This window comes from Copadichromis virginalis, linkage group LG12, assembly GCF_057382275.1.
Source record: "Copadichromis virginalis isolate Kocher_CV1m ecotype Utaka linkage group LG12, C_Virginalis_male_GT1.1, whole genome shotgun sequence".
NCBI lineage: Eukaryota > Metazoa > Chordata > Actinopteri > Cichliformes > Cichlidae > Copadichromis > Copadichromis virginalis.
This window is the reverse complement of record NC_140629.1, coordinates 19,090,836-19,161,162: the sequence shown is the minus strand read 5'-3', so window position 1 is coordinate 19,161,162 and position 70,327 is coordinate 19,090,836. Positions and strand designations below refer to the sequence as shown.

Below are 70,327 nucleotides of genomic sequence, written 5' to 3'. Positions count from 1 at the left end.
TCCAACGATTCCCCCAGATGTAGGTGAGGATTGATATTTTTATGTTGGCTGGTTTTGCCATTGCATAGCGTCTGGCTGTCAAGTGTTCTCCACCTGCTCCCCTGCTTCTAAAGAACCAGAGGCAAACGTTTTTATCTTTCAGCTTTGTGAAAACATTCAACAATATTCTCTGGCTTTTAAATACATTTAAAATAATGTAATTAAGATGCTATTATCATACGTGGAAAATTTCTTTTCTCCATCCTTAATATTATTACCTTCTTATGTCCTCTTGAAAGGAAGACCAAAGTGGATTGTTTTGTAGCAGTAAGGTGGAGCCCCTTCCCTACCACAGTGAGGTGGCCTTCTCTGGAGCATGTCCATACCTGGCTTCCTGGCTCTCTTCTATCACCATCCTTGCCACTTGCAGTTCTGAAGACACAGGGCTGCAGATGCACACCTTCATATTGCTCTCTTGGTGCAGTCAGACATTCTCCAGTGTGGTAGTTGCTGACAGCCTGGCTCTCTTGGTGCCAACGCCATTCCTGTATAGGTGAGCATGGGCTGCATTCGCCCAGTGACACTCTACCTCCTTCGGTTCCTTCTGTAACCTGCAGACATTTATCCAGCAGCTTGTTTTGAATCTTTAAGGCAGACAGCTCTGTGGATGACAACATACAAATAAAACATAAAAGAATAAATAATTAAAGTACCCATAAATTATATGTAATAAATGTGTGTTAAAAGATGCATTTGGTATGTCTGATATGCAAAAAGCTGTATATTTTATTATTTAAAACAAGGTAATATAACTGGTTAGCAGTCAGTACCAAGCCCACATGCTTACCTGTAGAGAACCACAACCTTATCTAGGTAACCTACAACTGCTCTCTGCTGTACTCATTTTCTGTGTGTCAACCACATTAACATTACTACTTAAGTGGACAAACACATGCAAATCCAGGCAAACATGGCTCAACATGCAGTTTGTAACCACACAAGAGCACTTCATTCAACAGTAAAACAACTAAATAAACAAACACATGTTTATTTTTTTGTTGTCGTTATTGTTTTAGGTTGATAAATCCTGCAATGGAGCTTCATCTGTTTAGCTCTGCAATGCTGTGCTTTGAAACCACTGACTGAACCTATGTGTAATGCATTTGAAACCAAGACTAACTGACCAAGCAGTGAAGTTCACACTTTATTACATATAAAAAAATCTAGCTGTTTAAATAAAAGCCTTTAGAGGTGTCAATCAGTTATAGTCTATAAATATGCCCTTCATTTTAAACACTGCTGTTTTTTCATAGTTCTGATGTAATACAGGAGTTATAACTGCACCTGCTTTGCTTTACAAATAGGACAAAATTCTGGTGGTTTTTGAGAAAATGACACCTGCAGACCTGTTTCTCTGTTAAACCAACTCACAATTCATTAGGTACCATTAACAAAAGCAGTCATCCCCAAAATGCTGACATCTACAAGGGAATGAAATCCGGCAACCTGCGGGTGCTGCTGTAAGCTATGATCTTTGTCTGAACCCACACATAACAGAACAAAGCCGGTCCCAGGGCGCATAGAAAGGAATGAAATGTATCCACATTACTTCAACAAAGTTACAGCTACAATAAAAAAAGGTCTGGAAGAGCATGAATGCTGCGAACATATGATAGTTTGACAAAACTAAAACATTTTAACGTAAAAATCAATGGTTCAAACCCTGTCAGCGTTTTTTATCAATATATGTACGAGCTTTCAGTGAAAACAAGAAATTTTGGGCATGACCTTAAACTTCTCACCCACAGTTTTTGTTTGTATAGACAGATTAAATTTATTATCTCTTTTATCAGCTTCATCCATCCATCCATCCATCCATCCATCTTCATCCGCTTTATCCAAGGCCGGGTCGCGGGGGCAGCACTTGCAAAATGCCTTTCAGCTACTTAAGAAATGTTTACAACAGTTCGAACAGCTAAAATTAAAACTGTTTTTTAAAAATAACAGCTATATTACTGAGGTAAACAGCGACACATGTTACCTTTGAAAATGATGAAGAGGAAAAAACAGACGTTCAGTAGCACTTTTCCCATTTTGGTGGCAGGCGAAAGTAGCCTATCCTATGGTCATGTGCTTGTGTTGTCTGAGCAACAGCAGCAGGTGGGAGGAGCTAAGCATTCACAATATCAATAGATGAGCAATAAATACAATAAATAGTGACCATGTGACACTTTTTAATCCTCTTAAGGAGGAATGAAATGTTTAAGTATCATTTAGATTTCTTTGTTTGCAATGAAATGCTTCACAACTGTCCAGAGGAGTTTAAACTATTCAAGATCACTCTTACAAGTGCTGTCCCTATTCTCCACCCATGACTGGCAGACCTTTTTACAAATGCTAACAGTACAGTTTCTCCTTCCACTAGAAAACCATTGCAACCGATACCACCTTTACTGATAAACATGCAATGTTTGCCACTGTGGCACACATGAGTTATTGCCTGCAACCAAGGTGCTACGACTCCATGGAATACTAATTAGGTTTAAAGGGGTGTAAATCTGTTTTAGCAAGACAACAAGTCTTTGAGGAATGTTTGTGGGGCTGAATGGTTATGTGGTGTTTTTCTCTGTAAAGATTCACCACATAGGATGCTATCGGGATAAAATTCCCTACTCCCTGCACATAAAAACAGCTGGAGCAAAACATTTTTTGTCCTGTTTTCAGCTGATAAATGTCAGGCTTATGATTCAAAATTATTTCCTACTTAATGATCTTTAAGCTTGGGTATAAAACATGTTTTGGTAAAAAGAACAGAAAAGTTTGTTGCACATATGAACCAATGAATCAACATGAATGAATAAAGATCTAAATTAAATGTTAAAATATTCAGTTTTATCAAACTTTAATAAGCTTATATTTATTTTTATCTTCAATGGGGGACGCAAACACAATACTAGCACAAAAAGTAGGCAATGCATGTTTTGGCCTTTGAAAAAACAAAAAATAAAAAAAGCAACATCAGTGGAGGATGTCAATTGGACTGGAGTTGTTCACCATAACTCCTAAAAGCCCAGCTCTATGTCACATTTTCCGATACATGTTACCCACAAAAAGTCAGAAACATTATGGTACATCTTGAGACAGTCTGGGACCAGGAATATATTCATATGTAGGATTTACAAAATGTCTTGACACATGCTCAATTATCCAGGTTAGGAATCCCAAAAAGTATATTCAGTTCATTTCAAGGTAACATTCTCAGTACGAAAAAATGTCTGAACAATTATCCAAGTGTCTAAAGAAATTGCTTACAGTTTATTTAAGGCTTATTCGCTTAATAAATCCAGTTCAGCTTCTACAGTCATTCATTCATTCTGATGCTGGTAAATGGACAAATATAGTGGAGGTTCTTCTCCATGGAGAGCAGTAGGGCCTGGATGTTGCACAGATGGTGCTATGAAAGCTGGAACTGAACCCTGTGAAGCAGCTCCTTGTGGCCACTGGTTATAATCACTTGTTATATTTGCATGCTGAGTGGGATCTGGGGTGGGGTATTGATAAACACCTGACCCTGTGAGTATAGGATCCAATCCAGTGGTGAAAGTAGAGGATGTGAACTCGCTGTAAGCTGGAGACTCAACTGTCTCAGGCCCCACAGCCTCACGACTCTGAGCTGGAGCAAATTTAGAAGGAAGGATGACCAGTGGAAACACCACCTCTGGGTCAAGGGCAAAACTAACGTCCAGATACACCTGGGAAACAGTCAGAGATGAAGAAACTTGTAAAGCATTATAATCTGCAATAAAGATGTTGTGTTAAGACACATATTTACTTTTTATTATTTATCCACAAATGTTTGCAAAAAAGCAGGTTCATTTCTGAGGTAATACAAATCATGTATTGTTTCATACCTTTATGTAATATTCAACTGAGATGATTTCACAGTTATGGAGGGTGGGAATGGCATCGCTGGGAACTTTCAGCTGGCAGGAGGCAGTTTGCTCTGAGTTTGGACGGATAGTGTCTCCGACCATTTTGAACAGCGTTTCCTTGCTGCTATTAGTGTTGTCCTGGCAACTGTACACAGTTACCTGCTGAAGTTTGAATTTGAGCCTTGTGTTCCTGGAAGAGGAGTTGCAGATTTTGGCGACAACAGACAAGGTTTCACCTGTCAAAAGCAAATATTAACAATAAGCTGCATTTTTTTTTTTTTTTTTTAGTCTATCAACATTTGCTAGAGCACTTTACAGATACTTTACCTGGAGAACAAACTCCTCTGTTAATGGTAGCACAGATCTGGACCTGTCCCTTGCAGAGACCACTCATCTTTTTACGCACTGAACTGGACTGTGGACACTATAACAAACCAAATAAACATTTTTCCAGATCAACTAAATGCCTCATGTGGAGAAAATGCAGAAGAAAATACCTCAATGTTGTTTTTAGGCTTCAGATCTAGTCCAGGTAATCAACGCTGAATTCTCTTGTATGTTACATTTGCACTGTTGGTATGTTTGAACTGATGACTATCCCCAAGATGTATAAACAAAAAACTTTAAAGTGTAAAAGGTAATTCAGGTTTTTGAATCTGAAACATTTTTTATTGAATAGTTAGAACACATTTTCCAAAGATCTGATGTTTAACACATGTCACTCTAGTGTTTACCATCATTTGAGGAGTGTGTGGACAGGACTTTGACACAAAGTTGATCTCTTTTAGCACTTTCGAAGGCAGTCGCCATCTCCTAGATACCTTGGCTTCAAAGGTGTAGACAATATTTCCATGTTTTCCCTTAAAGGACGAAGGCATCCTTCTGTATAACAGAACTAATTAGGAATGCATTCATTTGCAAAAGCAAGATATGTATTAATGTTGGATGCTGCAAATTCTCACTTACCCCTCTGGGATTTTGAGCCTGAACTTAAAGATGTGCACTCTTTTTGGAAGAACAGTCCCTGCAAGAGTCGTTTGATTAACATTTGATCTCAATCTCATATTCTCAAAGTTAACTGTTTTCTTTATCTCTGCTACACTATTTAACCCATTGATACTTCCTTTTGTCTGGCTTTTGTTTTGTTTGGAATTACAGATAAAAGTGTTAATATTTTTTAACTATAGCTGCCAATAACAGATAATAAAAGACAAGTTAACCAACTTGAATTAGTTCAATCTTTTTTGTGGTTTGACCTGGAATCCTATCATGCACACCTCGATAACATGTCTTTATTTATTCATTTATTTATTTAGATTTTTGTTCTTATTATTTTGGGATATATCTTTCCTCAGACTCTTCACTTCATAAAAAGAAAAAAAAACCTTTTTTTTTTAAAGTAAGGAATCTAACTGTAGCAATTTTGCTTTTTAATACAACACATTGCCAAATTTCCTGATAAATTTCATAGCTACAAACACCTTTAAGTACAACAAACTCTGTTTGACTTTGACATCCTACCTTCATCGTTTTCTGCAACCAAGTATTCCTTCACTTTGAAATATCTCCTGCGCGCACTTTGCAGTCTCTCGACAGGTACACCTACTTCTGTCCATTCTACGTTAGCGTCCCCTTTGGCTTTTATATAAACGCTCTTGACTTTGACTTCTTTTGTCAGTCTGAAACTGACTGTACCCACTATAGTATCGCCTTCAGAATAACTGCTGTTGTCACTGATTGTTTCAAAAGTCACATTTAAGTTCTTTATCGGAGACATTTCAGAGCCGAGTGAAATGCAGAGCGTTTTTCTAGGAACTAATAAACTGAAGCAAGATATGACAGGAAGCTCCGCCTAAAGAGTGAGATCGTAATTTATGATTCTACCCAATATCACAACATCTAAATATCATATAAAGAGAAACGTCATATATTTACGCAGTTTAGGGTGATGTGAGAAAAACTACCAGGCCACAAACGATGTTCACAAGAAGAAGATCACATTCACAGCAAATTGGCAGGTTTTTAAAGTATATTCCAGTAAAACCCCGAAACCTATTAAAATATGCTTATGATGTACTGGTAATTGATCGCTAGTCCATCTGTAATGGACTAGCGATCAATCAAAAACTGTATAGAGTATTGCAAATTTCACCCCGTGACAACAGCGATAGGCTCCAACCCCGGGCTAAGAAAATTGAAGGATGCTCTTATAAACTTTTGCATCACCAAAATCACTCGTCAGAGTCAGACTGGGCAAAAGCATTTGCCGTGTGATGCGAGCATTGGGTATCGGTATGATTATTCGGAGATATTCCGTCCCATTCAGCAGAGAGAGTTTGTTTTGTTTCGTCAGCAATGATTCAGATTCGTCCCATTTGGGTGTTGAAACGAAACCATCGTGTCCTTTGTGCCGAATTGCGCTGAATTCTGAGACGTGGACTGATTTTGGCTCGCCCGTGATTATGCGGGAAAAGACTTGTTTCTAAGAAAGTCTGCATGCAGTTTGGTCTGAACGGTTAAAAAAAAAAAAAAATCAGTCGAAACAATTTAACTCTTCCAGATTGCAGTGTAGATTTTAGTGTAAATTATTTTGTGGACACGCTGGGTTATAATTGCCCGATAGGCCCTTCAGCAATTACTCTGCCTGTTGTGACTGCTTAGTTTATTGTACACATTACAATGATCTCAATAATGTCGTTGTGTCATGGTCCTGAGTTTAGTGTGTGTGTGTGTGTGTGTGTGTGTGTGTGTGTGTGTGTGTGTGTGTGTGTGTGTGTGCGTGCGTGTGTGTGTGTTTATTAATTTATATTATTTAATTTAGTGTTATTCGTGGTTTTAGTGCTCCCTACTGATCTGCTACTGTGTGTTATATCCTTAGTTTCTAGTCTTTAGGTTTCTGTTACTGTGCCCCATGTTCACATGTTCGTACATCTCCTATGACCCCCTGTCAGTCATGTGTCCTGGTCTCAGTGTCAAGTCGGTGTCTTAGTCTGTCTCATGTTTCCCGTTTTATTTTGATGGCCTCTCGTCTAGTGTTTAGTCTAATCAGTTTTGCTTCCTCCCTGTCTCGAAAATATTATGGCAACACTGAGAAGGCAAATCATTAAGATGTGTTGTGAGATACAGGTGATGGTGTTTCTGTCTTAGTTCTCTAAGCAGAACTTCAAAAAGCTCAATTCTTCTGGCCAGTTCTTGTCTGAGGTTCAGACTAGGAAGAACGTAACTATAATATTGAACCTGAAATATGATCCCCCCACCCACTAGGGAACCACTCTCAGCTGTGGGTTCACCTTCTTCTGCTGAACTCATAGAGCAGCAAACAACCAGTGCAGAGAAATACCGTAGCATCACTTTCATCGCTCACTCCTCAACTCCTGTGAACCATAACAAGTGTGGCCTCTCTAAACATCAGTAACTAAGAAAACATGTAGGTAAAACAGTAGGTATCCTACTTATTGCTGACTTTATTATTATTATTATTATTATTACTATTATTATTATTATTAATAATAATAATAATAATAATAATAATAATAATAATAATAATAATAATAATAATAATAATAGTAGTAGTATTGTGCTTGGGTTTTTAGACTCTACCAGTTACACAGATGTCTCTTCCTCTGGGCTGTTTAAAGGGGCAGTTTATACAAATGGCCTTTTAAACAGCCCAGTTGTGTATATACCAGATGCTGTCAGGCTTCAAATGTATGTATTTGTCCTCTCCACAGTCCAATCCATTGTAAGCCATTGATCTACTGCTTAAGTTCACATCTTCAGTTCGAAAATGGAGACAAGCATCGAAATTGATAAATTTTGCAAGCACAAAATGGTTAGTAAAAGAACGTCAAGGAATACTAAATTATGTAATAGCTTAAAATATTAATTTCCATACACAGCGCTTACCACTTGTAAATGGTGATGATCATCACAATACTGTTGATGTTCTGGTTTCTTTTATCAGAAACACGATTCAGTGAAACACAGCTGAATTAAATTCCCCTAGTCATGCATATAATAAATATGTGAGTCACATACAAAACTCATTTCTGCATGCATATACAGACTAAGAAACACATCATTTTACGCAGCCCACATTTGAAACTATATATTATCCTTCTCTAAGCTCTGATTGTTGTACATATATTTCCTCATTTACATACAAGTTACTCACTTTCACAAAGCTCTGAGGCTAAATAAAAAAATACTCAGCATCCTCTACAAACATCCAGTACAAACATTTGCTTTTTCTCACCTATTTGTCTCCATCTAGTGGTGGATTTCCAACAGATAAAATTGTAAGTAGATTATTAATTAATTAGTTGTGTGAGAGCTGGAATCTAGGAGTTAGCGCTACCCATAGGCGAGTGCAAGCAGTTAGGATTTCTTAATTTGAGGTGTCAGTATTTGATGGAAATCCTTTGTTGAGATTGGTGGCGTGACTGGACTAGAGTGGTCCATTGCTAAAGAGGTAGGGCAAAGATAACAGTGTTAGGTCTGAGTCAATATGGTGCTTAGTATTGAGCGCTGTGTTTAATCTTTAGGACAGTTTTGGTAAAGTTTGGTAAAGCAGGAGGAATACCCCCTGTGAGCTTTGTGATTGTTTTTATAAATATATTCCAGTTTTCTGATTTTCACACCAGACTGCTGCTTCAGACTGCCTGGCTGTTTTTAGTATTTATACTGGTTAGTATCGCTCAATAGATGGGAACCAACTGTCAGTCTGTAGTGTGACCTAACCTTGTTTTTTGTTTCCCCACAGGAGATGAAATGCTGCGGTAAGTTATTGTGGTTTCCTAACTGCTCCTTGCATGCATCGCATGTAGGGCAAGTTGACGTGTGGGCATTCAGTGGTTTTTTGATGGTTTTTCTTAAATAGTTCCCACAGTAGGGCGTAACGTATGTTATAAAAGTAGTATGTAGCATTATTCTTGACATTATTACCTAGTGTAACTCTCGTTGGAAGTGGAGAAAAGAAAAGAAAAAACAATGTCTTAACAAATCAGTGATCGTCTTTAATGGAAAAGGTAACACTCTTCCTAAATGTGTTAAAAGTGAGGCAAACAATGGAAAGTAGAACAACCTGCCCCCTAAATCTCTGACCACACTTACCACTTTTGTATGATGAAATGTACAAACACACAGAGGTGTGAGAAAACACATTGGTGCATCTCCCAAAGAGGCAGCAGTGGAAAACTATGAGCTCAGAGCAAAAACGGAAGGACATAAATAAATGCAAGCACTCACAATGACCGACCTGCTCTAACATGTGTAGATGAGTCAAAACGTTCTTTACAGTGTTTTTATTCTGAGTCTAAACTCTTGTGCAGTTCTCTGTTACCTATCGTAGCTACTTTTGTGCTGGCGAGATGTTTTTTCCATGCTCGCTCGCTCGCTCTCTCCCTCCCCACGCCCCTGCTTGGTTAAATTGTGCATATAATGGCAGAGTGTTACTGACATGTTGTGTGCGGTAAAAATGGTCATCACCACTGTTCAAAGCTCTTAAAAGCAATATATCTCACCTTTATGCTACAATCTTCTTAAGTCCAGCATTTATCTATGGCAACTTGCTATACTATTGCTCAGGGCAAACCAATCTCTTCTCTCATCACACACAGCCAAAATGTGTTTGTCCCCCTGGATTCATCAAAAAATCCAATTAACCGTTTGCATTTTCATAATGTTTTAATATTCCAATTTGTTCCAATTCATCTTAGGAAATAACTGTTTTACCACAGAAGGCAACCGCTGATTTTCTACAATATATTAGAGGCTTTACTCTTGATTTTTTCAGCTTTGACTAATAAGTAATCATTATATTATAACCAAAAACCTTCTATAAAGCTTCTTTGTTTCATGTACATTACGATAACACATTACATTGCAGCTGCTGTGCAGGTTGAGGAATGACCCTCTATCCCTTTGATAGCACTGTGACACATACATCCAAGTTTAGACATTCACCTGGTGGCAGTTTATTCCTTTAACCATCCATCAAGTTATTTTATTGGATGTTATCAAGATGCTGTCATGCTATGATCACAGTGCTCAGAAACATCTAATTTTAATAATGAAAGCTCTCAGTTATAAGATTTTATCAGCAATTTTTCAAAACAAAAGCTTCCCATTGACAGTAATCAGATGTGAAAAGTGCTTCTGAGTCTGTTTCAGCTGACAGTGAAGGCATTGCAGTATAAAACAGTAAGTAGTTTAACAGAGACCATGTTGGTCATCACGAAAACCATAAGCTAGGAGTAATGCTAAGTGTTTTGCCTCAAGAATTTGATATGCCACCATACATAGAACAACATAAACAATTCAATATTTTTCAAAGTAAAGTGCAGCATACTCCTAAGGATAACACTGCTAAACAGACCTTTCACCTCAAATCTCTAAGCATAAACACAAATTATATGTGACATTGTTTTTTATATATATTTAAAACAACATACAATGCATTTACATTCCAGTTTTCAAAACACTGAAAAAACAAGCAAAATTATAATAACAAATATAAAAATGTGATCTATAATTAAAAACATGTCTGTTGTTAAACAAATTGTTATGTGGAGTATAGAGAGTAGAAGACTGACTAAAGGAAAATCACTTACTTCTCTTATTGTTTGTTCTGTCACTTCTTGTGTCTCTGGTTACCCTACTGATATCAAGAGGTGAAAACTGCTCAGTCACATGATTTAACCCCCAGTCCCATTTTTCAGGCCCTTTAAAAGTCACAGTTTTGGGGTACAGCTCTGATTACTTGGTATAGTATATGGCCAGCTACGTCTAAATAGGGTATAGGACATAGAAACTTTCTGCAACTGAACACATTCATGATTTGTCCAGTTAGTCTTATTTTCCCTCCAAAATATTAAATATTAAAAACACAGTTTTTGTATAACACATTTAATTCCTTTGTGGGACAACAGCTGGAAGGCCTCTTCTGTCCTGCCAGTTGATCATCAACAAGAAGGGGGCAGCTTTATGATTCTGCCTTCTGAACCCTGTTTAACCCATACCCAACTGTGACTTTTGAGGTGTCCCCTGCTATTAATATTTGGCCCATTCACTTACACTCACAGTGTTTCATTTTGATGCTGGTAAATGGACGTATATAATGGAGGTTGTTCCCCCTGTAGAAAAGTAGTCAGAGTAGGACCTGGATGTTGCATTAAAGGTGCTTTAAAAACTGGAGCTGAAATCCCCTGTGCAGTAGCACCGTGTGACCACTAGTTAGAATTGCCACTTGTTATATTATCATGCTGAGTAGCATCTGGGGTGGGGTAGTGACCTGACACTTTGGGCTCAGAGCCAAATCCAGTGTGGAAGGCAGGGGAAGCGAAGTTGCTTTAACTTGTGACCACAGTTGTCCCAGGTGGGTGAGGCCCCACAGCCTCACCAGGCTGAATGGCTGCACATCTGGAAGGAACGATGACCAGTGGAAACACCACCTCTGGGTCAAAGGCAAAGCTAATGTCCAGATACACCTGGGAAACAGTCAGAAATTGAGAAACTTGTAAAGAATTATTATTATCTGTTCTAATTAATACATAGTTGAGACACACATTTCCCGTGTAGCATATTTATTCACACATGTTTAGAAACAAAGCAGTTTTATTTCTGAGGGGATGTGATGTCACCAAGAAATTGTTTCATACCTTTATGTAATATTCAACTGAGATGATTTCACAGTTATGGATAGTGGAGATGGCATCATCAGGAATCTTCAACTGGCAGGAGACAGTTTGCTCTGAGTTTGGACTGATAGTTTCCCCGACCTCTTTGAACAGATTCATCACCCACTTCTTAGTAGACTCATTGCAGCGAAATACTGTTTTTTGTTCAAGTTTGAATTTGGGCCTCGTGTTCTTGGAAGAGGAGTTGCAGATTTTGGCAACAACAGATATAGTTTCACCTGTAAAAATCAAATCAGAACATTAAACTGCATTTTTAAATCTATCAACACTCGCTGCGCAGCGTGAAGTTACTGTACCTGGAGTGCAAACATTCCTGTCAGTGGTAGCAGACATTTGGACCCGTCCCTGGGAGAGCCCACCTATGTTTTTACTCACTGTACCAGATTGTGGATGCTATGACAGACCACATAGACAAACATGTTTACAATTTAATGCGTGTGATTTTTAATGTGAGTTTTTTCACAAAGCACTTTCCAAATATCACATTTATAGCACGTATCAGTGCAGTGTTTACCATCACTTCCCAAAACTGTTGAAACGTCTTGGAAATGAAGTTGATCTTCTTTTTAACTTTAGAAGGCCACCACCAGCTCCTGGACATCTTTGCTTCAAACATGTACACAATTTTTCCATATACCCCCTTGAAGGATGAAGGCATGCTCCTGTAAACAAAACCAGTGGGAAATGTATGCATTTGCCAAAGCATCGTATGACAGTATTAATAATTCAAATTCCCACTTACCCCTCTGGGATTTTGAGCCCGAACCTAAACGTGTGGACCCCTTTGGGAAGTACAGTGCCTGCAAGAAACGGTCAGCAAATGTCGGCTTTGTCACAGAGCTACAGTGATATACTTACAATTTACTGCTGATCATTGAAGCCAGGTTATATTCCTTAAATGTAGTGTTTTCTTTATGTCGGCTGCACAATTTAACCCTTGCATTCTTCCAAGTGTGTTAAAGCCTCTCACCTTTACCATTTCTTGCAATTAAGTACTCCTTCACTTTAAAACATCTCCTTTTTGCAGTGTGGGTAATCTGGAAATATCCTGTTCCTTCTGTCCATTCTGCCTTGACGTCTCCTTTGGCTTTTACAGAAAGGCTCTTAACTTTAACCTCTTTTGTCAGCCTGAAACTAACACTGCCCACTATAGTATCTCCTTCAGAATAACTACCGTCTTCGTTGATAGCTTCAAAGGTCACGTTTAAGTCCTTCATCGAGGACATTTCCGAGCTGAGTTGAAGACGATGCGTTTCTTAGCACCGATAGACCGATTTAAGGTGCATGACGGGAGGCTCCGCCTAAAGAGTGACATCGTGACTTATGATTTCAGATAATAACAAAAGTTAAGAGATGAGATGCTCCACGCATTGATTTAAGTATGATATACAGTATAATGAAACATTTGAAAACTTATTGCAATTTACGTAGTTTAGCAAATAGACTAGCCTACTGAATAGTGCTGAACATGAACTCGTTAAATCGAAGTCACGGTCGTACTGAAAGATTCATACATCTCGCTAAGAAGACTGTGTTTGTATATGATCGCTGACAAAAAATAAATAAATAACCATAACACTACTCAACAATCTGTTAATACTCCCTCCTGTAGTTTAGGGTACATGTAAATATGTCTTCAATAAAAATAAATAACGTGCTCGTTACATAAGAGCTTATTTACGTTATTGCTGCTCATTCAAGAATTGTAAGCAAGCATATAAGTGCAATTTCAACACCATAATGCACATCTAAAGTAAAACTTCACTGCAGAGTTTGGTCATCCACATTTGCAAGTCAAAAAATACGTAAATGAGGGAAAAGTAGGTTATACACTTGTGTGATTTGTGTGAGCAGCGTTACCATGTGTGCGTGCGGTTTGGTCGCTGCTCTGAACCCAGATGAACAACTTAAGTGAACACCGCTGCCTTTCCGAGAAACGGCTGTCTGTGCAATGTGAAAAAGAGGGAGAGGTGTATAAAAGTTTGTTTTTTTTTTAACACACCGTTTTTTAATCGGTAGCAGCTAAATAAAGGAAAGGCAACCAAGGAGTACAGAGACCAGAGTAGCGATTAGGAAAATGTATTTGCAATCAGATTAATAACAGAATAAATACATAAACCTCCTCAAAAACATTGACACCTAAATGGAGAGAGAAAGAAGCCATAATCGTCTCTCAGGGGAAGTACTTTATTTTTGAAACCGTCTCAGCAATACAGCATGAGTATTCTCAGCTTGTCCTATCTTCACCTGCCTCTCTGGTCTCCCTTGCCAACTTGTTCCTTGCTCTGCTTAGCCCTCTCTCTATCTGTGCTGCGTGTTCTTCTTCACTGGTGTTTACTGGGGTACTGTGTGTGTATTTATATTGTATTGTTGCCTCCTAATGATTCCTTAATCAGTCACCGACCTTTCACTGTGTCAGTTCTTCGAATAAGTCCAGTGAGTAAAGCTGCTAACAGAAAGGGATGGTAGCCAAAGAGTACAAAAACACAGTGTAGCAGTTAAAAACATTTGATTTATTTATAATTTCAGAAAAAGCCAAAGGCAGTTAAAAACAGCAAAAAATAAAATCAAGCTAGCAGTCCATTGTTGTACATTAAGTGCACAGGTGCAGGGGTCTTAAGACAAATGCTTTGGAACCCATCACAGCAACCAGTCTTTTAACTGTTGTGTCTCACTGGGGAATGCCTTCCCCATGCCCATGCCCATGCCACACCAGTTCCCCCAGCATCCGTCAGTTCTTTCCCTTTCTCTGCTGCTGGCACATCATCTTTTATACAGAGTAAGCAGGTGTTGATAATTGCTTTGTTTAGGAAACTGTAGTAGGAAGTCACAACTTTTCAAAATAAAAATATGCAAAATATATAAAAAGTTGCAACTATTACTGGACATTTCTATAATTAAACATGTCAGATTACTCTTTTAATTTACCCTGCATACACTCAATAAATGTCATTGTCCTGGGTCATTTTGACCCAGCATTCTTAGTTTTCTTGTGTTTTTGTATTTTGTTCATTATTTATTCCATGGTTCCTCGGTTGTTCAGTTTAGTTTATTAGATTTCCCCCCGTGTCTTTACCCCCTGTGTCCCCGTCCTGTATCTGTGAGTTCCTATGCCTAGTTTCTTTTCCTTGTGTTTTATTCCATGGTTTCCCCAGCTCGTTATGTCTGCGCCCTTTTCCCAGGTGGGTAAGCCCCCACAGCCTCACCAGGCTGAATGGCTGCAAATCTGGAAGGAACGATGACCAGTGAAAGCACCACCTCTGGGTCAACGGCAAAGCTAATGTCCAGATACACCTGGGAAACAGTCAGAGATTGAGAAACTTGTAAAGAATTATTATTATGTGTTCTAATTAATACATAGTTCAGACACACATTTCACATGTAGCATATTTATTCACACATGTTTACAAAAAATGCAGTTTTATTTCTGAGGGGATGTGATGTCACCAAGAAATTGTTTAATACCTTTATGTAATATTCAACTGAGATGATTTCACAGTTATGGATAGTGGAGATGGCATCATCAGGAATCTTCAACTGGCAGGAGACAGTTTGCTCTGAGTTTGGACTGACAGTGGCCCCGACCTCTTTGAACAGAATTATCAGTGAGTTCTTAGTGTGGTACTTGCTGCGGTACACTGTATTTTGTTCAAGCTTGAATTTGGGCCTCGTGTTCTTTGAAGAGGAGTTGCAGATTTTGGCAACAACAGATAAAGTTTCACCTGTCAAAATCAAATCAGAACATCGAACTGCATTTTTAAATCTATCAATATTTGCCGTGCAACTTGAACCTTTATTTTACCTGGAGTGCAAACATTCCTCTCAATGGTAGCAGACATTTGGACCCATCCCCGGGAGAGCCCACCTATGTTTTTACTCACTGTACCAGATTGTGGACTCTATGAAAAACCACATCGACAGAGAAGATTTTTATGATTTATTGCCTGTGATTTTTAATGTGATTTCTTTTATACCAAACACTTTTCATTTAGCACACGTTACATTTCTAACACTTATCAGTGCAGTGTTTACCATCCCTTCCCAAAACTGCTGAAATGTCTTGGAAATGAAGTTGATCTCTCGTTTAACTTTAGAAGGCCACCACCAGCTCTTGGATATCTTTGCTTCAAGCATGTACACAATTTTTCCATTTTCCCCCTTGAAGGATGAAGGCATGCTCCTGTAAAACAAAACCAGTGTGGAAAGTGTACATTTGCCAAAAAAAGAAGATAAAATGTTAATGAATATTAAATTCCCACTTACCCCTCTGGGAGTTTGAGCCTGAATTCAAAAGTGTGGACCCCTTTGGGAAGTGAAGTCCCTGCAAGATAAAGCTAAACACTTTTAAAAATGTCAGCTTCTTAAAAGACATACAACTATATTTACAGTTTACTGCTGATCATTAATATTTACATACATATTCTTTGAATGTAGTGTTTTGTTTATATCTGCAACACTATTCGAGTAACTACAAAATACAAGTTAACCCTTACATACAGTTCATATTTCATGCTTTCACAGTATTTAAGAGTCAAAACTGACCAAGGTCAAGAATGACCTCTTAAGTGTTTCCAACAAACTACACTACAGATAAATTTACAATCTATAAATAGCTTGTCTGACATTAATAAATGGATGATTAATCCTTAGTTAATGTTTCAGAGAGCAGGAAGAGTGTATTTTTTTAATGTTTTTTAACACTCATTTTTAGAGGAAAAACATTTGCTGTCACAGAATAGCATGTCATGTGTCATGTAAGACATGAAATTATAACAGTCATAATTAATTAAATATAAGTGAAAATGGGAAGACAGTACTGGAACTTTTGGAATTTATTATAACCATTTACAAACATTGCAACCATTAAAAATTGCCCTCACGTTTTATCATTAATTAAAAAATAATCACAACAAACATGCAGGTACAAAATGTGCTTCTTGGAAACTAGTCCGTGCATTTAAAGCAGTGTTAGGAATAATTGCATATTTGTGGTACTTGCATGTTTCCTCAGCTCCCTAAAATGGCATCCATAATCTTGTGAACCTACAAACTCTCTTTTCATCTGTCTTGAGATCAACAATTAGGACAGGACAATTAAAGTGTGGCCAGAGGGGACAGACGCAGTGCTCCAGGACAGATTTAAAAACACAGACTGGAATATGTTCACCCACACAGACCTGGACCAGTACGCCTCATCTGTACTGGATTACATCTCCGAAACCACAGACAGTGTCACCACCCAGAAACGGATCACCATGTACCCCAACCAGAAGCCTTGGATGAACCGGGATGTTCGTCTCCTCCTGAAGGCCCGCAACACCGCCTTTAGGTCAGGAGATGCACACGCCTACAGCACAGCCAGGGCTAATCTAAAGAAGGGCATCAAAAAAGCCAAACACCATTATAAAAAGAAGGTAGAAGAACACTTCTCCAACTCCAACCCCCGACGCATGTGGCAAGGACTCCAGACCATTACAGACTACAGGACCACCAAACCCTCCCCCGCATCCTCTGATGTCTCCTTCCTCAACGAGCTCAACAACTTTTATGCTCGTTTTGAGCGAGGGAACCCCACAACCACAACCAAAGCAGACATGACGCCAGACCACCAACCTATGACTGTCTCCCCCACCGATGTAGGAGCGGTGCTGAGCAGGATCAATGTCCACAAGGCTGCAGGTCCCGATGGCATCCCCGGGCGTGTTCTCAGAGCGTGTTCTGGGGAGCTTGCAGGAGTGCTCACAGACATATTCAATCTGTCCTTGGCCCACGCTGTGGTACCGGCCTGCTTCAAATCCACCTCCATCGTACCGATACCCAAAAACTCCAACCCATCTTGCCTCAATGACTACCGCCCAGTAGCACTCACCCCCATCATCACTAAGTGCTTAGAGCAGCTGGTCCTAGCACACTTCAAATCCTGTCTCCCCCCCACCCTGGACCCCCACCAATTCGCATACCGCCAGAACAGGAGCACAGAGGATGCAGTCTCCATCGCACTGCACTCTGTCCTCTCACACCTGGACAACAACAACACCTACGCCAGAATGCTGTTTATAGACTTCAGTTCAGTGTTCAATACAATCCACCCCTCACAACTCATCAGGAAACTGACAGACCTGGGCATCAGTTCCCTCATCTGCAAATGGTTACTGGACTTCCTGACCAACCGCCCCCAACATGTCCGGCTGGATAACCACTGCTCATCTACCATCACAATGAACACCGGTGTACCACAAGGCTGTGTGATGAGCCCTTTCCTCTACTCCCTCTTCACCCACGACTGCAGACCTGCTGATGGTTCCAACACCATCATTAAGTTTGCAGATGACACCACGGTGATTGGTCTCATCAGTGACAACGATGAGGCCGCCTACAGGGAGGAGGTGGATCGTCTGGCTGAGTGGTGCGACACAAACAACCTGCTGCTTAACACCGAGAAGACCAAGGAGCTCATCGTGGACTACAGGAGGAATGCTGACCCACATCCACCCATCCACATTAAGGGGACGGCTGTGGAGCGTGTGAGCAGCTTCAAGTTCCTGGGAGTCCACATCTCCGAGGATCTCACCTGGACGACCAACTGCTCCAAGCTGGTCAAGAAGGCTCACCAGCGCCTCTTCTTCTTGAGGACTCTGAGGAAGAACCACCTGTCCTCAGACATCCTGGTGAACTTCTATCGTTGCACCATCGAGAGCATCCTGACCAACTGTATAACAGTCTGGTACGGGAACTGCTCTGCCTCGGACCGGAAGGCGTTGCAGAGGGTCGTGAAAACTGCCCAGCGCATCGCCGGAGCACCACTTCCTGCCATAAAAGACATCTACAGGAAGCGGTGTCTGAAAAGGGCTGGGAAAATCATCAAAGACCCCAGTCACCCATCACACAGGAGCCTCCGGACTAAGACCACCAGGTACCGGAACAGCTTCTTCCCCACAGCTGTCAGACTCCTGAACTCTGCCTCCTGACATCTGACCCACGTTAAACTCATGGACTGAACATACACACCCCCACAATGGACAACTGTACCCTCAAACACATAATAATAACATGGAGTGAACCACCACTCACAACCACTAGCACTTTATATAGCCTCTGTAGAAACTATCTACACCCTCACTTATCTTAACTGCACTACTGTATAGCTCTGTGTAAATAATCATTCTGTACATTCAATAATCTTTAATCCTACAACTGTTTACAACTTGCATAGTTCCCATTTCTGTATAGCTGTATATCCCAGATTCTGTAAAGTTATTTATTTCATATTCTGTATATTTTTTCATATTTATATCCTGTTCATATCCTGTACATAGCTTGTACTCACTACAGCCTGTACATACTTAGTTATAGAATATTCACAACATACTTCATACCGTGTACATTATAACATACCATAATAGACCCATTTCTGTAATATACTTACATATCTATACTATTGCTAATATATATTGTAATATATCTATATCACTAAAGCACTTCTGGATGGATGCAAACTGCATTTCGTTGCCCTGTACCTGTGCATGTGCAATGACAATAAAGTTGAATTCTATTCTATTCTATTCTAACAAGCTCAGAATCAATTAATTTTATTGTGTTCATTTTTAGATTTTCTTTCAGAGTTGGTACTTGTGCTTGCAAGTGCAAGGCATGAGTACTAACAGATAGGCACATACCTTCATTTATGTAGTGCTTGTCTACTTTTATTGACTGCTAAAAGAGGTTTTGAGTACAAGTCAAATTGTAATCATGCATTCATACTGCACTTTATTCCTTACATTTCATCTTCCTCACATCCATGGCCAATTTAGAATAACCAGCTGTCCTAACACATGTGTCTTTGGGAGCAAGAAAACACAAAACATAACTTTTTTGGTTGTGGGCCAAATTATGGAGTGACTTCTCTTTTTACACCTTTATACTTTTTGCTGTTGTGATTGATGGATTTTATGATATTCAATTGTACTTTTTTACTACACTGTACTATTTTTATTTAAATTCAAAATGGATCAAATCTCAAAAAGGATGCATGGTTTAATCAGTTTTCATTAGTTTTCATTACTTGATATCTCACTTTATTTATTATAATTAACATTATTTTAATATTTAAACATTTTTGTTGTTCTTATTGTTTCAGTACAAATCTTTATTTCCATATACGCTTAACTTCATGGGCAACTGCTTTTATTATAAAATTCTACAAAAAACAACAACCTCGCCAGATTTTAAAGGTGAGAGTAAAACCTCTTACCTTTAAGTGTTACACCAATTAAGTAATCCTTCACTTTGAAATATCTCTTTTTTGAAGTGAAAGTCATTAGATAATCTCCTATGTCTTCTGTCCATTTTGTCTTTGCGTCTCCTTTGGCTTTTACGGTGAGGGTATTAATGCTGACATTTGTTGTCAGTTTGAAATTAACTGTGCCCACTATAGTATCTCCTTCAGAATAACTACCGTCTTCATTAGTCATTTCACAAGTCAAATAAAAGTCCTTTATCGAAGGCATTTCAGAGATGAGTGAAAAGCGATGTGTTTCTCATCACAGATAAACTGATTTATGGGGCATGACAGGAGGCTCCACCTAAAAATTAACATCATGACATCTGATTTGACCACATTTATTACGACATGAATTTAAGCTGCAACCTCATTTTGACCAAAATGTGTCACCTATTAGTTGCAGAAAAATCGGGACTGCTATGTGTTTGGGTGGAGAAGAAAAATATCTGGGTGAGACAAAGATCAGAGGTTTAGAGCACCTGTCACTGGTAACCCACAGGTGGCTTGTTTCAGTCCCTGTTTAGATAAAGATGTCTATCTCCAATACACTGGTTTTGTACAGTATATAATAACTGACAAATGAATAATCATAACATAACTCAATAGCTTCATAATTTCCCTGTCTTCTAGGTTACATGTAAATCTAATGTCTCCAAAGAAAGACAAGAATCCATCAAAGTGCTTATTATATAACAGTTTATTTGCATGTTTTTGGCTGCTTAATACAATGTGCAAAAGGTTATAAATGAAATTTCTGTCAGGGCTCTGTGTGCGGGCAGGCAGAGATGAGGATCCAAATGCAGGACTCGGAAAACGGAATGCAACTCAAAAACCTCAGCTTTATTGCTGGCAAGAAAACAAAACATGAAGTGAGGACTGAACACTGAGACCAAAAAACACACAGGCATAATCTGATGGTACGACATGACACTGGGTTGAGGACAACACAGGGCTAATATACACAGGGTGGTAATCAGGGAATGGGTAACAGAAGGGAGACACAGCTGGGGGAGATCAGGGCTAACGAGATGGGGGAGCTAAGCTGCACACACTAACATAAGACAAAGACTTTCACAATAAGACAGGAAACAAGAAACCACTAAACAAAGATGCAGACACGACACAGAGACAGACTAGACACTGAACAGAAACTGCAATACACATGAGAACCCAAAACCTAAGAACTGATACCTCACCAAGAATAACTGAAACAGATCTATAATGATAATAATAAAGAAAGCACCAGAACATCAGAAAATAATCCATAATGCAAAAATAGACCAAAATATAAGAAACTCAAAATGCTGGGTCAACACTGACCCAGAACCGTGACAATTTCAGCACCATAACGTACACCTAAAACAAAAATTCACTGCAGGGGCTGACCATCCTGATTGGGAATCAGAATCTGCGCAGACTAAGCAGGTTATACATTTGTGTGTGTGTGTGCGTGTGGGTGGGGTGGGGGGTGGGGTGTTTTGTTTTTTAAATTTAATTACATTTTTTCCCACTGCATAACCATGTAAATGTGTGGTTTGGTTGCTGCTCTAAACTCAATTGAACAGCTTAGATCAGGGGTGGGCAACTCCAGGCCTCGAGGGCCGGTGTCCTGCAGGTTTTAGATATCTCCTTGGTCCAACACAGCTGATTTAAATGGCTAAATTACCTCTTCGAGTCTTGAAGTTCTCCAGAAGCCTGATAATGAACTAATCATGTGATTCAGGTGCTTACACAGGGTGAAATCTAAAACCTGCAGGACATTGGCCCTTGTGGCCTGGAGTTGCTCACCCCTGGCTTAGATGAACACCTTTCTAAGAAACAGCTGTATGTGTAATGATAAAGAAGAGGAGAGGCCTAAACACGCCTAAATTCCTAAACATCAACACTAACTTCATAAGAAACTACACAGCCCAAATGTATGAAGTCATGCTGTAGCCCAGGTGACTGCCAATGACTGCTTGGATCAACAAAAAAGAAACAAAGACTGGATCAGAGAATGAAGCTTAAGCCAAAGGACTGAAACACTTACGGAGCCCCGCAAGGGACATAGGAGAAAAAAATTTACGCTGAACTTTTGCGAGATCTCGCAAAACAAACTCGGGATCTCGCAAAACTTTTGCGAGATCTCGCAAAACTTTTAGCCGCATCCCAAACTCGGGATCTCGCAAAAGTTTTGCGAGATCCCGAGTTAGTTTTGCGACATCTCGCAAAAGTTCAGCGTAAATTTTTTTCTCCTATGTCCCTTGCGGGGCTCCGTAAACACTGAAGCAAAAGAATATCTGTAAGAAAACAATTTCCGTATTTTTCTCATTTTTGTTCTGTCTGTTTGTTTGTTGCTGAAACGCTGTTAGTAGACATGTAGGAAAGAGTGGGCACCCTCATGATTCTATACTGGCTCAGCACCTAGCAAGCAAAGAAATTGAAAACTGGCTTCTGTTTTCTGATTGTGAATGTCATTACCATCATTACTTTGTTTGACAGCTGCTTTTCCTTGCTCTGCTTAGCCCTCTCTCTTTCTGTGCCTGTGTTCTTACTCACTGGTGTTTACTGGGGTACTGTGTGTGTATTTTCATTGTATTGCTGCTTCCTAATGATTCTTTAATCAGTCACCGACCTTTCACTGTGTCAATTCTCCTTATAAGTCCAATTCTGGAGAAAAGTTTGGTTGCTTTCAAGAACCTAAATAACAGTCTCCTTTCCCCTAATGAGTCATCACACATGAGCAAATAAACTAGCCCTAATATTTGCATACATTTACTTGGCTATCCTTTTGCTTTACAGTATTGCCTGCAAAATCAAATCAAAATGGATTCTACTGCTTGTCTTTCTTAACACTGAGTACAATAGCCCATTAGCCCACACAAGATGCATCCTCAACCAATTCAAAGTCTCCTGATTACAGCGTGCTTCACTCCATTAGTACCCATGCCTCTTATTTCTCCCACCTACCTTTGTACCATACATAAAGAAAGAAGAGTGAAAAGCAGAAGAAAGAGGGAGGTCCTTTTCCATCAGGGAGAGAGTTCCTGGTCATTTTAGAAAAAGCCCAAGGCGTTTAAAAAGCAGAAAAACTGCAGATAGGAAGCAAGAACTTTTCAAAATAAAAGTTTGCCAAAAATACGAAAAAGAATTAATGTATAAAACCAAACTAAGTAAACGGTAGGAATAAAACAGGTCCTGTCAGGCCAGCTCCACCTAAAGAGGGCAGAAGATGATGGAACTTTCTATAATCAAACATGTAAAAATAATTTTTACTTTAGCCCTGAAACACTCAATAAAAGGAAAAAATAATAATTTTTTTTTAAATGTAGCTTTGAGTCACTTTGTGTAACAATTGCTGAAAGGCTACTAAGTGACCTCAAACCAGACGGGAGCATGACCAACAACAAATAACTGGTGACCAGCTTTCTTCTCTCCTTCACTAACCTGTTCAACTGTGACTTTTGAGGTTTCACTTGCTATATTTAGCTTAATTGTTTACCAGATCCAGTTCAGCTTCTATAGTAATTAATTTTAATGATGGTAAATGGAGGCTTATAATGGAGGGCCCCTGCTTAAATTGAGGCAGAGCATCAGGTCCTGCATATTACTCTGAAGGTGATATGAAAACTGGAGCTCAGAACCCTTGTGGAGCAGCTTGTGGCCACTGGTCACCACTTGTGTGCTTGTATGTCAAGTGCGATCTGAAGTGGGGAACTGTCAAATCCTGGGTACAGGATAAAATCCAATAGGCAAGGACAAGGGAAGTGATATCACTGTATCTATAACTTTGAGCCCCAGCTGTCCAAGGTGGGGAAGACCCCGCAGCCTCACCAGGCTTAATGGCAGCAAATCTGGAAGCAACAATAGGTGGAAATACCACCTCTGGGCAAAGCTAATTTCCAAAGACACCTGAGAAACATGTAAAGATTTATTATTTTCTCTTGTACTGTAAAGATATTAAGATTTTGAGTCAAGACAAACACTTCAATGGGTCAAATAAGCTTAGTAATATATTTTTTAAATCAAAGTTCCATGTATGAAGCTATTGAGAATCTATAATTGACATAATTGATTGATAATTTAATTCATGTTGTGCATTTTTGTAGTTATTTTTGCATACCATTTTTTTTAATTAATAAGCTAAAACATTTCCTGTGTCTATCATTTATCTGCAAATGTTTGTACACTCCGTACAAGAGCGTAGTACAGAGCGTAGTACTCCACACTGTATATAAATGCCACTTGTTTTGCACATATTCAACTCTGTATATTTTATATATTTTATTATTATTATTATTATTTTTTTTTTTTTTTTTTTTTTTTTTTTTACTATTTAATTTGTAAAAATGTGTATACACACACACACACACACACACACACACACACACACACACACACACACACACACACATGTAGGAAAATATTTAGTATACACATCCAGAAATGCATACACTATTATATATTGTACATATATTTATTAGTTTCAGGTTGGCCATTCTTGTATTTTGCTCGTTTGTGTTGTTGTGTTTGCACATCTCTGTTGCTTGTGGGGCTCGCACACAAGAATTTCACTCGCATGTGCTGTGCCAGTGTGCCTGCACATGTGATGTGACAATAAAAAAAAAAAAAAAAAGTGATTTGATAGTAAGCTCTAATACTGACCGGTAAGTAACCACCACACTCACACTGCAATGGGGTATACAAGATTTCTTGTTTCCCCTCCAAGTCAGACTACTGGCTGAAGACAACTCCAGCCTGGAATCCAAGGCCCAAATCCTACACAGTCAGGATCGTTAGCCTGGTTACAAACAAGAGAAGGTGGTCACTTGGAAGAACGAGCAGCCAAAAACTTATCAATCCTGCATTTCCACCCACATTATCAGGCCTGGCTTTGTTAGAGGGTGGGTCTCTACACCAGCTCCTGGGCTTTTTCTCTCGAGCTCAAACCTCTCCAGATCTTGACCAATTTCCTTTCCTTGGGCACAGAGGGTCTCCAATCCAGTCTTTTTTTTTTTATCCCAGCAGATCCATAATCCTAATTCAAACAAGATTATTTTCAAACTGCTTACAAACTACAGACTAGGAGGTGCTATGCAGCCCACATGGGGAGGATATCGACACACTAACCACCTGCATAACAGACTATATCAACTTCTGCATAGATAACACTGTACCAACCAGGAGTGCGGTGTTACTCCAACAACAAGCCATGGCTGACTCCAGATTTTAGGACCCTGCTGGAGCAGAAAAAGAGGGCTTTCAGATCTGGAAACAGAAAGGAAATGAGGAGAGTCCAGAAGGAGCTAAGGAGAGAGATAAGGAGAGGAAAGGACACGTACAGACTGAAGACCATCACTGGATGGAGCACTTTGAGCGGAGGGGGTCCAGAGTCTGGAGACCAGGTTTGGGCTAACAGATTGAACCAGTTTTTTTAACAGGTTTGATTTAGTAGCCCTTCCCTTCCCCATCCAGCAGAGCTCTTAAGGGTCTAAGAGCTCCACCTGTGACATTTTATGACACTGTCGTTGCTATTTTGTATGCTGTGGTTTGCTGGAGTGGGGGGAATGGCAGAGAGGGACGGGGAAACTCAACAAACTGGTCAGGAGGGCCGGCTCTGTCCGGGACTGTCCACTGAAGTCCATCGAGCAGGTTGGGGAGGAGAGGATGTTGTCTAAGCTACACTGTAAGAAATGTACATAAAAATTACAGTTAATAACTGTAAAATGGCAACGGTAAATTACCATTAAATCAAAAAGAGTAATTGATTGTAATATGGACATTACATTTCTGTAAATTGAAAAACGGTGATTTGCTTTTATTTTTACACTGTTAATATGTTGAAAATATATGAATGTACTGTAATATGGCACATTGTCTTTGAAAACAACAGGAAAAATCTGTAACATTATTTACAATTAATCACCCTACAATTTACATAATAACTCTGTATGAATGACAATCTTTCCTGCTTTTTTCATTTGAATTTACGATTTACAACTGTATATTAATTACCTAAAACATAGCGTACTTTTAATTTTAACAAAATGTCAAAACATTTTTAGAATTATTGTGAAAATTACAGTGAAATGTTTTTAATATTAACAAGCTCAGGCTGTTTGATAAAACAGTATATGTTAACAGTACATACAAACAATTACTAATAAAAAAATATGTATATTTCTTTAAGTTCTAGAGTCTCACCAAGTATAACACAGCTATTTACAATGAAAAAAACATATTTTGTGGTATAGGGAGGTTTAAATCATGGATTTACCACTGTTCAGTCCATGTTCAATCTGTTTGCGTGTGATACCACCTGCTGAAATTAAAATTAATTGATTAAAATGAAATACAAAAAAATAATGAAATAATGTTCATAAACTGGCATAGTTTGCAAGGTCAAGAGCAGTCACAGGAAACTGATTTCCTGATTGTTACAGTCCATGCACGTTTGGGAGAAAATGCATCACGTGTCTAAACCGTCACCTATACATATATATGTATATATATGTATATATGTGTAACAGGTGAGGAATCAGCTGAGTCTTCATCAGATGTACTGTGTGACATTAGTGATGGTAAGATATTCAAAAGTAGTACTTTTTTTTTTTTTAACCAAAATCCATTATGTTTCAAACTACTGCTATACCAAGATGCCTTTGAAGTTGTTAATCCTTTAGGTTATGGAAATAAAAAGATAAAACTGTAGTTAAAGGAACCGTGTTTTGCATGCTGTAGATACTTTGGGTTCATTTTGCACTGGTGGCTTCTGCTTTAGTCGTACACAACATTTCTGTAGATATTGTTTAATGACGCAATCTGTTTTTCAGAGTGGTGATCCAAATCAGTGTGGAGCAGAATGCACCATAGAGATGTACAACACTCCTGTTGAACACCCCAAGACTGAAGGTACACCAGATATAGAAGGAGTAAAGTTTGAGTCAGTTTTCAACTGTTTAAAATATTTTCACATCCGTCAGCCAGATTTGCCATTTTGATTAGGACACAAGATTTTTATGGCATTTTGTCATATCATGTTATGCTGTTTCTTAAATTTTTTTGTGAAAAAAAAAGAATGGTTCACCTACTCCATTCTGAATCGGAGCATTAAACAGTTTAAATACTCTGACTCTGATACCTCTTCAAAGCCGTGTGAGATCAGTCCTCAAACAAACTCTCAGCGCAGTTAATACAAAACTGGAACTTTTAAGGCTGTTGCCTCTCATAATTGATGACGTGGTGGAGTGGAAGATGGAACAGATGATTTTTACCCCACTGCATCCAGACTGCAAATGAATCGTGCATGTGCGAAGCCACTGCTGGCATGTGAAGAGAAGAACCTGTGAGGCTCAGTAACAGAGATTTTATTAGAAAACTACAGACAGTTTGCGCTGAAAAATATAATTTTTTTCCCAATGCATCATGATAACTTCACTTCAGTTTGTTTCGTTTCATCAACAAATAAAGGAGGTTACATATAAGCTATTTTTTTTTTATCGCTCAAAACTTGTCTGAACACAAACTGCACTTGTTGGGCCACTGTGATGTATGTGGCTGAAGAAAACAAATTGCTGTTATTTTTAGGTTGTACAGTCCTGATCAAAAGTTTTAGACCATTTGAAAAATGGCAAAAAATCATATTTTGCATGGTTGGATCTTAACAAGGTTCCAAGTAGAGCTTCAACATGCAACAAGAAGAAATAGGAGTGAGGCAAAACATTTTTTGAGCTTGCAATTTATTAAAAACAATGCTTAAACTGAAACAGGCTGTTTTACAGCTGATCAAAAGTTTAGGACCACACCTCCAAAAAACATGGGTAAACCCCCAAAACAGAAAGTTCCAAACTTGAACTCAGTAATTAATTGTTCCGCTGTCCTTGTTGATCACTTCATGCAAGCGTTTCCATGAGGTGAGTGGGAACATGCGAGCATTGGGTACTGTAGCGTTGTCCTGTTGAAAAACCCAGTCGTTACCACACAGATGAGGGCCCTCAGTCATCAGGGATGCTCTCTGCAACATCTTGACATAGCCAGCAGCCTTTTGACACCCCTGCACCTCCTGAAGCTTCATTATTCCACTGAAGGAAAAAGCATCTCCCCAATCATTGTGGCACCCACTCGTCTGTAGGGCGAAGAAAACATCTCAGGTGGGATCTGCTTGTCATGCCAGTAAGGTTGGAAACCATCAGGACCATCAAGGCTGCATTTTTTTACAGGAGAAAAAAAAAGGTTATATTTTTTTCTCATCAGAGAATTGGTTTTTGAAGCCCTTCAGTCTCAGATGCCATTTGATGGTTATGGGGGTGCAGTCGGCACCACTAATGGCCTTAATTCGGGTTGAGGATTTTTTTTTAGATCTTCCACTTCACATTTTTGTTCCATAACCCCCAGGATTATTTAAGAAATGACCATCTTAACTGCATCCCACCTCAGCAGCGATGGCGCACTGTGAGCGACCCTACTTATGCAGTTCAGCAAGCCGACCATGTTCAAAAAGGAAAGTTTGTTTTGCTTTTGCCATCAGAACATCCTGACAGTCTGACTAGCTGACAGAAAATGACAATGAATCCACAGTTTTGCACAGATTTAGCCTTTTAAAGGTATGTGGTCCTAAACATTTGATCAGCTGTAAAACATCCTGTCCCAATTTAAATTTGTCAAATGTAAGTTAAATGCAAAAGATGATTTTTTTTGCCATTTTTCAAGTGGTCTTAAACTTTTGATTGGGACTGTATTTAATAATCGATTAGTTTCTTCTGAATGGATTAAGAATGGGTTTTTTTCCGCATTGCAATGCATCACAATTGTAAATCATTATACGATTAATTGTGTCAGCTCTATTAGATGTAAGATTGTATATTTACTTTTGAAATGGGCAGTTTGCTTTATTGTGCTTTGTATTTGCTTTCAGACTGCAAGGAATGAAGGCGAATCTACACCGAGCATCTGAAGAACAACATGCAAGTCCTCCAGCACATTGAATCCAAAACCCTTTCCAGTTCCTCAGACACCATCAGAGACTGTTTTGAAAGCCCTCTACTATCAGGTCTGGATAAAAAGAAACTTTGCCAACCACTGCAAGTATCAAGTGTTTTCAATTTTGTTTGACTGTTTATTATGTACTTCTTTGTTTTTGGTTGTATTAAGTTTGATATTAATTAGATCAGTGCCTTTTTAGTCATTAATTTGATTATTAAATATTAACTGTCTAGGGCAGCACAGTGACACTGTAGTTAGCACTGTTGCTGCACAGCAAGAAGGTCCTGAGTTCAATTCCACCATCAGGCCGGGGTCTTTCTGTGTGGAGTTTGCATGTTCTCCCTGTGTTTGCGTGGGTTCCCTCCGGGTACTCCGGCTTCCTCCCACCATCCAAAGACATGCAGTTTGTGGGGATAGGTTAATTGATTAATCCAAATTGCCCATAGGTGTAAATGTGAGTGCGAATGGTTGTCTGTCCCTGTGTGTTAGCCCTGTGACAGACTGGCGACTTGTCCATGGTGTACCCCGCCTCTCGCCCTATGAAAGCTGGGATAGGCTCCAGCGAATGGATGGATGGATGTTAACTGTTTAATTTAATCATTGTCTCTACTGGTTTTTATTAATGTTTCTAGCAAATTATGACAAAAAGTCAAAGAATGTAAGTTTTATGCCAGTTAGCCCTGTTATGTTTATTACCTCATTTGTTGGACCTTAATTTTTTTAGATGACATTCTGGCTGAAAGAGCTGCCAATAATTTTGTGTAAATATGCACTTTTGAATAAAAAGGCATGTTTTGTATTTTACAGCTCTTCTGTGCTTTGTCAATAGAAGACAGTAAACAAGCTTATTAAAATGTATTTTAACTGGTTTACTTTATATTCGTTTTTTTATTTCAATGTAATAATTGTACAAAAACCAAACTTCACTGTGAATTTTACATTTATCATCAAAGTATACCGTTATATATTCTACATTATCACTATATTTTCCACGGTGAAATTCTGGCAACTACAGCTGCCAGTAATTTACCGTAATATTCAACTTTTTAGGTATGATACTGTATTATTTTATACAGTTTCACTATATTTAACAAAGTAAGACTGTAATCAGGTTAACGGAATGTCTGCTGTTTTCACATGAATTTATGTTTAAATTCAGTCATTTACTGTAAAAAAATTATTATTATTTACTGTGAAATTTAAGGTTACCAAAATAGGATACCGTTTTGTGTTCTACATTTACAATTTATTTTTCACGGTGAAATTCTGGCAACCACAGCTGCCAGTAATTCACCGTAAATTCTACAATATTTTTTTTACAGTGTAACATCCATCCTGGACAACACCTCCCACCCCCTGCATGAGACTGTACAAGCACTGAGCAGCTCGTTCAGCAGTAGACTTTTACACTCACAGTGTAGGCAGTAGCGCTACCGCAGGTCATTCTTTCCAGCAGCTGTCGGACTCTATAATGCAGTAAAAAGTAAAAAGTAATGCCAACCCCAATGTTTAGTGGAGGATTCTCTGCATTCTTTTCCATCATGCTACACTCTGGAACACACACCCCAACTTTTTTTTATAGCCCATCCTCGGGCATTCTGTTTAATATATCGAGATTGGGGTTTCCCAAAGTTCTCATGGGCAGATCTCCTAAGACCCTCCTGAGCAGTAGGGACCGATTAGTGAGAGGGGGGATAGTGAACTGATCCTGGCTGTGCCGTGCTCCATAAAAGCAACCACTGATCCGAGACTGTTGCTATATCATGTGTGGCTGTAGTCTGTTTCTGGGATGCTACCTCCTGTTGCATAGTTATCTGATGGTAGAAAAGTGCAGAAGCGCAGATGATTGCGATGAACCACTCTGACAGGACCATCCTTACCTTCCGGCCAAATTCTGTAAACTGAATTTGTAGGGCTTGGGTGACTGGCAATGATTTGGATCTTTTCCTCCCAATGTGCTGCCAGTTTACCTTGTCTCTTCTTGTTTTATAGACTAAAACACTCTCCTGGGAGCAATGGAGCTGCTCTAGCTCGAACATCATACCTGTCCTTCATCCGGCTTGCAGCCTTCTCCACTGTTCTTCTCCACCATGCTAAACTCTGCAACATATTTACAAACAAAGGTAGTTTCATCTATGAGGTAATGTAATATCACTTTCATTCCTTGGTGTAATACTGAACTGAGATTGTGTTACAGTTATGGATAGTGGGAATGGCATCGTTAGGAATCTTTAACTTGCAGGAGGCTATTTGCTCTGAGTTTGGATGGATGATCTCCCAGATCATTTTGAACAGAGTACTCTCACTGGTTTTACTGTGGCTTTTGGTACCATATTTTTTGCTTAAGTCCCAATTTGAGTCTCGTGTCCTTGGAAGAACAGTTGCAGATTTAGGCAAAAACTGATTTCACCTGTCAAAAACAAACTAAATTAATAAATGTAACAATATTTGGTAACTCAAGCAGCTGCTACTTTACCTTGAGAACAAACTCCTCTGTTAATGGAAGAAGACATTTGAATGTTTTCCTTGGAGGGGCCACTCTTCTTTTAGTTTACTAGATTAACATAATACCTCATGGAAATGCAGAAGAAAGGTGTATCAGGTAACTGTTTTTTATATTGTACTATTTTTATATGGTATATTATTCAATTTTATCTGAAATATATTTTAAAATGAAATGTATACATTTCATTTTAAAAGTTACAACACACTTTTAGATTTTGTTTTTTGTTTTTCTTGTATTTTAAAAGGCCATCACCAGTCCTGGAGATCTTTGCTTCAACCCTGTAGACAATTTCTCCATGTTTCCCCTGGAAGGATGAAAGCATGTTCCTGTGAAACAGAGCAGAGGAGAATATAGATATTTACAAAAAACAATCTATGACACGATATTAAAGCTGGTATGTAGAAATTCCCCCTTGCTCCTAAAAGTTTGGACCCCTCTGGGAAGTGAAGTAGCTGCAAGAGAATTTGTTTTATCTTTCCCTGTAGAGACCAGGCACAAGCATTCTCCACTGCAACCACTGAACATCCAGGGTATGGACATTGAGGCTGTGGACAGCTACAGGTACCTTGGTGTTCATCTGAACAACAGACTGGACTGGACTCATAACTCAGACGCCCTCTACAGGAAAGGGCAGAGCAGGTTGTACCTGCTGCGGAGACTCAGGTCGTTTGGGGTGGAGGGCCCACTCCTGAAGACCTTCTATGACTCTGTGGTGGCTTCTGCTATCTTTTATGGTGTGGTCTGCTGGGGCGGCAGCATCTCTGCTGGGGACAGGAAGAGACTGAACAGGGTGATCCGAAGGGCCAGCTCTGTTCTAGGATGCCCTCTGGACCCAGTGGAGGTGGTGAGTGACAGGAGAATGGCGGCTAAGCTGTCATCCCTGTTGGACAACGTCTCCCACCCCATGCAGCAGACTGTGACAGCACTGAGCAGCTCCTTCAGTGGGAGACTGCGGCACCCACGGTGTGGGACGGAGAGATTTCGCAGGTCTTTCCTCCCCACTGCTGTCAGACTCCACAACAAAGACTTTAACTGAACAAACACACACATCCACACATGTGCAATAACACTAAGTGCAATAATCTTTTCTGGCATCGTTGTATTTTTACTCAGTTGTATATAGCATTCGTATTCTATTTTTATCTTATTGTATATTTTTATTCTATTTTATTCTACTGTATATAGTATATTATTTTATTCTATTCTGTACAGCTGTGTACTGTATTTATTCTTATTGTATTCTAATTTTTGCGTCATAACTTTTGCACTGTCCACTTCCTGCTGTGACAAAACAAATTTCCCACGTGTGGGACTAATAAAGGTTATCTTATCTTATCTTATCTTATCTTATCTTAAAAAAGCACCTTGCCCAAACTGGACTGATATATTTATGATTTACTGCTGATTATTTAAGTCAGTTTGTGTTCTCAAATGTACGTTTGCTTTTTAACCCCTTCAGTCTCCCTTTTATTCATCTTTTCTTTTCTATGCATCATTTCAGAGTTATTGCAATAGTTCAAATGTCTTTTAATTATAATGTACGTGCCAGTAACTGCAACATTAGTCAACATTCAAAACACACTTATTAGTTCTACACAGAGTTCCCAATGTCAATAAGTACTTTCCCTCTAATATTTCTTTAAATATTGTTGTCTCTGCACATCGCAAGTGTTTTAAATACAAAACTGGTCTATTTTTATTCACATTTTTTAAAGATTACACTCTAGCCAGAACACCATGGCTTCAAACTAATACCTTTAATGTCAGAACAACAAAACTGTCCAAGTTTTAAATGAGTAAAACTTTCTACCATCGCCCTTTTCTTTAAGTATTTCTTCACTTTGAAATATCTCCTTTAACCCTTTAAGACCTACCATAGAACCAAGTCCGCCAGAGCTTATAGTATATTTTTACATGCTGTGGAGCCATTTTTTGGAGCATTTCAAGTTGCTATACATCAATACAACCATTATAGCCCAAATTTTAATAATATGTCTGCATTAAGTGCATAGTAATTACATAAATTGCAAAAAAGTGCAATAAACTACAAAAAAATTGAAAATCGTTTTTGATTTTTTAACATATATTTCTAGTTAGAGAAATTTAAGAGGCTTATCCCTCAAAACTGTAAATACAAAAAAGTTGCACAAACTAGTTTCCCACCAAAGGAAATTTATTTTAAGTGTCTTCATAGTTTTATTTTTGAGATACACCAATTTTCATATACTGCAGGAAAAACGAAAAAATATATTATAGTACAAATTTGCAAAATAACAGCATATGCATCAAAATAAAATATTTCCAGCAGTGCAATATGAGTCCTCAGCATCCCAGAAACGACACAGAAAGTCATAAAGTCAAACATAACTTTTAAAAACACAAGTATAGGCTCATAAGGCCACGATGGTAAAAAACTACATTTCCGCAAAATGACGTCACTTCCGGTTTAGGGCAGGTCATGCGGTCACGTGATAGTTCACGCCAGAGGTGGGACCAAGTCATTGTTTTGCAAGTCTCAAGTAAGTCTCAAGTCTTTATCCTCAAGTCTCAAGTCAAGTCTCAAGTAATGTCAGGCAAGTCAGAGTCGAGTCTCAAGTCACTGGTGTAAAAGTCCGAGTAAAGTCACAAGTCTGAAATTTTGAATTTCAAGTCCTTTCGAGTCTTTAAAAAAAAACAACGAAAAAAGAATGTTGCAGTTATATGCTAAATGTAAATATTAGACCATGTAATTTTTAAATCTGTGTTTTTCTCAACACACGACAAAATAGTGAACTTAGAAAATATACACAAATTGTGAAATTGCACCTCTTTAAAATGCAGCTCAATTAAACTTAGCTCCAAGAATAATTTTCACCGACAGTTCTGAGATAAGCTGCATGTTATTCTTGGATGCGGTTGTAGGACCGGCTTTAAAATCACATGACAAAAATATCATACATATTAAAAAAAACTGCATCACCAACGTAGCCTGGACAACATTTGCTAGTTAGATGAAGTCAGCTATCTCATCGTAGCATATTTATATGCATATTTATAATTATACGGTTCTTGGAGTGAGTGCACACACTCATGAAGTTTAGTAACTTCAGGTCACTGCAACAAGCCCAGGTACAGTTTACCGCCGGATGGGTACAGGACCTTGAAATGCACCGTGTAGAACGAAAGACCATCGTACCTATCATAAGTTTACCAGTCTCACAAATCGTCTTCATAAATACACATTCGTTAACCGTTTATTAATATAACCTTTGAGCTCAAGGGTAATTAATTAGTAGTGGAAATAATTTCTGGTACCCATCACAGAAATGTAGCAGTGACAACAATATTGTATGCTGTAATCGTACTGGGCAATTAGTGATACAAAAAACCTGTTTTATCCTGTGAATAAAAGTATATGTTTTTGTCAATGTACCATAATAACAGAAGCGAAACGCAATATTGTGTCAGGACAATTTACTATTTATGCACAATAAATAAAGGAGCATAGCACGACAATTTCTGTTCAGCGCCAGACTTGCTTGTAACCTATATCACCAATTATGTTATGAAAATGACGCATTAACTACTAAAAAACACTGACCTTCGTGTAAATGCTTGGAGCAGACTAACATGTGAGCTGGAGTGTTCTGGGACGTTATATTTGGTCTTTGAATGGCTGCAATCCAGGCCATCCGTCGCGTCTTTGTTACTTCGGAAACATGGCTTGAACAATTTCTCTTCAACGACGTAATCCGATAACAACCGATCTCTTTACCCGTCGGCTTCCCGTGGCTGTCATGCGACCGGCTATTGCAGTTAATAATACAACAGCTTCTTGACATTTTTGTGTTTCTTTTTATCGCTGTGTGACTGATTTCAATTGAAAGCCTGCGTGCGCTAGTACCTCTTGCCACGAGTTCCCAGAATCCTTTGCGGTTTTACCCCTGAATGACGTCACATTTTCAATCTCTATATAATATGTATGTTAAATTTTATATTTGGGGTGAAATATCAAGTCTTTTCAAGTAAACCGGTTCAAGTCCAATTCAAGTCCCAGGTCATTGGTCTAAAAGTCCAAGTCAAGTCACAAGTCTTAGAACATTTTTTCAAGTCAAGTCTAAAGTCATAAAATTAATGACTCGAGTCTGACTCGAGTCCAAAAAAAATTATTGCGCTAGCTTACGTGGTTGCAGTGCTACCGGGATTTAAAAATAGTTACGCAAAATGGAACGTGTCCGCTCCGACCAGCTTTAAAGGGTTAACAGCTGGAGGAGTACAAAGATGTACAAATGTGAGAATGTTGCATCCCTGAATAAGTTGGAAGTCAGAAATGGTCTGCCCTGAGACTGGTTAGTAATCCAATATAGCAGCACTGAACATAAACAGCAGTTAAACTGTAAACTTTGACCTACACTGCTGCTGTTGTGTATTTTTAACATACTGTGGCGAGCTCAGACAAGGAGGAGACAGAGGTTTTGTTTGGTCTTGCTTCCCGTCAGCTAGCCAGGGAGCACAGCCGTTTATTATCATTCGGCAAACGAGCACACATACTAACACCACCGCTCGGTGCAGCTCTAGCGCAACAACAACAACAAAAAAAGGCACTCTCCCACCAGGAAACACACAGTCATAGAGAGAGCGCGTCACCTGTAACCATGGCAGCATAACAAAAGAACATAACTGTAAAAACAAAACCCCGAACAGCCCTGACCCGCTGCATAGCCCCCACCTAAGGAGTCAGTCGTCCCCGACAACCCCATTACCCCACACAAAGTCCTGCAAATGTCCAGGTGTCTTCTTCTGGCGTACCGGCCGATCTCGACCGGCGAGGGAAAAGTCACTCGGATCAGAACATGAGGTGCCACCAGCATCCCCTGCCCCGGCGTCTGCTGGAGCGAGTGGTCGGTACTGCGAGGGCCTGTCCTGGTGCAACACCACCATGCGCCCCGGGCCCGGCATGCGGATACGGTACACCACTTCTGTTAGCCGCTCCACGACCTCCGCTGGCCCTTGCCAGTGACTGCAGAGTTTGGGGGACACCCCTCTCTTGCGAACTGGGCAGTACACCCAAACCTTGTCGCCAGGCACAAAAACCCCCCTCGGCACTTGGTGTCGTAGGCTATTTTCTGTCGTACTCCGGCACTGGCCTGGGCCTGGCAGGTGTAGTCATGAACCACCTGCAGCCGCTCCCTCAGCTTCCTGTAGTAATCCATCTCTGGCCCACCGTCAATCTCCGGACCTGAACACCAGATCCACAGGTGTCCGGAGCTCCTGTCCAAACATCAAAGCGGCAGGTGTGCACTGGCTGGACTCCTGAACCACAGTCCGATACGACCAAAGGACCAGGGGCAGGTGTCGGTCCCAATCCCGCAGGTGGCGGCTGGTGAGAATAGCGAGCTGGGTGGCCAGCGTGCGGTTAAAGCGCTCGACCAAGCTGTCGCTTTGCAGGTGGAGCGGTGTGGTTCTTGTCTTCTCCACCCCCAGCTGCCGACAGATCTCCCCAAAGACCTTCGAAGTTACGCCCCTGGTCACTGTGGAGCTCAGCCGGGACCCCAAAACAGGTGAGCATCTCCTCCACCAGTTTCTCCGCCGTCGTCGTTGCACTCTGGTCCAGCACCGCGTAGGCCTCTGGCCACTTTGTGAAATAGTCCATAGCCACCAACACATACCGGTTCCCTGACTCAGTAACGGGGAAAGGCCCTAGGACATCCACTCCCACTCACTCCATCTGGGCCCCCACCAGGTACTGCTGAAAGGGGGGCAGTGGAGCGTTGAGTTGGGATCTTCTGTGCCGTGCAGGTGTCACAGCAGTGCACATGAAGTTCCACATCCCGTCGACAGCCAGGCCAGTATAGCCGCCCACTGAGACGGCGGAGAGTTTTGGCATTACCATAGTGGCAGGCCCCTACCGAGCCGTGGACAAGCTCGAGCACCTGCGACCACAGCAACCAAGGCACCAACAGCTGCAGGAGAGCTCTGCCCTGATCGGGAGCCTGCCATCTCCGGTACAGGAGGCCGTCGTGGGTCTCCAGGTTGTTGTACTGGGAGTAGTAGGCCTTCACTTCGGGCCCCTGTCCCGACGCCCCCGTCCAGTCTGGGCGTTGCTCCGTCTCCAGCCAGGGCCCCACCTGAACCAACGTTGTGTCGGCCTCCTGCTCCCGCTTCAGCTGCTGCTGGCTGTGGCCTGAGCAGTAGCCACCCCCAGTGCCTCCTGGGCAGTTTCGGCAGCTCCCGCCGCGTCACGCAGTAGTTCCTCTCGGCTCTCCCCAGAGCACGGCTGAAGTATGCCACCACTTGTTCTCCGGCCTCGTCCTGCTGGGAAAGGACCGCCCCGACTCCTACATTGCTAGCGTCAGTGTCCACAATGAAAGGTTGCCGGGCGTCGAGGTCGGCCTGGACTGGAGCTCTAGTGAGGGCCTCCTTCAGCTGTTCAAAAGCCGCAGCGCAGACATCACCCCAGCCAAACGGCTGGCCCTTGTCAGTCAGGCGGTGGAGGGGGCTGGCTATCGTCGCGAACCTCTTGATGAACCGACGGTAGTAGGAGGCTAGGCCCAGGAAGTTCCGCAGTTCTTTGATGTTCGAGGGAGTCGGCCAGTCCCGGACCGCAGCCGCCTTTGCGGGGTCGGTGGCGATACCTTGGGCGCTGATCACATGGCCCAAGAACGTGGTCTCTCTTGTCAACAGCCGGCACTTCGCAGGGTTGAGCCGCAGCCCAGCTCGTCGGATGGCACTGAAGACCTCGCTCAGGTGAGACAGTGCACCAACAGGTCATCCAGGTACACAACACAGCAGCTACGAGGGATGTTCACAAGCACCCTCTCCATCAGCCTCTCAAACGTCGCTGGCATATTGCAGAGCCCAAATGGCATGACCCTGAACTGCCACAGCCCCTGTCCAATGGTGAATGCAGTCTTAGGCCTTGCTTCGGGGGCTAGCTCCACCTGCCAGTAACCGCTGCGTAGGTCGAGGGAGCTGAACCAGCTGGAGCCAGTAATGTAATCCAGGGCCTCGTCGATCCGTGGAAGCGGGTACGAGTCCTTCTTGGTGACTGCATCGAGACGGCGAAAATCCACGCAGAACCTCGGGCTGCCATCCTTCTTTCCCACCAGGACCACGGGTGGCACCCATGGGCTGTTGGACGGCTCGATCACCCCAGCCGCAGCCATCTCACGGATCTTTTCCTCCGCCACCTGCCATTTTGAGAGGGGCAGCCAGTGTGGGCGCAGACGGATGGGTTGAGCAGAGCCGGTGTCGATGGTGTGCTGGACCAGCCCCGTCTGCCTGCAATCTTTGTCACTGGCGGCAAAGGTGTCCACATTCTCGTCCAGGAGGCCCCTTAACCGCTGGCACTGGTCAACGTTGAGACCTACGCTGCTGCGCTGCCACTGGTCATCAACAGCCTCGGTTGTCTCGGCCGAGGGAGATTTGTCAGACTGAGAGGCTGGGGATGAGGTGAGTAGAAATGACCCAGAGCCACCGACACCCGAAATCTGCTGAGCGGCAGCTGCCTGATGCCTGTCTTGTCTGTCTCTGGTCCCCTCCGCTCCCTGCTTTTGACCGCACTGAAGGGCAAGAGTCTCTGTGCCAAGAGTGATAACCTGCTTTGCGGTGTCAACGCAGCCCCCCCAGCGGGTCAGCAGATCAAGGCCGATGATGCACTGGTCTTGAATGTCAGCAAGCCACAAGTCGTGCACCAGCTCCAGATCCTTCACTCGGATCCGCAACGGTTTCTTCCCCCGCATGTCAGTTCTCTCCCCCGTCACTGTCATCAGCTGGGTGTCGGTGGGTGACCAACCCTTCACAAGCGGCCCGGACGTTCCAGGGAGCACACCAGGTCGTATTAGGGAAATGGTAGACCCCGTGTCCACCAGGGCCTGGCATGGCTGGTCCTCAACACAGCAGGTCAGGTAGAGTCCCTTGAGGTGCCCGACTTGACCCACCACCGTGCATCGTCCTTGGAGGGGGGCAGGAAGCTGGAGCGGTGGTCCCCTCGCTACACCGCTCCCACCCCGTTTCCCTGAGGCTGCGTAGTTCTGGTCTTCGGGGCGGGTGCTGGGCAGTCACGCGCCACGTGGCCGGACACATCGCACCGGTAGCAGCGGTTGGTCGGTCGACAAGGACGCCTCCGGGGCACCGAGGGCTGCAGCTGGCATATTTCCGCGACCTCCCCATCGCAGTCTCTGATTTGAGGGTGGTTTGGGGGGGGGCAAGTGCTGGTTAGGTCACGAGGTGAGTGCAAGCTCCTTGACCTAGCCCTTTCAGCCAGGGCTAGGTCAAGGAGTACCTACAGTGCATCTCCTTCAAATGCTAGCGCTAGGTGTGTAGCAGCCTCTTCGTCGCTCCAGCCACTATGCCTTGCGGCTAGCCAGATTTGTGAGAGGTAGGGCTCTAGCGGGGTTAGCTCGTTGTATTTCGGTACCTTAGCTGGCATTGTAGGCATAACTGTTGGGGGCTCGGTGTGTTGGTCGACAGAGGCAGCCCATGAAGCATTGCCCTAGTGTCTGTCGCGATGGGCCGCCGCCGCGGTGCGCTCGCGCCGTCGGGACCCGTCGGGGGACTTACATGGCCGCTCGCCTCCTCTCTCTTCAATCGCCAGCTTCCCAAGCAGCGAATGCTCTCGTCGACGGCTTGCTCCAGCCTCCGAATGTGTGTGATCTGGACACAAGCGATGGAGGCACAACTTGTAGAACTTTGGAAAGCTCATCCGAGCCTTTTTGATATGGCCTCACAAAATTATCACAACCACAACAACCGTGAAAATAGTTGGATTTACATTGTTGCTCAATCACAGCTGCTTTATCAATGTTTTTCGTTAGCAATTTAGCAACATGGTGACAGTGGCAGAGAAAAGGACATTAAAGAAACTGCTGGACATTATGAACAATGCTGGGCATCCTCTGCACACGGCCATAAACAATCAGAAGAGTCTGTTCAGTGACAGGTTGCTTCTCCCCAAGACAAGAACTAACAGACTTAAAAACTCCTTTGTCCCACACGCCATCAAACTGTTTAACTCCTCTCTGGAGGGGAGAGGGAGGGGAAACAGGAGGACAAAGGAGGGGGGAACAACTAAGCTGTAGTGCCTCTTCACCTCACTGTACAATACCTTGTGCAATACTTTTTGTAAATAGTCAACAGTGCAATAGACTCAATACTTGAAATGTGCAATTCACTTGTATTTTTATTTTTTATTCCTATTTATTCTATTTATCCCCTTTGTATATTTTATTTATATTTGTCTCTGTATTTATATATGTGTGTGTGTGTGTGTGTATATATATATATATATATAACAATTCTGTAACTGTAACTTCGGTCGTTGCTGTGCTTTTTGGAAGTCGAATTTCCCAGAGGAACCCACCCGAGGGATTAATAAAGTTCTATCTTATCTTATCTTAACATTGATGGTGGTGTGCGTGTCTGTGTGAGTGAAAGACAGAGAGGGAGAGCGAGCGACAGATTTTCTGTTATAACCTTCATTTTATGGACGTACAGTGTGAGCACTCAGGTTGCATCAGAGCATCGGGCCGTATAGTGTGAGACCCTGCATCGTGACCTACGAACTTCTAACCCCTGCGAGTCAATCGTACAGTTTGAGCAGGAGTTGAATCGCGTGACAGAAAAAATTGCACAGTGTATGCCCAGCTTAAGCCATACATTTTTTTTAACTAAAATAAGTATCGCAAGCACAATAACTGTGCCTGTGATACTAACATGGCTCCACCTTGCCAAGAACCCAGACAGATCTTGTATTTCCTTGTTTTGTTTTTTCTGAAAAACGCTAACTCAAAAGGTTCTGACATCTGAGTTCAGAGGCCTCTGGACACATATTTATTTGTCATTACTACTGTTATATTAATTTGACAACCTTGTTTAACCAATGCAGCTTTCATAGTTCTGACATAATGCAAGAACTGCAGCTGCTTTGTGGTTTATTGACACCTGCAGACCTATTTGATCTGAAAACAAGGCAAAAGTCACAACCACTTAATCACATCATGGTTAAGTGAACTGTGCTACATGTAAGAAAGAATTTGAAATGACACATATTTGGACCGTTGTCTGGCATTTATGTATGAAAACAGGTCATATAACTCTAGTGTTAAAAAACTTACCAAGTATTAATGCCCTACATTGACAATATGTACCATGGAGTACATAAAAGCATCGTTTTTGAGTGCTTTATTTGCAGATTTGATTTTGGAAATGGTATGCAATACAAACGAAATGTTTTGTATATATAAGTGGTGAAAAGTAACTTGCTGTCTTATTTTCATCACATTATAATTCAGCTCTAATAAATGGTAAATGACCTGTATTTGTATAGCGCTTTACTTAGTCCCTAAGGACCCCAAAGCACTTTACACTACATTCAGTCATCTACCCATTCACACACTGGTGATGGCAAGCCACAGCTGCCCTGGGGCTCACTGACAGAGCCGAGGCTGCCGGACACTGGCACCACTGGGCCCTGTCGGAGCCAGGGCTCAAACCGGGAGCCTTCCGATTACAAACTGAACTGCCAACTCTTGATCCACGATCGCCCCACTGACATAATAAATGTCAGTGGGAATTATACTTTATGCTTCTGTAAATTTAAATGAAAGCTTTGGTATTTTATAAAAATGTAAAAAAAAAAATATGAATGAATTTTTAGTTTTCTTAAACTGTCCCATGCTTTATACTAGAAGATTTTAAAAAAAGTGTCACTTTTCATGTACTTCACTCTACTTTACATGATAACTACTTTTCATGATACTGCCTAAGGAAAGTATGTGTTAAGGGTGGTGAGTTAGTGAACCCAGACGCGGACCTCTCGTTAAAGTTGAACAGTGTCTTTATTTACAGTGAAGCCAATCCACAGTTATCCACAGTGCAAGTCCCTTCAGTGCTCCTCTCCCCGTCTGCCCTCGGGTGTCCACACAACTCCCGTGAATCAGTGACGTCTCTCCTTCCGTCTCTCCGTCTCATCCGCTTCCCGAGAAAAGGCAAAACAGACACGGTTAGCCTCCCTCCGCTACCAACCACTTGTTTTACCCTTGCTGAGCTCGAGTCACTACCAGGCTTGGTGCAATACTCCAGCGCTGTCTGTCACCCAGCCACACCATTAAATAGCTCTGCCAACGACGGTGGATGATGTTGGAATCAGTCGCAGGTGGGACAGCTCAGAGTGGCAGCACTTCCGGGTCGGAGATCTCCCGTTGCTACGCGACCGCGTAACAATCGCAGCGGGGCCGGAGAGGAAAGACAGAGCGAGAGAGAGGAGAACAAACACACACATACACACAGGTCGCCGGTCGGGGCACCGTCAGACCTGACAGTATGTGTAAGATAAATAGAATTCGTCCGAGCACAGATTCCTGTGGAACTAACCAATTACAGGGAGTGCAGAATTATTAGGCAAATGAGTATTTGGTCCACATCATCCTCTTCATGCATGTTGTCTAACTCCAAGCTGTATAGGCTCGAAAGCCTACTACCAATTAAGCATATTAGGTGATGTGCATCTCTGTAATGAGAAGGGGTGTGGTCTAATGACATCAACACCCTATATCAGGTGTGCATAATTATTAGGCAACGTCCTTTCCTTTGGCAAAATGGGTCAAAAGAAGGACTTGACAGGCTCAGAAAAGTCAAAAATAGTGAGATATCTTGCAGAGGGATGCAGCAGTCTCAAAATTGCAAAGCTTCTGAAGCGTGATCATCGAACAATCAAGCGTTTCATTCAAAATAGTCAACAGGGTCACAAGAAGGGTGTGGAAAAACCAAGGCGCCAAATAACTGCCCATGAACTGAGAAAAGTCAAGCGTGCAGCTGCCAAGATGCCACTTGCCACCAGTTTGGCCATATTTCAGAGCTGCAACATCACTGGAGTGCCCAAGAGCACAAGGTGTGCAATACTCAGAGACATGGCCAAGGTAAGAAAGGCTGAAAGACAACCACCACTGAACAAGACACACAAGCTGAAACGTCAAGACTGGGCCAAGAAATATCTCAAGACTGATTTTTCTAAGGTTTTATGCACTGATGAAATGAGAGTGAGTCTTGATGGGCCAGATGGATGGGCCCGTGGCTGGATTGGTAAAGGCCAGAGAGCTCCAGTCAGACTCAGATGCCAGCAAGGTGGAGGTGGAGTACTGGTTTGGGCTGGTATCATCAAAGATGAGCTTGTGGGGCCTTTTCGGGTTGAGGATGGAGTCAAGCTCAACTCCCAGTCCTACTGCCAGTTTCTGGAAGACACCTTCTTCAAGCAGTGGTACAGGAAGAAGTCTGCATCCTTCAAGAAAAACGTGATTTTCATGCAGGACAATGCTCCATCACACGCGTCCAAGTACTCCACAGCGTGGCTGGCAAGAAAGGGTATAAAAGAAGAAAAACTAATGACATGGCCTCCTTGTTCACCTGATCTGAACCCCATTGAGAACCTGTGGTCCATCATCAAATGTGAGATTTTGTCATGGTCTACGGTGGGTGGCTGGAGTTTCCATTAGGCTCCTGAACTGACCTGGGATCCGCCCCTGGGCAGGGCCAACTCCAGCTCCTGCACACCTGGAGCCTATTGCAGGCTATCAAGCCAGAGGGATTTAAACCACACATCGATGTTCACTCACTGCCAGTTCGTCATCAACCCATGTTGGTAACAGGTCTTGTGTTTCAAATTCTCGCTGTGATTCATCTTACTAACAAAGACTCTTTTGTGCTACAGTTGCTGTACCCACCCTGGCTCACTCCACCTCCGTACTCGGAATACCTAGTGATCATTTTGGAAATCCCTCTGTGCCTCACCTGCCTGCCCTCCTGCCATCACACTCCATCTGGAGCCCCGGATCTCAGGTCAGCCTTTCCACGCCACTCAGCCTCCCCTGGATCTTCATCATCCCCCTCTCAAACACTCCAGGTCCCTAACTGCAAGTAAGAATTGCTGCTCTTATACTGGCCACTTCTGAGCTGCCTTCACTACCTGCCTAACTCCTATATCCTCTCCCCTCAGTGTGACTGTTCCCCACTCAGCTCCGTTCCACTTCTCAGGCCTCGTTCCCTCGCCCTAGCCACGTTCCCCTGGGCACGCCACACCAAGGCTCCACGTCTCGTCATTTTCTGTCTTTGCCACGTTTCCCTTTTTTGTTCCCCTTGCACTTAACCGTAATAAATTATTAAATCATCTACTGTCTCCGCTCTGGGTTTCTGCACCTGAGTCCTATTCAGTACCGGCCATCCGTCGCCGTGACAGATTTACAAGGAGGGAAAACAGTACACCTCTCTGAACAGTGTCTGGGAGGCTGTGGTTGCTGCTGCACGCAATGTTGATGGTGAACAGATCAAAACACTGACAGAATCCATGGATGGCAGGCTTTTGAGTGTCCTTGCAAAGAAAGGTGGCTATATTGGTCGCTGATTTGTTTTTGTTTTGTTTTTGAATGTCAGAAATGTATATTTGTGAATGTGGAGATGTTATATTGGTTTCACTGGTAAAAATAAATAATTGAAATGGGTATATATTTGTTTTTTGTTAAGTTGCCTAATAATTATGCACAGTAATAGTCACCTGCACACACAGATATCCCCCTAAAATAGCTAAAACTAAAAACTACTTCCAAAAACATTCAGCTTTGATATTAATGAGTTTTTTGGGTTCATTGAGAACATGGTTGTTGTTCAATAATAAAATCATTCCTCAAAAATACAACTTGCCTAATAATTCTGCACTCCCTGTATGTCTTCAACAGTTTGCTGTTAAGAAGTAGAGTTAACAGTATTTCAGCAACGTTTAGGATTCATTTTCATGATTCCGATGGATTAAGCATTATTTATGTTTTTGTTTGTTTAAAACTTCAGGCTGTCTCTTGGGACCTAGTACAGAATATTTTTTCACTGCCCAAAATCTGTCAGTAATGGTTTGGCTTTACATAATGATCTTAACCAAGAGGAAGAGAGAGCAACACATCATCAAAAAGCAGCTGCAGCAGGTAGTGTGGTTGAACTTTTATTGATTTATTTATTTCAAAATAACAGATGGTATAGGTATATGTATTTGGCTGGTTCTGAAATCATACCACCATGTCTTTGTATGTCTGACCGCACTAAGAAACATAAAGGTCATGACCATAGGTGAGAGTGGAGATATAAATCGGCCAGTAAATCTAGAGCCTCGCTTTTACGCTCTGCTTTTTCTTTCTTTTTCTTTTTCTCTTCTCTTTGATCTCTCCCCTCCCTCTTCCCTCTCCCCTCTACCTTCAGCTAAGGATCATGGCCTCAGACTCGGAAGTGCTAATTCTCACACTGGAATGGCTGCGAACCACCTTGCGAGCTGGGGGCCACCACTTGATAAACAGAACCACATCATCTGTGAAATACAGAGACAAGATTCTGAGACTACCCAAGTTGCTGTCAAGTGGCCTTTTGCCACTTGCCGACTATATCTAGTCTAGGCTTAATTATTCTTTCAAAATGTATAATCACCTCCTGCTGTTCTGATACTACTTCACTTGTCTCTGTATAGAATTGAACATTTTAAGATAAAATCAGGTTTACAAAAATCGAGTTTCAAAATAAAAAGTAGATAAATAACATGATTAAAAAAATAAGCAAAGATTACAATGATGACTAAAAAAGTTATTTAAGAAGAAAGAAAGAAAAGTATAAAACCCTTGGGATAAATTTGTGAAAGAAGAAAATATAATAATAAAATTATAATGAATGAGATAAAAATACATATACATACATATGCTTTATTAGAGGTGATTGACGACTGCAACTTAGCTATACAGTGTTCCCTTGTTTATCATGGGAGTTACATTCTAAAAATAACTAAATAATAAGTGAAATCCGAAAAGTAGCAAACTTTATTTTTATAGATGTTTTAAGGCTGTAAAATCCCTCACTACACACTTTATACACTTTTCTCAGACAGGCATGAACATCTTCACACTTTTTTCTCCTGTTTAAACCCCCTCAAAGTTCAAATCTTCGTAGAAAAATAAGCCTGGTATTATAAAATGAAACCAAAGAATTGTTTTGTGCTCTTGTTTCAACACCCACCTAAGCCACACACATGCTTTTGTATCTCACTTCTAATTTTCAGAACTTTCACTACCCTGTTTAACAGGTACCTGGCCCTTATTGTTAATCTTTAGCCTATTCACTTAATCCAGTTCAACTTGCACAATCACTCATTCTAATGCTGGTAAATGGAAGTAGATAATGGAGATGGTTCTCCCTGCAGAATAGCTGGTTGCTGCATTGAATCCACTGTGAAAGCTGGAGCTGAGAGCCCCAGTGAAGTAGCACCTTGAGGCAACTGGTTATAATTGCCTCCTTTTATGTCATCATCCTGAGGGGGATTGGGGATGGGGTATTGGCAAGCACCCGAGGCTGTAGGTACAGCATGTACATTGTAACTGGTGGCCTTGGCTGCCCCACCCTCCCCCACAGATTGTCCTAAAGCCTCATCGGGCCATATGGAAGCAAGTCTGGAAGGAAGGATGACCAGTGGAAACGTCACTTCTGGGTCAAAGGCAAAACTAATGTCCAGATACACCTGGGAAACAGTCAGAAATGGAAAAAAGAAATGTTTAAATAAAGATTGTTATCCGTTATATAGTTATAAAGATACTGAGTTAAGACACATATTTCCTGTTACTTATTTACCCATGATCGTTTACAAATGAAGGAGTTTCATTGCTAAGATATCATGATATCACTATGAAATTGTTTCATACCTTGACATAATATTCAACTGAAATAATATCACAGTTATGGAGAGTGGGGGCAATGTCACCAGGAATCTTAATTTTGCAGGACACAGTTTGCTCTGAGTTTGGACTGATAGTGTCCCCGACCATTTTGCACAGAGTCTTGAAGGTGGGATTAGTATGTTTCTTGCAGCTGTACACTATTTTCTGTTGAAGTTTGAATTTGGGTCTCATTTCCTTGGAAGAGGAGTTGCATATTTTGGCAACAACAGATAAAGTTTCTCCTGTCAAAAACAAATCATAGAAATAAACTGCATTTTTTAAAAATCTATCAGCATTTGTCTTTTCATGTTGCAGATATTTTACCTGGAGAACAAACACCTCTATTAATAGTGGCAGACATCTGGACCTGTCCCCTGGAGCGACCACCCATGTTTTTACTCACTGAACCAGATTGTGGATCCTGTAATAGAACATGCAGATAAAGATTTCCCCAGGGCAACTTAATTCCTCAAATGACCAAATTGCAGAATAATCTACTTCCTTTTTTTTGTAAACTTAAGACCAAATTCTGGTAAACATCATAAACACAGAACTCCCTGTGTTACAACTGGCGACTCCTAATGAAACATATGAAACTGTAACAGGACATTCAGGTTTTTAAATCATATAAGATTTTGTCTTATATATTTTTCATTTAGCATTTACAACACACGCTCTAAATATTTATAACATATATCAAGGCAGTGTTTACCATCATTTGGACAGTGTGTGGACTGGACCTGGACATAAACTTGATCTCTTTTTGTGCATCAGAGGACCAATGCCAGCTCCTAGCTATCTTTGCTTCCATGATGTAGGAAATTCTTCCGTTTTTCCCCTGGAAGGATGAAGGCATGTCACTGTAACAAAAAAATAAAATAAAAACAGTGGAGATTGTATTAAAATAATGTCATAACTATGCAAAAGGAAACTGTTATAACACAGTATTAATCTTTGAGGCTAGACATCTCCACTTACCAGTCTGGAAGTTTAAATGCGAAGAATAAACTGTTGACCCCCTGGGGAAGTACAGTGCCTGCAAGACAAGGTTGCTTAACTTTTCCTACACAGAGCAAGAGTGATATATTTACGATTTACTACTTTTCATTTAATTCAGACCATCAAAATGTGCTGTTTACTTCATGTCTGGTACACCGTTGAATCGGTTACTTCTTTCTATTGTCCATCACTTTTGTGATCATGATCACATCATGACTTATGTCATTGCTTTAATAGATATAGATAATAGTTTTTGTTTGTTTTTTTAATCTGTCAATAACTACAAAAGACTATTGTTAGAGATTTTCTACATTATACATTATAACCAAATCTCTATAATACAATATAATCAAGTAAGCCTTATATTCTAACCAAGTAAGCCTTATATTCTAACCAAGTATGCCTTATATTTTGTGTGTTCATATATTTTCACATAACCAAGCCTATTGTTGAAGAATCACCTAACCAAGTCTATTGTTAAAGGAAAACTGATGCATTCTTCACTTCAGTGTCTGTGATGTCAGATAAAGCATGATATACTTCTGTATTCTTATCCCAGTGTGTGAAAGATCAGATAAGCTGATTTAATGTTTAACCTCTTCCCTGACAGTTAAAAGAGGAAGTACTATGTAACCCATTTTTGCCTTATAAATAAAGCAAGCAAGCCTGTGCTCGGTGTGTTTTGTCTTCTCAGAGACATTCACCCGTGTGGGTGTCTTCTCAGAGACATTCACCCGTACGCACGTTTTCTAATTACACTCTGAGTCGGTCTGCAGTTGTCTCATTTCTCTTACTTGTGTTTGAACAAATGTCTACCCCTGACAACTATTAACTTAAATTTTAAAAAAAATTGCACACTTTTTCAAAAACTATCAACTTCACAAACAACTCTTTTTTTTTAAAGTAAGATTTCTTTAAAAAAAAAAAATCTTATAATTCCCACATTGCGTTTATCATTGTTACCATTACACGTTATCCGCTGCTTCACTCCAAAGCTTCAAAATTCCCATCCGACACATTTAATTTCAAAATAACTCTGAGTTTAAAATACTTAAACCACTTACCTTTAGGATTTTTTTCAACTACATAGCTCTTCACTTTGAAATATCTCCTCTGCGCAAAGTATTTTGTGTCGCCGTCTGACCACTGCGCGAAAGCGTCTCCTTTGATTTTCAGAGAAACGCTCTTGACTTTGACGTCTTTTGTCAGTCTGAAAATCACTGCGCCTACAATAATATCTCCCGGAGAGACAGTATCATCGTCGTTGGTCGCTGTGTAAATCACATTAAAGTCCTTTATCGGAGACATTTTAGATCTGAGTGAAATGATTTGCGTTTCCCGTCACTGATAAACGGATCTGAATGGTGTGATTGGAGGCTCCTCCCTGTGAGTGACACCGTAATTTTGGACTGTAGCCGACACTAAAAGGTTTGGGACATTTATTACATTTATATATGATGATCGGCATAATGAATAACCACAGTTAAGGTGATTGAATGCTGATGAATATCACAATAACTCACAATTTTGTAATTCATATAATTCTCATTTAAATTGTTTATCTGTAACATTTAAAGACTGAACCAGTTAGTGGGGTTTCTGCCAAAATTATAGTATAATTATATAATATTTATACAATAAAATATATATTATATTTTTATACATTAATACTGTTGCAGTTAAAGCAGTTGGAAAATAATCAAAGAGTATGTTTAATAGTCAGTAAAACCTTATAATTTTATCATCCTTCCATAGGCAAATTGGTTGTTTCTGTTGTTGGACTGCTTATTCAACAAAGTTGATGAGAACATTATAGAGCTGACAAGAGTTTATATCAGGCTCTGTTGCTTATAAGTCAGAAAATACGCAAATGGGAGGAAATGTTGCATTTTTGTTACACCCATAAAATCAGCAGTTTATGTATTTGTGTGTGGTTTCATTTATTCATCTATTTTCTTTCCTCCTCTTCTTCTTCTTTTTTAATTTTTACATTTGTAGGATGAGGCGTGCTTGTGTGTGGGTTGGCTGTTGAAGTCATACCTCTTTTTGAAACTATGACCAAGTGTGTGGTCGGAAACTCCTAACTCTTTTTGTACCTCTGTGTGGTGGGAAACTTGTAGACTGCTCATGCGATGAGATTTCAGAAACTGTTCTTGTTTTGTTTCCTGTGTTAGTGTTTTCTTTTTTTTTTTCAAGTGGCTCAACAAAGGCTTTCATGAAGTGTAGTACCACTAAAACCAGTTCACAAGTCAGTGATGTCCTATCAGTCACACCCCGTTAAGTTAAAGTAAAAACGTTTTTTATTATTTTTTTAAAAAAAAAACAACTTTGCTGTCAAAAACTGTACTTCCACCAAATTCAGTTCTCTCACCCACAGTTGCCTGATCACAAAACAGCTCTTTGAAATAAAAGTTTTGTTGTCAGCTTGTAGGTTAAAGCTTAGATATGTTTCTGGGCTCTAAGGCTACGTTCACACTGCAGGTCTTAATGCTCAATTCCGATTTTTTTGATCAAATCCGATTTTTTTGTCTGCGTGTTCACACTACAAATAAAATGCGACAGCAAACGCGCTCTAGTGTGAACGCTCAAAGCGGCCCGCATGCGCAAAAGAAGACTTCACACACAACGCGCTCTGTTCAGACCCAGAGCAAACTTTGGAGCGTGATATCACGGGGGTGGGTGTGGAAAGGATTTTGGCCCGATCCGCAAGTGAAAAGGGAGCGAAGTCACACACAACAGCCATGGTTCATATTTGCTGTGTGGTCGTCTGCAATGTTCGATCACACGACCGGCAAGAGAATAAGGTTGAAAATGGTTTATCTTTCCATTCTTTCCCAACCTGGAAGCAACATGAGGCAGCTTGTGTATTGGATGTTACCAAACGAAGGCGTCTAGCTTACTCTTCCATCTCCAAATCTGTTGGTGCTCTAGACATTTTCCTTCCGGTAAGCTCTAAATATGTTCATATCAATCTTTATAGCCTATTAGTTTTATTTTCTATGCGCTCTGAGGTCATAGCAAATTAGAACAAACATCCTACTGAGTGATTTTGCAGAACTACCTTCTATTTATAGAGTTGCTAATTATTTGGCATTATTGCAGCAAACCAGCCTATGAAATGGATGAAACATAGTGACTGGGTTCCAGCCCTACACAAGGGACCTGCTTCAAACACACCACCATGCCAATCAGATTACTTCTTCCATGTGAGGGTGAAGAGGTGACCCTCCTGGATAAGATGGTGAAGGTTTGCTGCGTTTTGGTGAACAGTGTGATAATAAAAACAGGGAAAAATGAAACCTGCTCCTGTTAAATATTCTTAAGTATTGTGCTGTTAAAATTGCTGTATTTTTTCAAAAGATACAGTAAATAAAGTAATGTTAGTAGTGGGTGATATCATGTAAACACTCATGATTTTGTGTAAACATTTTGTCATTTGTAAACTATAAATGACATGGATTCTACATTGTAACTGATGTGATGTTCTATAAGGTGGTTTTAATAAAAAAAAAAAAAGAGGCAAAAATTAGTTTGTTTCTTTATTCAACTTTTGAACAGTGGTACTCAGTCAGTATATATTCAGTAAATGCAAATTATTTACACGGCAGTGCACTACAGGCACAAATCTAGACCCCTAGATAAAACATTATGGGTCATTCCCACAACCCACAGCTTTACTGTGTTCCAGCAAAGTATCCAATAGCAGTGACAACTCCTCCACAGTAGCAGGTGGGATTTTTCTGTTTTGAGGACGACTCCTTTTACCTGTCACTACGGATGGTCTGTTTATGTTTTGATCGAGAGCCTTTTTTTTGGGCAGCTGAAGAGGAGAAGTCTATCTTATGGTCAACCTCTGGCTGTATCTTGGTCATATTACCCAGCAAAACCCAGTATGCAGGTTCATCTGTAACAGTCCTTGTGCCACGGATCAACACTGTTGCTTCTACATTAAACAGAAGAGCAGCGACATGGCTGCAGGTCTCTGCGACTCCGGCCTTACAGGTGCTGTGGGCTGCTTCAACCTTCCCTGTGATGCTCACAGTGACCCATGGCTGCAATGCTGGTTCATTCAGTCTTTGAGAGTGCAGTACCTGAAACACACACAGACAAAGTTCATTTAAAGACAAGAACTAATGAGCCAAGGCCGACATAAATGTGTTTTATCTACTTTATCATAAATGTAACAAAGTGTTTAGAAAGTTAGCACATACATGTAATTTTTTTATGTATCCATCTATAGAACGCTGCATGTTATATTCTAAATCTGCCTGTTCTCTCTCAGAAACCTGCCTGCAGAAAATGAACCTAAAGTATGTAATGCAAGGATGTCATCACTTTAGAGATGGAGAAAGCATAAAGTGACAATTATGGATCACTTAATATGATAAGGAGATTCTGCAGGTCATTAATCAATGTATAAAACTAAAATAAAATGTATTTTTAGTAACACGGGATACAAACATGGAAGCAAGATGTATAATTAGGATTATTTATAATAAATATGAATAAATTAGTGCAATTTCTTTAACTATAAAGAATAACAATCCTTCAGGACAATGTCACATCAATGCACTGAACTCACTATGTTATCCACCTAACAGCCTCCACATGTTCTCACTGTAATTTCCCCTCATGAATGAATTTATGCTGCACTAATCTGAATGTTTGCAGGGAAATCAAACGCATTTCACTCGCAGTACTCAAGCTGACTTACCTTTGTTTGAATGACGACTTGTACGTGCTGACTCCACAGACAAGGTACGAAAATATGTCAGGCTACGTCAATAGCGGTTGGTCTTCAGGGTTTCTACTCCACGGCCGTATTTCATACGGGTCCACATTTCCAATGCACGCTATTTTCTGCAAGTACTGCTGCTTCCCCTCTGGACGCAATCAGTCTCTATACAGTTCATTCTCTTTTGAGCTGCTTTTAAGCATCTTTCTTGTAGTCGTCGTTCCAACACAGTGTGTTTGTTTTGATTCGTAGACCCCGAAAATGGCGCTGCGCTCCCATAATGCATTGCGGCGTGGCGTCAACTCCAAAGCCCTATATTGTTTGACAGATGGCCGTTAATATAAAGACTTCGGACTTTACGTTTCCCAATTTTTGCTTTAAGTTATTTTGTTATTTACATAATAATGTATTTACATAATAATGTAAATAACCTAATAATGATCCTTATTGCTGTTTTAGAGAGGAGCGGTGCTTCAAAGGATAGTTGCAGATTTCTGTCAGAATCTGCAGATTATACAGTACAAATAAAATGTTCACGTTTCTCCAACGATGTCTTCCCAACAGTTTCACTGTCAGTTTCGATGTCTTCTCGGGCGCTTCTCCGGAGCTGATAATTGGCATCTGTCTTGTGTCTGTGACGTAAAAGACGGATTTAATGCGACATCACCGTTCAAACAGCAGTCGCTTTCTAAAACATCGGATATGTATCGGATTCAGTACCACATACGAAAGTGACCCAGATCGGATTTGAAAATATCGGATTTGTGCCGTTCACACTGTCATACCATGATCGGATATGGGTCGCATAGGGTCAAAAAAATCGGATTTGATGCGCTTTCGCCTGCAGTGTGAACGAAGCCTAAGTATAGGTTCTGTAGTCAGCAGAAAACTTTCAGAGTGGATTTCTAAGGTCTGCTATAAAAAGCCAGACCAGGCCAAGTTGGTGTGTGGATGTGTGGTTTTTAACTGTGGTTTACTTGTAATCACCCTGCCGTGTTTAGGGTTTTTTTGTAAACATTACAATCTTGTTAATGCCATTGTTCTTCTAATTCAATATTTGAATTAAAACTGCTTTATTTCTCTGAGATCAAAGAGGTTACCAATCCTTATCAAATCAATTCATCTAATACTACACTGTAGTATAAGACACAAATTAGCACAAAGGTAGTTCAACTTCAGGGTCCCCAGTCTGTACAGTTAGGAAACCATTGCAAATTTAAAAAAATAAATAAATACTGGAGAGGCAACAATAAGAAACCCCACAAAAAGGTAATGGCAGAGACCATTGTTCTATCTCCTTTTCACTCCAGATGGATAATTCTCTTGTTTGGATTTTAGCCACTTTGCTTGTTGATGCCCGCAGGTAGTCCAGCTCCTCCACGATCATATATGTGCTAGGTCATTGTATGAGGACATCTGCACAGGTCCACCAACGTAGCAGCAGCCCTCATATCTGTGCCTTTGGGTGAGGAGAAACAGAAGGACCACTGCTTCATGGCTTCTACAACATAGTGATTACAACATTAGTGACTATGAAGGAGGAGACAAAGAAAAAGAGTACAGTAGGTTGCATTTGTGGGTTACCTGTGTAGGTTGTGGTTTTTGACACCTTCTGCAGACTTTGTACTGCTGTTAGATTGTTAAATTTAATGTTCATCACTGAAAATGTGATCTCATTTTAAACACTAAGGAAACATGAGGGCCCGGTGGCGCCAGTGTCCGGCAGCCTCGCCTCTGTCAGTGCGCCCCAGGGTGGCTGTGGCTACAATGTAGCTTGCCATCACCAGTGTGTGAATGTGTGTGTGAATGGGTGGATGACTGGATATGTAAAGCGCTTTGGGGTCCTTAGGGACTAGTAAAAGCGCTATATAAATACAGGCCATTTACCATTTTATACTTTTATATACCAGGCAAGTAAAATGAAGTTTGGACCGATGTTTTATGTAGCATACAAGAGCTTAAAGATGTAAAAAATTAAAAATACCTTGCCTGCATTAGCAATGTGTGGTTCATTTGTATTCATCGTAAGTGTTGGTAAACTCAAGCATAGGTTAGCTAACAAGGCATGTGCAGTTGAATGCAGGTAAAATTATTGTAATCAGGGCTGGACTGGGACAAAAAATCGGCCCGGGCATTTTGACTAGAGACTGGCCAACCAGGTATTATAGGAAAAACCATAAAGCCTTTGAATGAAAACAAACGCTGTTGTCACAGTGATGTGCACTGTCTTGTTGGTATATATGTATCAGTCTAATAAACTACACCATCCTCCCTATTCTGGTGTTCTAAACAGTACTTAGCCAAAACCCAAAGACTGCTTGGTCGAGTTAACCTCCTGAACTATCTACAACACATGGTGGAAACCTGAAATTAAGATAGAGAAGACTAGAGGTGAGACATGATCATTATTGAATATTAAAAAATAATAAATGACAGATTTAGATATATTTTCATAAACTATTCATTTACCACATCAATAAACAGCATGGCAGGGCAAAATATTTTTTCCAACATGGCAACCTTTAAAAAGTGAAAGGAGACAGAAAGACAGGTGAGAAAGAATAAAACTTAATTGACTTTTTGATGGCATTTTACACACAGTACTGGTACAGTATCTAGAAAATGTGGGAAAATACTGGCATCATATACAGTACTTACTTCTGAAGAAATTATGATGGGACAATGAAAAAAATTACTATGTACAATAATGATTTCTATACATTTTACATAACAAACGTTTGTTGTAAGATTCAGATAATTATTTATTAAAAGCGAGACATTTTAAATGAGAATAAGAAAGAAAAGTATTTCTTTGTGCCCCCTTTCCCTGTTAATGCCCTACCTGGCCCCCTGGCAAAACTTTGCTAGACCCGCCCCTGCACAGTTACCAGCTGTCAGCTACATAGAAAAAGATCCTGGTGTTATTTGTCTCTCAGAAACAGTTCATAACTTCCCTTCAACTCAATTAATGCCACCTAAAAGGTAAACCTGTTTCTCCATCACCTGTTCAGCTCTGATGATTCAGTAAGGACATCTCCTGGTTTCATCTTCATGTTTCCCTCTCACCAGATAACCAAACCGACATCATGACCAGCAGGTTTACAGCTGTGGCTCCAGCAAACATCAACTGATACTAGAAATTAATATTAAATAAATTCTAACAACAGCTGATCAAGCTTAAACGTTCTGCTGTTGTTTAACCTCCACTGCTTTCTTCTTTCTGGCGCAAAGTGGGCGATAAACAAACAAGAGAGAAAAGCCGATCAGCTGATCATTGATCAGTTTCATGATTGAAATAACAACAGGGGAGAGAGGGGGAGAGAATGAGAGAAGAGGCAGCTGCAGCATAAAGACACAGAATAAATCCAGCTTTGTGTCTTTTTCATTCTAGCTGAAGTACGGGACAAATCGCGTTCCTTTTCAGCTCAACACGAATATTTTCTCTGAATACGAGACGATTCCGTTTTTTACGGGACGGTAGGAAACTAATTAACCTTAATAAACCTTAATAAAATAAATTTCAACATCAGTAACATCATAGCACCCACCCAGCTGTATATAAACTCCGTCATGCTAGCTAGTACGCAGTACGAGTTATTGTAACTGACTGTAAAAAGTCAGCACAACGAAAATAAACTCCACATAAACTTGGTTTATATCCGACCCAGATAGACTGCAGGTCATAAGATCACCTGAAGTTCAGTTCCCCTGACACTCGGACCGACACCGGCAGCCACCTCGGGTCTCTCCTCCTCCTGCCTCACCTTTCCGTCATCCACCTGCCAGCATGTTGCATCTGCTGGCCTTCACCACTTGCTAATGTTACTCAAGCTGTGAAAGCTCCGCAATAGCCACCACCAAACAATTTAGTTATTTTTACACATCTCCCAGCATCTGGCCAATCCACCACCTTTCAGTGTTTATACCGTTACGAAAAAAAGAAAAAAAAGAAAAAAAAAAAACATCGGCCGATAAAAATTAAAAATCACCATGGGTATGCCCAATGGCCAGTCCAGCTATGGTTGTAATATAACCTATGTCAGTGTAGGAAATTCAGAAAAAGACTATGAAGATGAAAATAGAGATCTTATGGATGACCCAGCTTAGAACAGTGAGCTGGTGGGAGAGAATACATGAGAGAACACATGAGTGGCCAGGGATGGGAATTAATAAGAATTTAGAGATTCCAATTCCATTACTAATATCACTTATCGATTCAGTTCCTTATAGATTCTCTTATCAGTTGTCATTAGTCAATAGTCACCGCCATTGCTAAGCAGCAATAACGACATTACATTTATGCAAATTAATTGCATGCTGTCGGTCAAATGTTTGTTGAGCTATTTCCCCTCTTTGTTGTGATCAGTGTTGCAGTCATTACTCAAAAAAGTCATTACTATAAATTACTATAAATATTGCACATTGCTTTTCTTAAAAGTAATACTGTGAATGACTTAATTACTCTGTGGAAAAAGCAATTTGCTATACTAGTGATTACATTATTTACATGCCAGATGTGAGGAGATGTGGAAACCGAGATACTTAAAGGACCAAACCTTCTCCACCGGAGCTCCATTGATGATAATAGTCTTGTAGTCTCTGTGCTGACTCCTTCTGAAGTCCACCACCAGCACCTTGGCCTTGCTGACATTCAGCTGGAGGTGGTTATCCTGGCACCACGATCCCAGATTCCTCACATCCTCCATGTAGGTCATCTCATCGTTGTTGGAAATGGCGCCCAACACCATTGTGTCGTCAGCAATCTTCACAATGGTATTGGAGCCATGGATGGTCACACAATCTGAAGTATAGAGGGAGTAGAGGAGTGGCGAGAATACAGACCCCTGTGCCGCTCCCGTGTTGATGGTGATGTTGTCGGAGATGCACCTATACCCTCACCACCTAAGTTGTGCCAGTGAGGAAGTCCAACACCCATGCACACAGATGGCTGTTGAGTCCTAGATCCCTCAGCTTTGTGAACAGTCTACCAGGTACTATTGTGTTGAACACTGCAATCAACAAACAGCAGCCTCATATAGTTACCCTGTTTCCTGTCCACGTGGCTGAGTGGTGTGCAGGACATGGGCGATGGCGTCCCCTGTGGATCTGTTGGGTCGGTAGGTTAACTGGAGTGGATCTGTGGTGTTTGGGATGGAGGAGGAGATGATGTGCTTCAACATCCTCTCGAACAACTTCATTATCACCGATAGTAGGCACTTTGTAGGCACTCATATCGGCAGTGCCGGTCCCGGCGTTCACTGCAGCGCAGATTGATCTGTCCACCCATTGTTTCTGATTTGGGAACGCCACGACTCTCGCAGTGGGGATGATCTCCTCCGCTAGCATGCTAACGAAGCTTACTGCTACTTCCGTAAACTTGTTGATGTCAGCTGTGCATGCTCTGAACATGCCCCAATCTAAGTCGTTGAGCATGTCCTGTAGCATAGCTTTGGGGTGGGATGTAGACAACCGTGGCAATTACCAAGGTGAACTCACTGGTCAGGTAAAAAGGACGACACTTAATGCTTAGGTATTCCAGATGGGACGAGAAGCCACTGGAGAGAGTAGAAATGCTCCTGGCGTCACGCCACTTTCTGTTTACCATGGGACACACTCCTCCACCTTTTGGTGTTTGTTTGACTTGTTCTCGCTCACAGAGAATGAATCCAACGGACTCGGACGGTGGGGGTCAGCCATGTCTCAATGATGCACACAATGTTGCAGTCCCTCATGTCTCGTCGGAAGATGACGCTTGCCCTTAGGTCATTAAGCTTGTTCTCCAGCGATTGTACGAACGCCAGTGTGTCCAAATGTCCAAGATTACATCTGCAACCTTGTTATCGATGTTGAGTGAGCTGCTGTAGTAGACTATAAAACTGGAAGATTTTAAGAAGTAAACAAAGCAATAAATAAGTAAACAACTAAAAAGGTGCCTAATCTGAGCGGAGCGGTCAGTAAGCGGTCAGGTGTCTGGAAAAGGCCGCTCCATCTTGTCATTTGTAATGGAGGTTGCAGCCTGCAGCTTACTACCTATTGAAGCTAAGGTTCTGGCTGCAAGGCTCGCCGTTTACTCGGGTTTCTCTCTGGGTTCTTGGTTAGCTAAGTGTTAGCATGCTGTCTTTGCAAGGAATCAAAGTTGTTTTAGCAGCATAATGTCATTGTTTCAGTTTTCCACTTTTCCATTTATCTTGTCCTTTTGTGCCATGCAAATTAATGCCCATATCCACACTCTACATTGTGCTATTTTTCCTCCTCAAACTGAAAGCAGCAGATTATAGCTGAAGTGCAAGAACCATTAAATGGTATCAATAGGTTAAGGAACTGAACCACTGGGAACTTTTTTTTCTATTAGTTCTCAATTCCCAACTAAATGAGTGGCCCTTACAGATATCTTGGTGGCTTTCATTATCACTTTGGACTTTGAAATGAGTATCTATCTGGGTAATGCCTGAATGTGGAGTTACAAGAAGAGGACCCATGAATTCTGCAGATTAAGGGAATTCACCATTGCTTGGGATCAAAAACAAAGTCTATGCAGACAAAACAACTCAGAGAAAATAAACATTTGCCAACCGGATGTACTACCTGATGTCTTACACGTAATTTTTATTTTTACAGTTGACCTCTTTCTGTGTTTGTGGCTTCATGCAGTTTCCAACCACTCTGTGCAAAAGTTACTCTCTGTTTAGTGTTGCTATTGCATCACTAAACAGAGAGTAACCGTTGTAAACTAACCCACCAGTAACTTTTGTTTTATGTTACAGTGAAGGTTTTAGATTAAAAAGAATGCATACCCATAAACATGTCAAAGTTAGTCAGATGATGTGCAAAGCATAAAAGCACGAATTTCAAATAGATTTTATTCACATGGTACAACTTTGAGTGCTCCAAAATATTTCTCTGTAAAGGCTTTTTAAAATTATGTCTATCACTCACACACATGGTGTCAAGTTTCATGAAGTTGAGTGTGAGAACCTAAACACAGACATGCAGGTAAACTGAAAGTGAGCCTTTATGTGGCTGGAGACTAGGGCCCTGTTTCAGGAAGCCGGTTTAGTGCAAAGTCTGACTAAGTATACCCTGAGTTAACGAAAACTCTGGTTTTTCGGTTTCACAAAGCGAGTTCAGCTGAAGCCTGAGTGAGTCACTATGACGACACACTCCGTGAAGCTAACCTGCCCCCTAGCAGGTTTACTACAACTAACCCTGACTGTCTCCGCCCCTTTGTCGGAAACCTGACAGTAGGAAGTGTCGGACATGGCGTGCCCCGTCCTTGAAGAGCCAGTAGATCGTGAAGCCCAAATTCTCCGCAGAGCTCTCCGCCGGGAGAGAGTGATCAGAGCGCGTTTGGACATTTTATCATTTCCTGATGATTTTCTGTGTGAACGTTACCGTTTCTCAGCACAATCTATAAGTTATTTGGATAACATCCTCAGGCCATATATTACGCATGTGACACATCGCGGACATGCTCTCAGTTCATTACATATTATTTGTATTGCACTTCGGTTTTTTGCAAACGGGAGCTTTCTGTATAATATTGGTGACGCTGAGCACGCTTCCAAGGCTACCGTCTGTCGGGCAGTCAGGAATGTTACAGTTGCACTGAAACGTCTCCTGTACTGGTTTGTGGTGTTCCCCGGTCACAGACCCACAAGATTTATCAAAGAGGGATCCCACAAAATTGCAGGTATCAGGATGAACAAAACTTAATATATGATGTGGTGATACTTGAACTACTACTTAAATTTTACATTTATTTTCAGGGTTCCCAGGCGTGATTGGCTGTATAGATGGCACTCACATTCCAGTCATTGCTCCTTCAGTAAATGAAGGAGACTATGTGAACAGGAAGTCTTTCCACAGCATTAATGTACAGGTACATAGTTCCCTGTAGCATTTCAAACTAACAAATTATTTCATTATAGTAATGGATGCTAATTTGTGTTCTCTGCACTGTGAAGATCATATGTGATGCTGCCAACATTATCACAAATGTGGAAGCCAAGTGGCCAGGCTCTGTCCATGACTCACAAATATTCCGTGAATGTACACTGAGCACAAAATTTGGACATGGTGAGTTGAAAATACTTTAAAATATATAAAGACCAATTGCTACAGGGACATTTGAACTGAAGTGTATCCTTCTGTCTTAGGAGAGTTCACTGGCTACTTGCTTGGTGATAGGGGGTATCCATGTTTACCCTATTTGCTTACCCCTTACCCTGACCCTGAACCGGGCCCACAGCAACGATATAATCTGGCTAATTGCAGGACAAGAGCCAGAATTGAAATGACTATCGGAATGCTTAAGGCCCGGTTCCAGTGCCTGCAAAGACTCAGGGTCACCCCAGAAAGGGCATGTGACATTATTGTGGCATGTGTGATTCTTCACAACATTGCCACAATTAGAGGAGAACACTGTCCTTCTGAACCAAACATCAGCAGTGATCCAAACCATGAACATCCTGACCCTCCCACGGACATACAAGATGGAAGCGCAGTCAGAGACACCATATGTCACAATCATTTCTTTTGACCCATCACCTCAACATGTTGAAAGACGAATAAACAGATTTTCTGTTCAACTGGCTTTATTGGTCGCCTGTATTTCCTGTACACAAAGTATTAAAAGATGTAAACCTCATAAAGTGTCTCTGTTGCTTCCTCCTCTGTAACAGCTGTCAATGTTTCTTCATTATTTTCCTGCAGTAAAGAAATAAACAACATTGCTGTTCTACTGTAAACTCATATAATCTGTGGAGTATTACTCACAACTGCATGTTGGTCTGGCTCAACAGGAGGCTGCACCAGATGCAGTACACCACCACCATCAACTGATAGAATATGAGGTTTATACAGGTCACTTATAACTTACAAGGGACCAAATGGCAATTAACAAACATATAGCACTCAGCTTACACTTCATTGTCATTATGCTCTCAAAGACAACCAAGGCTGAGGGAAGGCAAAATCAGTAGGAAAATAACTTCACTACAAACAAATTCATTATGGTGAAGAGTTTATCAAATGAATGAGCAGCACTGCAAAGGTGACTGTGAAGAAAGGATGTACGCACATCATGTATTATTTTGCATTTACCCACTATGTAGGCACTTGTGTCTTGCGGGGTTATTGACTCAGAGGATGTCCCCGCAGAGATGCCTTCGGCCACAGGGCGCCCACTGTTTTGGCTGAGGGCCAACTGCTCAGCCTCTGTGAGTGGTGGTGGTGGAGGACCCCCACCTGTTTTTCGGGCCTCCGCTTTTTTTCTGTTGGCTATAACGGGTCACATTTGAGCATACAGAGTAAGCAAATATGTACTTGTAATGTGCTCAGATAATTTCAATAAGTGCTTACAGAAAGGAAATTAATGTAGCCTCTAACTGCAATTGATTTACATCGGACAAACAGACCAAGCACTATGGCTCATAATACAATTACACCTTACCTGTTTGGACTATATTTTTATATTTCATTTTTACTTGCTGCCAGGAACGTTTGGGGCCTGTTGGGTTGCACCTGCGCTCACATCACATCACAACATAAAATGTATAAAATAACAAATAAAATAACATATGATAAAATAACGTGTTAAATGGGTGGAAATCCCTAGATCAATGTTTATATTAACACTCACGCATTGACTCTGTCGGCTTTGTTTTGCCATGCATGCTCCCTTTCTTTTGCAGCTGAGGCTGTGTTACCTTTTTTTCTGCAAAATTTGCATGTTATCGGCATATGCTGCCATCAGAATTTCGGCCTCAAGCGCTGTGAAATACATTGACCGCGCCTTCTTTCCCTCCGTCTCCATGGTGACTCGCTTACTCTGTGCTCCGCTTATCAGGGCTTTATGTATCCTCGTGCGTGCGCTTCACTTGGGGTTAAAGCAACTCCGCGTTGATTGAACTAATTGTTATCAGCCTTTCTGAAACGGAATATTCCGAGTTGGACAGTTCGGGGTTACTCAACCCTGAGTATCGTTTTTCACTCTAAGTTTTCTAAACCGGCTTCCTGAAATAGGGCCCAAGAGGTGGAAATAAACAAAACATAAATACAAAAGGAAAATTACAAACACAAACTCACTGGAACCCAAAATGAGAATAACGCTAAGATCAGGAAACACAAAGGAAGAATGGACAATCGAGACCCGGACTCTAGACACCGACTTGATGCAGGAAGAGAAAAATGAACACATGGCAGAAAGAGCCAAGAGACAGACACAGAGAGAGAAACACAAGATGGGCTGGGGAGAGTGAAGGTAAACAAGAATGGAGACATAATATGGCAGACTTATCATTGGAGATGTCACAGTCTGACGCTGCAGACTGTGTGGAGTTAGAGGGATGGAGCGTAAAAACAGACACATGGAACAAAATTTAATTTTAACGGAAGGTGAGCCATTTAATAAGGCTGGTGAAAAAATACAAAACGAAGGGCAAAGGCCGTCCAAGGCAAAGCAATCACCTAAACTGGGTAAACTAAAACTAGAAATGAAAACCTGTACCTGAGAGCCACGAATACCTGGAACATGATACAAGGTAAACAGGCAACCCAACATGAATAATAGAAAACGCACACACTAAATACATAGAGGGGTGACGAGGGGAGTGGAAACACATGGAAACACAGCTGGAACGAATAGAAACAAGGACATAGGGGAAGCAAAACGGGAACACAAGAGAAGAGACTGTCAAAATAAAACTGGAAACACCACGACTCAAACTAAAATACACTGTTAGACACATGGCAAGGAAGGAAGGAGGAAAGCACATGAGAACAGGATTGACTAGGAAAACAAAGGAAGGAGACAAAAAAAGGGAAAGATGGAAATCACAGAAGAAAAAGGAAAAGGGGGAGAGAGAAACAGAGAGGGACAAGTAAGAAGAGTGACATTACGGGCTGGGGAGACATAGATGAATACACATGACAAACAGGACAAACAAGGAGGGAAGCAGAAAGGCATGACTGGGGTCCGAGAACGAGGAAGCAAGAGACGTAAACACAGATGACACGACAGACATATTCTGACAGCACAGAGGAGACACCAAGATACAAGGGGACTCTAACAGACAAGAAACTAAACAGTGGATACAAGGAACTCAGAACATAGAATAAACTCAAGACTAACTAATGAACCTTAAATAATAATACATAACAATCAACAAAAACAGAAGAAAACTCTGAAATGCTGGTTCAAATGTCCCAAAACCATGACAGAAGATACTAATGGAAGAAGTACAGAGACAAGACTAAGGGAACAAGAACTTTGGTCAACCTGTTTTTTTTTTTACTGGAAATCTCAAATAACATAGTAGAGGATTAACAGGAAATGAAAAAAATGTAATAAGACAAAGAAAGCAAAGATAATTAATAGAATCTACAAACAAGTCAATTGCTCAAAGCCGAAACAATTCATTAATAAGATCACAAATGTCCAAAAACACAAAACACTGGGTCAAAGTTAAACCACACACTTATCACTCTATGTCATTTTAAAAGTGCTTTCTAAACACACTGAAAATTAATAAGGCACTTTGATGTTTTCACAGGACCAGATACATAAAGCTTAGTAAAAGCCTCCAAACCTTCAGCCAATTAGTACATGCATGGAATGCATCATTTATTCCACACCACATATATATTGAATCCCATGAGATTTCTCTCAAAAACACTCAGACACTTTAAATTAAAACATTGCTGAACCTTCTCTACAAACACAAAAAAAAACCTTTGCTTTGTTTTCTATACACCTGTTGCCATCTACTGGTGGAAAAGTAAATGTATTTATACTGAAAGAGGTAAAAACTTTACACTAATTGTTCATTCAAGTCCCTTACATAGACAAACATCAACATACATTAACTGGTACGTATGTTAAATAAAGGACTCTATCACTCCCTTTTGCTAACAGCGTTGCGATATACCCTGGGGCAAAAAATTTTTAGAACCTTAACACAACATAGTACCAAAGCAAACACTCTGTGTGTGTGAGTGAGTGTGTGTCTGTGTGTGTTTGTGTGTGTGTGTAGGAGGAGCACGCACACACACACACACACACACACACACACACACAGAATAAGAAATGTCAGTAACACCATTTCAGCTTTTGATCAGCACCATGGACAGCAACTGCACACATTTATTTGAACTTAAGCTATAATCTCATATTAGCTGAGAACTGTTTGAGCTTGTATGTCTATAAGCATGGAAAAAGAGAGAGAGAACCCCAATAACCACGGGTCCTCACAAACTGAGTAGACAGGGCCACTGTACAAAACAAGAACATTCATTTATAGAATTAATTATTTATCAATCATTTCCAGTGGTCCAGCTTTTTCATGCACTCATATTACATATGATTACACATTTTAAACATAACTGATAATAAGGTTTAAGTCTTTTTAAAAGCACAAACTCCTCACCATCAGAACTTCGTCTTTCAGGCCTTTAGCTAATATCAAAAGTCCCGATGTTATTCTCTGCTCTCCTTCCCCATTTGCAGTGCTATAATTTTACTTTGCACAACATCATTTAAATGCCCCTATTGAAATACTCGATAAGACACTTGTTGAAAAATATATTGTTCTGTAGTTGACATCAACGAGTTTTCATGGATTTTCCATCTTCCCAGCATGTCTTCCCATCAAAACTTTTTAGTAAAGGCAGTGGAGTCTGAAATAACTGAGAAATATTTACAGCTAAAACTCAGTTCATTAAAAAATGTATACTGCATGAATAAAGTTGAGCTGTGAATCACTAGGTAGAATTATGACTCATATATACTTATATACGATTATTAAATAATAATCTTTCTGCCCTCAGCAACATAGCATATGTAAGCTGCACAGTTGGGAGGGTGTGTTTGACAACTGGGCTATTCCTACTTTCTATCAGTTGTGCACCACCCCGAGTACATTGTTGAAGCTTGTATTAATGATGGATTAAGCAAACCAGATCAAGCTTTTAGGAATCTGTGTAAAGGAATGGGCTCAGCCCACCCAAAAAAAATGCAGAAAGTAAATGGTTTTTTTTGTTTCTGTTCCACCACTTAACAAGCAGAGACGCACATGCTTTGTTATCATGCTGCATGTAGCGACAGACTCTCAGGAGTGTGCTCTCTCATAATAAAAACAAAAGAAACTTTCAGTCGGGGCATGTTTAAAGTTTCATATTTATAACATCATGTCCCCTCAGGTTCCAGGTATTAAACACCTATTATACAGAAGTGGAAAAAAGAAAATAGCAGCATGGTCTTTTCTGGAAAAAAGAAAATAGCAGCATGGTCTATACAGCAACACTAATTTGTATGTGTACATGCCTATGAAATATGAACCAAATGAATTCTCATGCAGTTGCATAACAAATACAGTTTATGCATATAACGGTTTTATTGAATCCACCTGGACGCAAACTATAACTAGCGAGCCACTTTATGATGGAAAGCATGTGTGCACAGTCACAATGTTGGTAAGTGCTGTTTGTATCACAGTTTTAAAGGACCATGTGGTTTTTTCAAGTCACGTATATCCTGCTGCCACTAAACTTAAACAGTTTAAAAAGTGCAAAAAGTGCTGTATGTACTAGAATAGATAAGACCTATTGCACTTGTATTAGTTGTTATTCATTCTAATACACTGTTTTTCAGTTTTACTACAGTACCTTTGCTGAAATTTGAAGCATTTATTTCATGTTCTTCAATTATTAGTTTAGCATCCTGTCTGGAATCAGGTTGGGATCTACCTCATCCTAGGTACTAATATCATTCAAGTTGGTAAATACTTGAATATGTTGGCCAACTAACTGTAACCTTTTCATGTTCCCATTTAGTGCTAAACAGGGAGTGAAGTGTGTTTAAACCTGTTTCTCCAATTGCTTCATATAATGGGAATTGACACTGAAAGGGAAGTGCAGATAGACACATTTCCATTTCTTTATTGTAATGTAATCCATTGTTAATATAAATATTTTTATATTTTTATAAGCATGCAGGGTGACCTGCAGGTCCGCATGCTAAGCATGCTTAGCATGCACGGGTGCATGCAAGGGTGACCTGCATGCAGGGTGATGGTGACCTGCATGCTAAGCATTAAGCATGAAAGAGGGAAAAAATGACATGGTACGAACAGTTTTGGTGGACAGAAAACTGTATTCGTGTTTAAGAGGGACTTTCCAGGGTAATCTCGTCCAAACATGCAGGGTGACCCTGCATGTTTGGACGAGATACAGGTGCACTTGCAGGGTGGCTGTCAGTGTGATCCAGTGGGTTCGTCCATTTACTTTCAACAGGCCTTAGCATGCTAAGCATGCAGGGTGACCTGCAGGCGAGAAAATGAGGGCAAATCTGTTCTGAAAGTATTCTGGCTGTCAGTGTGATCCAGTGGGTTCGTCCATTTACTTTCAACAGGCCTTAGCATGCTAAGCATGCAGGGTGACATGCTACTTTCAACAGGCCTTAGCATGCTAAGACCTGTTGAAAGTAAATGGACGAGCCCACTGGATCACACTGACAGCCAGAATACTTTCTCTGCAAGAACAGATTTGCCCTCATTTTCTCTCCCTTACACTTGGATAAAAACTGGGTATCCACATATCTTGTTGATAAATGGCAAGTAAATGCAAATTCTTAAAAGGCAAAGAATAAGAAAAACAAAGATGGCAAATAACTGAGTATTCATATGCTATTACAAGCATTTGATCGTAGATTACTTAATTTAATAGACTACTCATACGATAAAAACATCGAAACCATAATATTATCTCTAGATGCAGAAAAAGCATTTGACAGAGTTAATTGGAAATTTTTATTCGCAACTTTACACAAATTTGGTTTTGGAAACTCTTTCATAAACTGGATAAGAATATTATACAATTCCCCAACGGCTCGTATCAGAACAAATGACCAGACATCCTCCAGCTTCTGTCTCCTGAGGGGCACCAGACAGGGATGCCCACTCTCCCCTTCACTTTTTGCAATTTTTATCGAACCTCTAGCAGCAGCATTTAGACAGGCTACAACAATTAAGGGCATAAAATGTAAGAACATAGAACATAAAATCAGTCTCTATGCGGATGATGTGTTGCTTTTTCTGCAAAACACACAAACCAACCTCTCTGAGGTAATTACTTTAATAAACTGGTTTTCAAGAGTTTCAGATTATTCAATTAACTGGCCAAAATCTACAGTTCTCCCCATTAACTGCTCCTTCCATAATTCTTCCTCTGCCCCACTGCAATCCGGAAATATTAAATATTTAGGTATTAATGTCTCTCCTAAGCTTTCAGACTTAACTAAACTAAACCACATCCCACTTCTAAAGAAAGTAGAAGGCGATCTGACTAGATGGAAATCTTTACCCATATCACTCATGGGAAGGGTCGCCACTATAAAAATGATGATCTTGCCAAAAATAAATTACTTATTTTTGATGATCCCTAACAAACCATCACAAGATTGGTTCAGATCTCTGGATTCATATATTTCCAAATTCCTTTGGAAAGATAAACCCCCGCGTATTAGCTTAAAAACGCTACAAAGAACCAAGGATAGAGGAGGATTAGATCTGCCTAATTTTCACCAATACTTCTTAGCCAACAGGCTTCAGTTCATCTCAGAATGGTTAAAACATACCTTCTTAGTTGAGCCCTGGCTAGATGTTGAACAGGCACTATGCAAGGATCTAGAGATTTCGGACCTACCATTTATTAGCTCAAACATCAAAAGACATGAATGCTTTAAAAGTATCAACATCAGCTTTTCTCTAACAGCATGGTGGGAGTTTCTAAAAATAACGGAGTCTTCATTAATCCCATGCAAACGTACACCTATCTGGAATAACCCTGACATATTACAAAACAATAATATTGTAATGACCTGGCTGGGGTTGTTAGCCAGGTGCATTCTGGGTATTGTGTTGTCTCTGTGTTTTCTATTGTTCTGCTAGTTCATATGTGTTGATTTGCATGTTGTGTTAGTGTTATGTTAATGTAAGCCACAGTGAAGTTGATGTGTGTTCGGTGGAGGGGGGTGAATTGGTATAGTTGGCTGACACCGCGACTCTATGTGGTGGGAGCGTGATAGGGGTTCGGTGTCAGCAGTGTTACGTTGTGTGAAAGAATACGGCAAATAAATGACTGGTGTGAACCACTACTGCCTCCTGCTGGATCATTGGGGATTATCAGTCTGCTGCTGAGACGCTCGGGGTCGTGCGGTGTATGAGGCACGAGCGCTCTCCACTCGCTGTGAAGTGTAGCGATAGCCGCTAGCGCCCCGCTAGCCGTTTTAGCTAGTGAGCAGTTTAGCCAGTTTAGCTCCACTAACCCACGGTCGTTACAATTGGTGTCAGAAGTGGGATGCATGAGTGTCTAGCAGACACTATGGAGCCGACCATAGGCGAATTAGAGCGCGTAATCCGAGACAACAGCTCGCTTCTGGAAAGCATGGCTGCCGAGACCCAGCGGAGAAGACCCGAGCTGGGGCGGCCAGAGGGCCACAGCGCGCCCCGGAACAGCCACCCCCTGCTCTCCCTGCGACGGGAGGGGATTCCTGGGGCCGCACCACAGCTTCCTGGCAGGACGGCTGCTAAGCTACAGCACTACACTGGGGCGACGCAGCTGGAGCCGTATCTGGCCCAAGTCACGCTGGCTGCCACTCACAACGGGTGGGGCCAAGAAGAGACTGCCACCCACCTGGCGCTTGCACTGGAGGGCCCAGCGCTCCAGGTTCTGCTGGACCTGCCCCCAGAGGAGCAGCGCGACCTCCGGGCCTTGACCACGGCGCTCGGCAGACGGTTTGGACAGAGACCACCAGCCGAACAGAGCAGGGAGGAGCTGGCTTGCCGACGCCGACGCGAGGGAGAGAGCCTGGGGTCCTTTGCTGCGGATGTCCGCCTCTATGCCCGACGGGGCTACCCGACATTCCCAGGAGCGGCACGAGAGGAGCTGGGTCTCCACGCCTTCCTGAGGGGCCTCACACCGGAGAGGCTGCGACAGCATGTCCGGCTGTCATCCCCCCGAGACCTGGAGGAGGCACTGAGGGAGGCTGAGCGGGCTGAGGAGGTGCTGCGGGGCGAGCCAGGGACCCGACGATCGGCCAGGATGGTCGAGCGAGAGATGAACGCGTCCCAGTCGGATGAGGAGGAGGAGGCCAGACGAGCCCAATCAGAGGCAGTTCCACGTCGGAGGCGCCGGACGGACTGCTGTTATCGGTGCGGGGAACCTGGTCACCTCGCCCGGAACTGTCCCGCACCTAGTCCTCGGAGCCGAGTGACATCACCGACGGGAAACGGCCACGGGGTGGGACAGTGAGGGAACCCCCACCCCAATCGTTAAACCCTCTCCATGACACTCATCCCGTGGTGGGCCGCTGTGGGTCCACCCGTGGACTGTACCTGGACTGTATAGTTGATGGACGGTCTTGCCGGGCCCTGGTAGACACGGGGTCCACCATCTGCTTGCTGCGAAGGGGGGTGCTCCCGGAGACGGGTGGCTCATTGCCAAAAGACTGGACCCCTACTCACACAGC

The 70,327-nt window shown here is 41.2% G+C and overlaps 5 protein-coding genes and 4 long non-coding RNA genes across 10 annotated transcripts in view; 3 read left to right on the top strand and 6 right to left on the bottom strand.

Annotated features, from left to right (window-relative positions):
* LOC146696845 (uncharacterized) overlaps window positions 1-2,072 on the bottom strand; it is a 3,012-nt gene extending 940 nt beyond the window's left edge. Inside the window, exons 1-3 of the mRNA XM_085474087.1 lie at window positions 2,021-2,072; window positions 258-640; window positions 1-101 (exon numbers count right to left, since the gene is read on the bottom strand). The exon at window positions 1-101 is cut by the window's left edge and continues 53 nt beyond it. Of these exons, the coding sequence (XP_085330213.1) occupies window positions 1-101; window positions 258-640; window positions 2,021-2,072 (536 nt within the window). The remainder of the gene's footprint in view (window positions 102-257; window positions 641-2,020) is intronic.
* Window positions 2,073-2,871: 799 nt separating this feature from the next.
* On the bottom strand, window positions 2,872-5,711 carry LOC146696844 (arrestin domain-containing protein 3-like). Its single transcript, XM_085474150.1, has 6 exons — window positions 5,433-5,711; window positions 4,878-4,935; window positions 4,646-4,793; window positions 4,239-4,335; window positions 3,891-4,147; window positions 2,872-3,731 (listed from the first exon to the last, which is right to left on the bottom strand). Exons 1-6 carry the CDS (start codon window positions 5,686-5,688, stop codon window positions 3,345-3,347), a joined length of 1,203 nt encoding a protein of 400 aa, XP_085330276.1. The 5' UTR covers window positions 5,689-5,711; the 3' UTR covers window positions 2,872-3,344.
* A 3,214-nt stretch (window positions 5,712-8,925) lies between these two features.
* Window positions 8,926-12,893, bottom strand: LOC146696843 (arrestin domain-containing protein 3-like). Its single transcript, XM_085475159.1, has 6 exons — window positions 12,579-12,893; window positions 12,351-12,408; window positions 12,123-12,270; window positions 11,905-12,001; window positions 11,570-11,826; window positions 8,926-11,398 (listed from the first exon to the last, which is right to left on the bottom strand). Exons 1-6 carry the CDS (start codon window positions 12,832-12,834, stop codon window positions 11,261-11,263), a joined length of 954 nt encoding a protein of 317 aa, XP_085331285.1. The 5' UTR covers window positions 12,835-12,893; the 3' UTR covers window positions 8,926-11,260.
* A 1,215-nt stretch (window positions 12,894-14,108) lies between these two features.
* Window positions 14,109-20,115, bottom strand: LOC146696842 (arrestin domain-containing protein 3-like). The gene is made up of 6 exons (XM_085475158.1): window positions 19,860-20,115; window positions 15,872-15,929; window positions 15,641-15,788; window positions 15,411-15,507; window positions 15,074-15,330; window positions 14,109-14,902 (listed from the first exon to the last, which is right to left on the bottom strand). Exons 1-6 carry the CDS (start codon window positions 20,113-20,115, stop codon window positions 14,768-14,770), a joined length of 951 nt encoding a protein of 316 aa, XP_085331284.1. The 3' UTR covers window positions 14,109-14,767.
* Window positions 20,116-42,154: 22,039 nt separating this feature from the next.
* Window positions 42,155-42,538, bottom strand: LOC146696841 (uncharacterized). The gene is made up of 2 exons (XR_014923341.1): window positions 42,396-42,538; window positions 42,155-42,309 (listed from the first exon to the last, which is right to left on the bottom strand). It is a non-coding gene; the product is annotated as an uncharacterized LOC146696841 (long non-coding RNA).
* A 7-nt stretch (window positions 42,539-42,545) lies between these two features.
* LOC146696839 (uncharacterized) lies at window positions 42,546-45,872 on the top strand. Of its 2 annotated transcripts, none has more exons than XR_014923340.1 (3): window positions 42,546-42,661; window positions 45,172-45,302; window positions 45,574-45,872. It is a non-coding gene; the product is annotated as an uncharacterized LOC146696839 (long non-coding RNA). The 2 variants fall into 2 exon arrangements; XR_014923339.1 differs by having other exon boundaries at window positions 42,547-42,655.
* LOC146696840 (uncharacterized) lies at window positions 43,781-44,491 on the top strand. Its single transcript, XR_014923338.1, has 3 exons — window positions 43,781-43,968; window positions 44,042-44,247; window positions 44,327-44,491. It is a non-coding gene; the product is annotated as an uncharacterized LOC146696840 (long non-coding RNA).
* Window positions 45,304-49,428, bottom strand: LOC146696838 (arrestin domain-containing protein 3-like). Its single transcript, XM_085475157.1, has 6 exons — window positions 49,133-49,428; window positions 48,048-48,105; window positions 47,782-47,929; window positions 47,394-47,490; window positions 47,055-47,311; window positions 45,304-46,873 (listed from the first exon to the last, which is right to left on the bottom strand). The coding sequence occupies exons 1-6, from the start codon at window positions 49,374-49,376 to the stop codon at window positions 46,511-46,513; spliced, it is 1,167 nt and encodes a 388-aa protein (XP_085331283.1). The 5' UTR covers window positions 49,377-49,428; the 3' UTR covers window positions 45,304-46,510.
* Window positions 49,429-60,491: 11,063 nt separating this feature from the next.
* LOC146696837 (uncharacterized) lies at window positions 60,492-61,395 on the top strand. The gene is made up of 2 exons (XR_014923337.1): window positions 60,492-60,879; window positions 60,960-61,395. It is a non-coding gene; the product is annotated as an uncharacterized LOC146696837 (long non-coding RNA).
* The last annotated feature ends 8,932 nt before the right edge of the window (window positions 61,396-70,327 follow it).

What these genes read in the sequence shown, in the direction of transcription:
- LOC146696844 (XM_085474150.1), bottom strand. Translation starts at nt 5,688, where the DNA reads ATGTCTCCGATAAAGAACTTAAATGTGACTTTTGAAACAATCAGTGAC. An exon ending in CAGAGGAGTTTGTTCTCCAG is followed by an intron (nt 4,148 to 4,238) that starts GTAAAGTATCTG and finishes TGCTTTTGACAG; the next exon opens with GTGAAACCTTGTCTGTTGTC. An exon ending in CAGTTGAATATTACATAAAG is followed by an intron (nt 3,732 to 3,890) that starts GTATGAAACAAT and finishes ACTGTTTCCCAG; the next exon opens with GTGTATCTGGACGTTAGTTT.
- LOC146696843 (XM_085475159.1), bottom strand. Translation starts at nt 12,834, where the DNA reads ATGTCCTCGATGAAGGACTTAAACGTGACCTTTGAAGCTATCAACGAA. An exon ending in AATTGCAAGAAATGGTAAAG is followed by an intron (nt 12,409 to 12,578) that starts GTGAGAGGCTTT and finishes CGTTTCTTGCAG; the next exon opens with GCACTGTACTTCCCAAAGGG. An exon ending in CAGTTGAATATTACATAAAG is followed by an intron (nt 11,399 to 11,569) that starts GTATGAAACAAT and finishes ACTGTTTCCCAG; the next exon opens with GTGTATCTGGACATTAGCTT.
- LOC146696842 (XM_085475158.1), bottom strand. Translation starts at nt 20,115, where the DNA reads ATGCCTTCGATAAAGGACTTTTATTTGACTTGTGAAATGACTAATGAA. An exon ending in AGGCTCAAACTCCCAGAGGG is followed by an intron (nt 15,789 to 15,871) that starts GTAAGTGGGAAT and finishes TTTGTTTTACAG; the next exon opens with GAGCATGCCTTCATCCTTCA. An exon ending in GAGGAATGTTTGCACTCCAG is followed by an intron (nt 15,331 to 15,410) that starts GTAAAATAAAGG and finishes TGATTTTGACAG; the next exon opens with GTGAAACTTTATCTGTTGTT.
- LOC146696838 (XM_085475157.1), bottom strand. Translation starts at nt 49,376, where the DNA reads ATGTCTCCGATAAAGGACTTTAATGTGATTTACACAGCGACCAACGAC. An exon ending in GCATTTAAACTTCCAGACTG is followed by an intron (nt 47,930 to 48,047) that starts GTAAGTGGAGAT and finishes TTTTTGTTACAG; the next exon opens with TGACATGCCTTCATCCTTCC. An exon ending in CACACACTGTCCAAATGATG is followed by an intron (nt 47,491 to 47,781) that starts GTAAACACTGCC and finishes GTTCTATTACAG; the next exon opens with GATCCACAATCTGGTTCAGT.